General features: G+C 41.1%; 1 protein-coding gene across 2 annotated transcripts; it reads left to right on the forward strand.

Annotated features, from left to right (window-relative positions):
• Window positions 1-31,283: 31,283 nt before the first annotated feature.
• Window positions 31,284-34,642, forward strand: NEUROD6 (neuronal differentiation 6). 2 transcript variants are annotated; one of them, XM_039224413.1, is made up of 2 exons: window positions 31,284-31,480; window positions 32,811-34,642. In XM_039224413.1, the coding sequence occupies exon 2, from the start codon at window positions 32,832-32,834 to the stop codon at window positions 33,843-33,845; it is 1,014 nt and encodes a 337-aa protein (XP_039080344.1). In that variant the 5' UTR covers window positions 31,284-31,480; window positions 32,811-32,831; the 3' UTR covers window positions 33,846-34,642. The 2 variants fall into 2 exon arrangements, with proteins under 2 accessions (XP_039080344.1, XP_039080345.1); XM_039224414.1 differs by having other exon boundaries at window positions 32,952-34,642.
• The last annotated feature ends 37,447 nt before the right edge of the window (window positions 34,643-72,089 follow it).

The following is a 72,089-nucleotide window of genomic DNA, read 5'->3' on the forward strand; positions in this document are numbered from 1 at the left end:
GACCTTCACTGCTGTGTATTGTGACCCACATTTCCCAAATAAGCCACTGTACCCTGGTCCTTGTCTCTGGCTTTGTTTGGAGTAATTCCAAAGAAAATAGAAGCTCTATCAGGGCACATAGAAGGTCTTCAACAAATGTAAAACTCTTGACCCCTTTTTCTTTCCATTGTGAAAATGAGAACTCTGAGGCTCAGGGGCACTGAGTAACTTGCCCCAAACCACACAGCCTGAAATGTCAGAGAATTGAAATCAAAGCTTCTTTCTGGTGGCTTCTATTTCAAGAACTGGCTTTTTGCTCTGTCCTGAATAAACCAATGAGGACCTCTAGTGGCGTGAACAAGATGGACATATATGAGCCAAAGGCAGTGCCTTTAAACAGTCCTTTAAACAGGGGTGAGGTCCAAGTCCGCCCCGCAATCCCTAGTCAGCCTAGCAACTTATCAACAGGCTCCAAATGAGGCTCCATCAAAGGTAGTTCCACATCCATGGTCACAGCCCCCAAAGATAATGCTTCTCTTTCTTGTAGAAGAAAGATGAACATCTTATTCCTGGGTTCCCAAGGGAGATTTCTTTCTCTAGATCTTAAACCTCCCTTTACTGGTGTAGATAAGTTCTAAGCTTTCCCATATCCTCTAATTGCTTTATTTGTCTAACTCTGAAGCAAGGGAGACCCCTGCCCCCAGACTGAACATCGGTGGGGGTTTGGTGGGGGAAGGGGACAAGGTCTGCAGAGACCTTAGCTGAGACCCACGCTCTCTTGTGTCAGAACATCCTGTCCCCAGGGTGGGCACAGACACCCCTGCCTCCCATACTGCAGCCCATGTGAGAAATGGCTCTTAGCCCGAGTCCTCTCAGAAGCCCTTGCAGCCCACAGGCATTCACTCCAGAGATGTTTGGTGGGTATCCCCATGATGCCCCCATGAGTTCAACCATGCTGCTCCTTATGAGCAACCCATATCCAATTATAACAAGGTTTCTTTATCGTGTATGTTCTGGGTCCAACCATGCCACATTCTATTTCTGAAAAGCTTGGGTACCTGGCATCATTGTCCTGGATGGACTCCGTCAAGAAGTATGGGAGGTTGCTTAGCGGTGGGGGAGCAGATGGAGACACAGTAGCAGAGCATAAACTCAAGAGTAGAGATAATGGGTGGACCAGCCTGGCACAGGGCGAGGGAGTAAGAAGGAGGCAGGATTTGGCTTTCCTAGTCTTTATTAGTCTTTTTATCCCAGCTGCTGAACCACCCTTTGCTCCTTTACCTGCTCTCCAAGGAAGATACGGCCCAACTGTCAGGAGTCGCGGTTCTCCCGAAATGCAGGGTGGTCTCGCCAAGTCCTCTTTCCCTAGGACTGCCCGCTTCCAAGCAAGATTGCTTACAGACAGATAACTTGGGGGAAGTGTAAAACAAAATAAGCTAAGTGCAAAGGGCAGATATGAAACAGATTTTTTTCAGAGCTCCAACTGTGGTAGATATTATAAGCAGAACAGATTTCATATGGAAGACATTGACAAGGAATAAACATAGCGCCCAAAGCTAGTGTTTTCAAGGATTTGCTTCTTTGAATGTAAGTGTTTAAAAAAAAAACCAGCCACACACATTCTTATTAAACAATAGGCAGCAAAATCTCTCCCCTAAAATGGCAAAGGCAGATCAAACCTAGGTACGGGTTACCTGTATTTGTAAGACCTGCTTCAAAAATCCCATTTCAATTTGCTCTGAAAGCATGTGCTGCCCTAGCGTTCTAATCTATGTTGAAAACTCAAAGGTTAAAGAGACTTGGCTGAATTTGTCTTAAGATATATCCTTTGTTCTGATTCAATCATTTATTTGAATTTAATATTTTAAAGAACATTTCAAACAGACTTCACAAAGCCCTGTTACCATCAGGTCCATATTTATTATTTAATATTTAACTGGGGAGATTTGTCAAAACCCTTAAGAATTAATGGTTGCAAATTTGTGGGGTTGAAAGGTTTGTGGAGGAAACCATTTGCTGACAACGGGCGGGGGGCGGGGGGATCCATGCCCCAAAGGCTGGGCCACCACCATAATGTGAGTAACCACTTGGGAGGTCTGGTGACATGGTGAGCCCAACTCCCCAGAAAGAAAGGGAAGTGCCGTTGCCTTTAAACAAATGTTCTAATGGGCTTGATTTCTGAGCTGTGAAGCTCAGCTTGTGCCTTAATATAGGAGATGGGAGTAAGAGCAGAGCAACTTGAATGGAAGTTGTAAACATGCTATTTTTACAAACACTCCGGAGAAAGTCCCAGAAGGGGGACCAGATCAGTCTACCTCACTGGAATGTACCTCTGCCTAAAAGATCTTAGGGCTTGGGAGAAAAATGCTTTTTGATCATCAGGATCCATGGGAAGCCTCTATATTTTTATGACACCAAATATCAGAAAGGAAACTCAAAGCCTGAATATCTAAATATAGGTGAATGGGTCACATCACAGAGTTGATGGCTCATCATGATTCCTGAATCATTCATTCAGATATTTCTGTGTCCTGTAGACTGACCAAGAAGTCTATTGGGTAGAAATTGTCATTGCTTTCAACATCCTCTACAGTCATTCAAGACTTTTGATTAATGGTCTCAACTATCCAAATTCCCTGAACACAAAAGTAGGTGAAGCCAAGAATGTCAGAGGACACGTGCCAGACATACTGCCAACTGGGTCAAGACTGAGGAATGGAATACCCAGGCTGACGTTTCCAGGCTCTGGAAGAATGTATTTTCCTAAGAGGAAAGTGAGTCACCAGCATAGCCTCACAAACACCTCAGACTAATGGGAGTGGTGGCCAGGGTAAAGGGTGGGCCGTGGGAGCAATCTCAGTTTGTGAATGATGCCAGGAGACAGTGTGGTTTATGGACCACACACCTGTCTCTTAACTTGTACTTGGCCAGCTGGAGTGCAAAGCCAATCTGGGGTAGTTATAAATAACACCAGTAGAGACCACGATGGCCTAGGGGGCTGTCTCTGCCTCTAATCTGGAGAAGCCAGCATCTCTAGGCAAGAATGAGTGACACCAAGTCAACAAGGTGAAAAGAAAGACAATGCCAGGAGCTTCCAGAAAGTGTGAATGGGACTGACAACATTGTCATCCTGCTGTCTGGGCTACACAAGGCAGGCCAGGCACTAAGGGACAGTAAGGGACACCAGGGAGAAAATCATGGCATCTGGAACTCAAGTCGCTTCCAACTCTATTTCCTTCTGTCTCTTCTCAAGCATTTGGAACCTCTATCTGCCAAAATAAGACCCCAGAAAATATAAGCTGTTTTCATTTCTTTTGTCTGGAACTAAAATACCTGTGAGCAGAGATCTATAAAATTGCTAGCGAAGCCATCCTAGAACTTTCACATAAGCGAGCGTCTATCTCTGCTCCTCCCCTCCAAGGTGAAAATTCACCAGACATAGGAAAAGACTCACCTGACCAAAAGAAGCAGCAGCATCACATTCCCAAAACAATGTAGGTGTATGACAAGAAACCTGTAAAAATTGTACATTTGAAGTTGCACATTCCGTGTATATGACAGTCCATGCTGTTGTAAATTCAGGATATTTCAAAGCTGCATCTCTGCAAAGGAAAAGTCTATCTTCATAAAAGGATAATTTCTGATGAAAAACAAGATTTTCTTCTTTTTTTTTAATGTTCATTTATTTTGAGAGAGGGTGGAGGAGGGGCAGAGAGAGAGAGGGAGAGAGAGACTCCCAAGCAGGCTCCATGCTGTCAGTGCAGAGCCTGATGCAGGGCTCAAGCTCACAGACCCTGAGATTATGACCTGAGCTGAAATCAAGAGGTGGACATTTAACCAGCTGAGCCACGCAGGCAGGCACCCCCAAAAAATAGGATTTTCAAACACAAGACTGCAAGTACAGAGATGAAGAGCAGAATAGACGGTGCAGAAAACTGAATGCCTTCATCGGAGGAGCAGCCTCGTAGCTCCTCCTGGAACTCAGTGTGAAAGGACACACACTAAAAAAAAAAATGGTAAGCAGAGAGATCCGTGACATAAATAGTAGATCCACAAGACATGGTAAGAGTACAATGGGAGGAACACAAAAAAATAGAAATACACAGAAGCATTAATTGTCTAAGAAATAACAACAGAAAGACTCCTTGGGATGAAAAAACACTAGATGAGTCTGGATCCCATGGATCCATTACACAAGGTAAGGAAGAAAGCCATGGGCACACATACACATATGCAAATTCTAGGTATGAGTTTCTATTTGAAAGACAAAGAAATAATCTATACATATATATTCAGACAGGAGTACTTTTTTTAAAAAAGTATTCCAGGAAGAAAAAACCAAAACCAAAACAAACAAACAAAAACAGATCAAAACTCAAAGCCAGAAATGAAGGAATATAGAAAGAAATTTGAAGAGAAATTTAAAAATAAATCCTGTGCCATTTATGTTTGGAGACAAGAGAAAAGAGAAAGATTTTTTTTCTGATAGGCAAGAGCTAAAAACGTTGATGACGCACATACCTTTTCTGAAAAGTGTCCTCAAAAAAGTATTTCAGTTCCTTGAGAAAGGCATCAAAATAAAGAATTTAAATATATGTAAAATGTTGTTTAAAAGAAATGGCAGTGAGCAACGAAAGCAGTAAAGTTCAGACTTAATAGCTAAACAATTGCTAATACGAATATAATTCTGGAAAGAAGAGATGCAAATTGTGCTTCAAGAAATGGATCTAAAAACCCCCAATTATTTAAACATCAGCTGAGAATTGGAGGTGGGAAGAGATAATAAAAGCAAAAGTATCTACTCTCACAGGAAATTGGAGGTGGGGAAATTAGCAGAAACTGATTAAATCCTAATGCTGATAAAGATTGATTCAAATATTTTCAATAAAAAGATAATGAGAACTAGAGAACAATAAGTGTAGAACAAACCACTAGTGGAAAGAAATATGAGCAACAAAGATAACAAAGGAAAAGGGAGGCTCGCAGACATAAAATAGGATGACATGTAAATGTAAAAACGGCTGAACTGAAAACAGTTCAAAATGGCCCATAACATAAGAGTGGCTGAATAAATTGTGAAGTGTCCATTCTCACAATTGAATACTCTGCAGCCATAAAAATGAGGCTGTGCATTTGGAAAAAAAAAAAAAAATGACACCAATGAGTCACAAACATGAGCACGTGCGTGCGCACGCACACACACCCACCCCAAAACAGTAGGGAGAGGTTGACTCCACTATTGTTAAACAGCATCCAGGTGATTCCCAATTTACAAACTTGGGAAGCACGACTCTAACCAATCAGAATGAGCCTTAACCTGCTAATCTAGCTGCAGCGTCAACGCAAATCCCAGGAATGTCAGGGACATGTTTGTAGAGAAGAATGAATGTACATGGACGCTCACAGCTCTAGATGTAGCTAGAGATATAAGTCTGGAAGAGTATAACCCTACTTGTTTGCAGTAGTCATTGTTGGATTGGAAGATTAGAGGTGATTGTCAGCTTTTTACTGCTAAAACATGAATATAAAAGAATATGTTTGAAAAGGGCATAGGTTTTAAATTGCTCTTCCTGGAAACCTAACGCATTTCTTTTTATAAGCAGCAGCACATGTTTTCAGAAGAGGTGGCTACAGCGTGCTGGTACAGAGCACAGCTCCTTATGATGAGCCAGTAGGTCATTTTAGGACATGAAATTCTCAACCTCGGCTCACGAGCATCGTCCTGTAACTATAGCTGATTGCTAAGAAATGGTGAGGCCAACACCAACAGCAAAAGTCTATCATTTCTCATTCAACACATGGGCTAGGAAAAATAATCTATGAAAAATATCTCTTCTTCTGGAAAAGTATGACTCAAATATATCACACATCTAATAAATGGCATAGGGTGTTTAATTTTCTGCAGAAAACACGCTTACATCTTTTTCCATTCACTTTCATAAAGCATTTATTAATAACACTTTATTTTTTGTCTTTCAGATGGAATTTTGAAGGTTCAGTGCTCCAGATTTTGATCTGTACCCTTTTGTATTCTTAAAATCTGTATCACTATCCACTTTTATCAGTCTAATTATGATCTAAGATTATTAGTGCTCTCAGGCTCTGGTATTAAATAAATAATCAGCCCAGCTCTTCCCCTTTAGGCCCCATAGAGCACAGCCATATACCCTGTAGAGTGGAAGGGTAGGAATTCTACCCACCCCCCACAACAGAAACCCACAGAAGTGCCTCACAGGTCTTTCCCAAGGCTGTTCCGACACCAGCAGGTTGGAGGATTCTGCTGAAGAATTGTTAGCCATCCAGCACAAGCCATGGAACATTCAAAAGAGGTTTATTTTGTTTTACCTTTGAGAAAATAATCTCCAAGTTGTGTTCACATGGAGACAGAAAATCAGAGAAGTGAGCTGCACAGGGGATGATGGGGCTGTCACAAACCTTGGTAAGACTTCTGGATCCACCAGTCGATCTACAAGCATCAATTGTACACATATGTTGGGCAACACTGTCCTTGCTTGCTAAAGGGTGTAGCAAAGAACGAAGTTATCTATAGCCTATTAACATACATGGAAATATAAGAAGAAGGAAAAGGGGTTTCGGGGAGAGGATGAGTTCAGTAATGTTTCAAAATGTAAAAGTACGAATCCTTTGGTCCAGCAATCTTTTTATAGCTACCATCCTACAGATCTACCTCCACACCGGTGAAATCTCATGTGTACAAGGATATGAGTTGCAACATCATTTGTAGTAGCAGAAAAATGGGAATGAAATGTCCATCAACTGATGGCTAATTACAAAATAAATCACTGTGCTCTCACACAAGGGAAAACATGCAGGTTTAAAGAGTGTGAGGTTGAGGCACCTGGGGGGGCTCAGTTGGTTGAGCGTCTGACTTCGGCTCAGGTCATGATCTCCTGATTCACAAGTTTGGGCCCTGCATCGGGCTCTGTGCTGACAGGTCAGAGCCTGGAGCCTGCTTCGGGTTCTGTGTCTCCCTCTCTCTGCCCCTCCCCTGCTCAGGTTCTGTCTCTGTCTCTCTCAAAAATAAAAATAACTTAAAAAAAAACTTTTAAAGTGTGGGGTAGCTTATAGGTACCAATATGTTAAGAGGAAGATGCATGAGAGTATTATGGTAGGCTATCATTCATTTGTGTGTGGGAAAACTGACACACACTCTGTCCCTGTATCTCTGGGAGGATGAGCAGGATGATTTGGTGGCCCTGGGGAGGGGACAGAGAGGAAAGATGCTCATTTCTTAGTAATTTTCTTGTGTAGTTTTAAATTTTCTTACCATGTACATGTGTCCTACCAACTAATTTTTCAAAAATAATCCGAAAGTAAAGAATTTTTCAAGTTTATTTATCTTGAGAGAGAGTGCGTGTGCACAAGCTGGGGAGGAGCCGAGAGAGGGAGAGACAGAATCCCAAGCAGGCTCTGCGCACTGCCCAATGTGGGGCTCAAACTCATGAGCCGTAAGATCATGACGTGAGCCGAGATCAAAAGTCAGATGCTTAAGTGACTGAGCCACCCAGGTGCCCCCAAAGTAAAGAATTTTTATAAACAATAAAAAATAAAGACCTCATGTCACATAGAGAGCAGGTGGGAGGTAAGGAATGGGTGCTGAGCCGCCTGACTTACAAAGCTCTGGCATCCACATGCTGGTGATAAACCCATCACTCTGTTTTCACCCATGAAGAAACTGACTCCGTGAGGTTAAATGGCTTGCCCAAGATTACGAAACCTCCAGTGACTGACTAGGGTTTGAACGCCAGTTGCCCAGCTCTAATGATGGCAGTTTCCTCCTTAATGCTTACCCCTCAAATCCCACAAGGAGAAGGCACAATAGAAAAGAATGAGCTTGGGGAATTAAAGTAGAAATTTCTTGTTGAGTAGGAGAAAGAAATGAAGGGACATTTAATCTTAACCACCATGGCTCCTTCCTCTCATCTCCTAATCACTGAGTATCACTCAGCACCTGCCCAACAAAAAGGCAAAACTGTACATGAGTAACAGTTATTGTTACCGTAACTAGACTTGAAGTCCTTGAAGGCTGCTGCCATTCAATCACTCATTCATTCATTCATTCACTCCCTCCCTCCTTCATTCATTCATTCATTCATTCATTCATTCATTCAGCAAATAGTTGCTAAATGTCCTATCTGGGTATAAAACTGGGAACACAGAGCTAAATCAGACATAGCCTCTTATCTTCAAAGAATTCACAGTCTAATTTGGAGAGAGCATTTCCACGCATCACTTCCATGTCACTCTCTCCCCTACAGAGAGTAGCTAGTAACAGAGGAGGTCTCCAATAAGAATTTATGAAATAAATATGAGTACTCATCACTCCCGGACATGTGGAAGACAGTTTCCTCTCCTGCTAGCTCCTCATCACCTCCCTCTTCCCAGCCTCCCCCCCCCCCATACAGTCCTTCGATGCATCCCTAAACCTGAGTGATAAAACTTTTCACTCAAGGGCACAGAAAGCAAGATGATCATTTTGGCTTCAAACAACAACAGTAACAACCAAAACCCTGAAAACGTCGGGTCCCAAGCTGCAGCGTTTCGGCAAAGAAATGTGATTCCCTCTCTATATTCTCATTTTATTTATAAGTGTTTTGTTGCAAAGTGGGTGAACTGCCGAGCTCCATGTCACAGCCTGCAGCACAGCAAACTGGCTTTTTCTGAAGCTCATAATGTGATAATTAAATTGCTAACAGGCACCTTAGTGATGGCATTTGCTGAAGATGTGAAAGCCCTCTCACAATTGCACCTTTCTGGAGGGGGCTCGTCAGTGGAAGCACAGTGATCAACTCAGGGTGTCTTTTTTTATATATATATATTTTCTTCCACGAGTACATTAAATTTTTATGTGGAGTGAAATGGGACAGGACTTGTTTCCCTTCCACTGCACAATGATTTATTACCCAAAAAAGACCGCAGAACTAATTAGCAGAGTAATTAATTAATATAAATTTGCATATTTGCATTTGCAATTAGTGCAGCCGACTGATTAGTCTGAAAATGAGAAGTTTGACTCATTAGATGTTAGTGTCTGCTGGACCAGAAAGCGGCTGCCAGATGAGGCGGAAAAGGGTGGAATAAGCATGTGTGTTTCTTTTGTTCGAAGAATGGAGAATATGCTCAGATATCTGGGGCCAGACATCAGGGCTCGCAATTTGAAAAAAAAATAAATTATTTGCTTCCATTTCTGCGACTCAATGTTCCTTGCCCTTTTGCCTACAGCAAGTTATTCCAACCAACCCTGGAAGCCAGCGTGCCCCTCAGACTGGGATCCTCCTATTCCCCCCAGGCAGAGGGGTCTCCGTTGTTTGTGGGTGAGCAGGAAATCTGTCCTGGTTTGATGTCCCAGGAATTTGACTCCCGCACCCAATTCAGTGGTTCTGTCAAAACAGTTCTCCAGTGTTGATGAGGACCCTCAAGGGACCGCCTGGGTAGACTACCTTCCCCTCAGGGGCTTCTCTTGATTGTAGTCCCTTTGTTCCTCCAGCTGATAGCTAAACTCCAAGCTCTCCCATCTAGTTGACTGAGTGAATCCATTTCTGCAGAACGACACAGGGCAGATAAACTATAAACATACCCACAGATGCGCAGACACACAGACATCAAATAACAGGCAGTAAGCCCCCACAGTAAAATGAGAGATTTGCTTACACATTTCTGGGGAGGTTGGGGAGACAGGACGAACGAGAAATAGTATCTTGATAGGACTTCACTAAATCTATTTTCAGGGGAAGGAGACTGACCTGGTGTGAATGCTTTCTTTAGTAATAAGGGATATTTTTAGTCTCGAGTCAAACTAAAAGGGAACTAAAATTATTTCATTTGTTCTCTGAACATTCTTTCTAAAAAGGAAATGAACTGTATATATGCTCTTTGATGTTCACCTATCTTTTATGGATGCCAGAAGTATTTTCTGAGAGTATGTCATACCGGCCCAGTCCTATAGATGCTCTGTGGATGAAGAATTATCACCGAGCTTTGTTAAGGTACGAAATAACTTTCTGAACCACACAGTTAGTTATGTTGTGGCTCAGCTCCTGTCCTCAAGAGATTCTAGAAACAAAATAGACATGCGTCTTACATCGGAGCTGTACTTTTACTTTGCTTTTGCATTATGTTTTTCAAGTTCAAATAACATCAAGTGCTTCCCACCACCACCAAACCATAAGCCAGAGCCTCTGCACCACACATTCTGGGGAATAGCAATCCCATCGTGGTCCCACTGTTCCTCAGACCTCACCTCCCCATTTCTGGCAAGTTTCTCACGCCATCTTTTATCCTTCAAAGCACCTTATTCTTGACACCAAACCGCTGCTTTTTAGACTGCATTACAACCATAATGAGCTGTAAAGAAATGTGTAAGACGAAATGCAGTCAAATAAAAGGAAAGGAAATAAAAGTGACCCGTGGATCAGTATAGTCCCCAGGTCAAGTTTTTACCTGGGGTCTGCACCTCATTTCTCTTGGTTTTCCCCCCCTCTCTCAGTGCTCAGAGAAGGATCTTGGCACTGAATAGATATTCGACAGATATTGAAAATCGGATTCTTTGGCATCCTATAAAAAACAGCTCCTTATTTACACATAGGTTAAAAATAAAAATAAAAGTTAAGCGACAGTATTATTTTTCACCATAACCTAAAGCTAACGTTTAACTAGTCAACCGGGAAGAGTTGGAGCCGGTGAGGAGGATTATAAATCCATGTGAAAACATTAATGGCGCGGCAAAAGGCCCAACCAGGTGGGTGAATCCACATCGAAGGAACACAAATCTGTTTTGGTGTTATCAAGTATTATTTTGTTTGTTTTGCCTGACTTCAGACTTCCCTAATAGACTCCAGTCAGGTCTTTTTTCAACAATGTATCCCTCGCATCTGTAGGGCGTACACCGAGCACATTGCGTGTAATGCTGGTGGTGCTAGATCAAGGGCAACTGGGATTTAATACAATGACCTGGATTAACTTAGACATGATTTCTATCTAGTATCCCTGATATCAAGGTGACCGTGCATCTTAAGAAACACTTGGAGCACATTTTGGGTTAATTTTTGTACACAAATACTCCACTGGTAGTCACTCAGTCAGTTATTTATTTGTTGGCCTGTCTGTTCTAAATTTATGCTCCACTTAGCTCCAAGAAGATTTGAGGTGGCAATTGCACTGAACATTTTTATATCCTTTGTAAAGCAATTCACCATTTAAAAAGACTCCTTGTTTCCTAACAGTGCCATAATACATATGATAAAATATATCTTTATATTTGTTTTCTATAAACTGCATGGTTTATTTTCTGGAAATGTATCACAGATATATTGAGAGGACACCAGCAACGATGAATGGCAATACCTTCTGTCTTTATCACTGGAATAGAGGGAAAATAAAGTCATCTCTCAGAAAATGTACGGTAAGAATAGCTATAATTGTCCATTCCATATTTGCTTCTGGAGAAAACGAGGAGTGATTTTTATACTTGTCTGAAAACATAAATTAGGACTTGCTTATCCATTTAGTCATTTCCAAATGAGACATGAAAATATGGACTCACGCATCACCACCGTCCAAACATGGAACTTCTTTTGCACAAAGACTTTGTTTCTCTGGTTTTGTGTTGTTAATCTCCCAGTCACACGGTGACCAGAAACAAAAGAGGTTTAATCCGGAGGGCTGCTCCTTAGAGTCAGGAAGTTACAACCCAAAGGGGACGCACCCGCTCTGGTAATGACGAAAACTTTTTTGTGCCCTGGTAACTTAAACACTTTTTTTTTTTTTTTTTTTTTGGAAAGAATCATTCCAGATCATTAGTCCATTAGGTGAATTAAACTCTTTGGTTACTTTAGTAAAACACATTGCAGGCTTTTAACATTTTTTTGAAAAGAAAGCTCTCGTGCCCCTCACAGGGCCCACGTCCTTAGCAACTGGTTTCTCTGTGGTGCTGCCTCCCTGGAATACTCCCTTGGCAGGCAGGGTCCCTCCGACCACCGACCTTTCACAGTTAAAATGTATTTTGTGAATTCATCCTCTATCTTTCACAAACTATAAGGTTTAATAGCCATTAACACTAGACCACAGCACTTTCAAATTAACAATAGCCCTGCCAGTTCTAATTGGTGTTCTAATTAGCCCAACCGATTCAACTAATTAAGAACATTAAACTTTTTAACAAAGGCTATCTTGCTTTGTGTGTTGTAAAATGGAATTTAAGAGGGGTGGAGGTGGTGGGGGAAGGGGGAAAGAAGGAGGCTGGATTTCCATTACTGGCGAGGAGAGGAGCCCCCCCCCCCCCCGCCGCACCCCCAGTGGGGAGAAGGGGGGTGGGGACAGGCTGATGCCCAGCTTGATGGAGTGAAGGGTCAAGGCAGCCTTTGCATCTGAGATTGGGTGAAAACAGGCTAATGCAGCAATGCTACCCTAGGGTCCGGGTGCCTGCTGGGACTTCTTATAAGGACAAGGCAGCCCCAGTGCTGGTTCACAATGGAGTGGGACCATAAACCATCCCGTTTTATGGACAGTGTGACCTTTGTTACAATGAAGGAGATCGAGGCTGCACAACTGAACTTGCCATTTCAAAATGCGTTTAACTGAAATCTCCTATTTTCAGGACACCCCTGTGCTCTGGGAGGCTTGCCAATAGGGTGAGCAGTGCCGGCTCTACTGGGGCGGGCTGGATTCAGGCGACAATCAGGAATGTGACATCAGACGTGACTCCCTTCCTTCCTTCTGGCCCGGTTCATGTCTAGCCCATCGGTAGATTCTGTGGGTTCTTCCTTCCAAAGAGATGCCGATTCTGGTGACTTCTCTCACTTCCTCCAGAGAAACCCTCACACCCAAGCCGGCAGGGCCAACAGTGAAGGAGCTACTCGCTCCCAGGATTGTGCAGCCACGGGGGTATGGCCTTAGGGTGAATGCCTCCTCCAGCCTAGCGTCCCAGATGCCTTCCTTGCTTTACCTCATCATGGCCCTGCACCACCATTTTCTTTCACCTCAAACCTGCAATAGCTTCATGACTCACCTCCACTTTACCTTCGCCCCCTTAAAGCCTGTTCTCCAAAAGCAACTAAAAGGTCTCCAATTATCAGCCCATTAGGCTGACGAGAAAGTTTGAAATCCTCATCCTTGATCACCAGGGTCTACGTGATCTGCCGCTAACTACCTCTTCGGCAATCTTTCAAGTCTTTTTCTCTTCCTTAGTCACTACAGTCTGGGCGTGAGGGCTCGGGGGGGGGGGGGGGGGGGGTGAACCAAGGAGGGGAGGTCTGTCCTAGCTGCAGGCTGTAGAGGTTTATATACGGTCTGCAAAGAATTTAAAACCATTGAAAACACTGCCATAGTCGATCTGCTTTTTATAATCACCGTTTACTAACCATTCTAAATCATGCCAGTGAAAATACTCCTCGCGGCAAAAACACACAATCTTTTGTTGTTCTGAGTCTGTGCTGCCCAACATCACATCGTAGCTATTGAGCACTACAGATATGGCCAGAGTAATTAACAAACTAAATTTTTTTATTTTATTTAACACATTTAAAAACTGATACTTGGGGCGCCTGGGTGGCTCAGTCTATTGAGCTTCTGACTTCAGCTCAGCTCATGATCTCACAGTTCGTGAATTGGAGCCCTGCACTGGGCTCTGTGCTGACAGCTCAGAGCCTGGAACCTGCTTCATACTCGGTCTCCCACATTCTCTGCCCCTCCCCCCTCCTCAAAAATAAATAGAGATTAACAAAATTTAAAAACCAACACTTGATTCAACTACCTAAAAACTTTTAAGAATTTTTTTAACAACTTGTGTATGTGAATCTGTTTTCTGCTGTAAATGTTGTGAAATCTAAATCTAAATCAAGTATTTCTGACGGAAACTTAAGAGATGTGTTTCAGTGTAGAACACATACCAGAATTCAAAAACTTAGTACAAATGTAAAGAATGTAAAACACATCATTAGTTAATTTTTAGGTTGAACATACGTTGAAATGATCATACCTTAGTTATATTAGAGGCGATGAAATATATTACTAAAATTAATTTCACCTGTTTCTTCTTGTCTTTTTTCAAAACTATAGATACCAGAAAATTTTAAATTACATATGTGGCTCACATCGTATTTGGAAAGTACTGATCTAAGTTCTGAACCAGGGTATGCAAATTACTGCCTATAGGCAAGATTCCGTTTACCATCTGTTTTTGTACAGGCCAAGAGCTATGAACATTTTTGCCTTTTTGAGTAGTTGAAAAATACCGAAAGAAGAACCAATATTTTATGACACGTAAAAACTGTATGAAATTCCCATTTCTGTGTCCATAAATAAAGTTTTATTGGAATACAACTCTCTCATTTGTTCATATATTATCTATGGCTGTTTTCATGTAACAACAGCAAAAGAGACCTTAGGACCTGAAAAGCCTTTAAATATTTACTTTAAATATTTATCTGTCTTTTTGGAGAAAAGGTTTATCCACCCTTGTTTTAAAGAGTTGATCCAGTTGTTACTGAGTTTTAATATATGTTCTAAAGGGAAGTAAATTCAGAGAATTACTCGCTACCTAGCTGGCCCCTGACACACACACACACACACACACACACACACACACACACACACACACACACTACAAGCCGGGCACAGGGACACAAACAAAAAACCACAGGTATTTTATTTTATTTATTTATTTATTTATTTATTTATTTATTTATTTTTTACAAATAGTTTATTGTCAAATTAGTTTCCACATAACACTCAGTGCTCATCCCCACAAGTGTCCTCCTCCATGCCCATCCCTCCTCCCCCCCACATCCATCAGTCCTCAGTTTTTGTCAGCATTCAAGAGTCTCTCATGGTTTGCCTCTCTCCCTTTCCCCCACCATTTCCGCCCTTCTTCTCCCCCTTGTTCCTCCGTCAAGTTCCTCCTAATCCTCCTATACGTGCAAACATATGATATTTGTCCTTCTCTGCCTGACTTATTTCGCTCAGCATAACACCCTCAAGGTCCATCCATGTTGCTACACATGGCCAGATTTCATTGTTTCTCATTGCCATGTAGTATTCCATGGTATAGATAAACCACATCTTCTTGATCCATTCATCTGTTGATGGACACTTAGGCTCTTTCCATGTTTTAGCTATTGTGGAGAGTGCTGCTATGAACATTGGGGTCCATGTGCTCCTATGCCTCAGCATTTCTGTATCCCTTGGGTAAATTCCTAGCAGTGCTATTGCTGGGTCCTAGGGGAGTTCTATTGTGAGTTTCCTGAGGAACCTCCACACTGTTTTCCAGAGGGGCTGTACCAGTTAACATTCCCACCAACAGTGTAGGAGGGTGCCCGTTTCTCCACATCCTCGCCAGCATCTAGAATTCTCTGATTTGCTCATTTAAGACACTCTGACTGGCGTGAGGTGGTATCTCAGTGTGGAAAAACCACAGGTATTTTAGAGGAGTTTTGTGACCAATAGAGTCTAACACTTAGTAAGCACCAAGTAAATGCTCTTTCCCCCGAAAGTAGTCCCCTAAGGAGCTTATCTCTGTCCAGATGAGGAGACAGATAGGTAAGCAAGCAATTAAAATTTCTCATGACAAGTATAGCCATCCAGGTTATAAGGAGGCATCTAGCATAGTCTAAGGGGAGATGTCAGTAATGGGCCTTCAGACTGACTGTGGAATTACTGAGAAGCTCTGACTGCCTTACAGTCATCACTCACTTCCAGTTCTGACAGTTCTGTGCATAATGTTTATCAGTACTGAATTTATTGTTTCCATAACAGTAAGTCTGGAGTGGGACTTGCTTCAGACATGGCTTGACCCAGGTGCTCAAAAACCGTCATCAGGAATCTGTCCCTGCCAGGTCTGACCCCTCTCCCTCCCTCTGTGTGCGCATTCTTCTGTCCACCCCTCCTCAGCAGTGGCCAAGATGGCAGCTCCAGGCGGACATTCTTCCCGCTCAGGAAGTGCTTGTTTTTAATAATTGTATCCAAAGTCTGGGGCTGATTCTTATGGGGATCACATAGGTCACTTGCTGGTCCACAAGCAATCACTCCATGGCAGGGGGTGGAATTTGCTGATCATCCATGCCTGGGCCCTGGGTCTCGTCTATCTTTAGGGGTGGTGTCAGCCCCACAGGAGGCATGGGGACTCACAGTGGAGGAGGCTTCAACGACCAAAGAAAACAAGAACATTTCTGCCAAAATGTGAAGAAATGACTTTTGGCACTCAGAAACAGATGACACTCAAAAAAAATAAACCAATAATTAAGTACTCTAGAAACATAAGCAAATAAGAAAAAACTTCTTTTACATCAGTTAGAAGAGTTATGCTTAATCAGGTAACTGTTTTAATATAGAGAAAGAAAAAAACATATACCAGATAAATTAGCAGATAAAATATATTTGGCTACAACTTTTTAAAAAATTGTTTTTAATGTTTATTTATTTTTTGAGAGACAGAGAGTGAGGGGTGGGGAGGGACAGAAAGAGAGGGAGACAGAATCCAAAGCAGGCTGCAGGCTCTGAGCTATCAGCTCAGAGGCTGACTCGGGGCTCCAACTCACTGACCGCGAGATCACGTTGTGAGCTGAAGCCGGATGCTTAACTGACTGAGCCACCCAGGTGCCCCTGGCTACAACTTTTAAAAAAAGAAAGTTGCCTTCTTTGGGACAATAGTTTATGTGAAATAAGTATAATTCTAATAAAAGAATAATAGATTAATCTTACATTTTTCATTTCTCTCTTTTTTTTTTAAATGTTTTATTTATTTCTAGGAGAGAGAGAGAGTGAGAGAGAGACAGCGTGAGCAGGGGAGGGTCAGAGAGAGAGGGAGACACAGACTGTGAAACAGGCTCCAGGCTCTGAGCTGGCTGTCAGCACAGAGCCCGACGAGGGGCTCGAACCCACGAACCGTGAGATCATGACCCAAGCGAAAGTCGGACGATCAACCGACTAAGCCACCCAGGCGCCCCTTTCATTTCTCTTTAAAGTCATCTCGAAGAATGATTCTAGATTTTGTGCCAGTTATTTCCAAGAAGTCATATTTATTCATTGGAGTATGTTGGTGGGTCTATGTATACATGTGTGTATTTCTGTGTGTGAGTTGTAAAACAAAAATAAGTTAAGGGGCACCTGGATGGATCAGTCAATCCAATGTCCAACTTTGGCTCAGGTCCTCATCTCAAGGTTTGTAAGTCCGAGTCCTACATCAGGCTCTGTGCTGACAGCTCAGAGCCTGGAGCCTGTTTCAGTTCTGTTGTCTCCCTCATTCTCTGCCCTTCCCCTGATCATGTTCTGTCTCTCTTTGTCTCACATATAAAAAATGTTTAAAAATTTATAAAAAAATAAAGAAAATGTTCCCCTTTTAAACACATATTTTTAAAGCAAATAATGATAAAGCATACTTTCTTTATCATCTTTTGCCAGACCAAAAATTTGGTTCAGGGCCCTGCATAAAATTTGGGGGGACACCTGTTATGAACTGAGGATGTGCCCCGAAAATTCGCATGTTGAAGCCCTAGCTCCCAGTGTGATGGTGTTTGCAGATGGGACTCTTTGGGAAGTAATTAGGATTAGATTAGGCTATGAAGACGTGGCCTTCCTGATGGGATTAATGGCCTCACAAGAAGAGAAAAAGATGTCGCCCTCGTTTCCTCTCTCTCTCATTTTCTCTCTCTGTCTCCTCCCTACTCCTCCCTACATCCCATATGTGTACAAAGGACAGGCCATAGGAAGACACAGCAAGAGGGTGGCCATCTGCAAGCCAGAAAGAGAAGCCTCTCTCACCAGAAACTGAATTTGCTGGCATGTCGATCTTGGACTTCAAGGTTCCAGAACTGTGAGAAGTAAATTTCTGTTCTTTAAGTCACCCAGTCTAGGGTATTTTGCTACAGCAACCTGAGAAAACTAAGACAACACCAAAATCAAGATAAAATATCCATAATACAAGGTTTTAAAATTCAAAATTAATGTAAAAATCCACAATGAACAAAACACCAAAATGTTATGTCCCCTAGGGTCCAATCTAGCAACCTCGTTTCCACTTTTGATCTTTTGGTATCTAAAGATAGTCCTGATTATTAGTTTTTGGAAACTCCTTCTGGGGTTTTCTGGTAAGGACTCTTGGTGTCTTGGCACTGAGAATGGTGTCCCAGCAGGGCTGAATTCGTGGGAGTGCCACCTGTGTGCTCTCTGCTTGGTTTAATGATCTGCTCTCACCATCTTGAAAGTTTTAATTATTTCTTATCAAGGAGCCCATGTTTTCATTTCATTCTGGGCTCCACAAACTATGTAGCTGGCCCTGTACACCTGCTTTAGGTGTCCTTCATTCAACACTAAGGTAAAATCCACATTCCAGAGACCCCACATTGTAAACTCGATTTCTAACTCAACCTAACCCTGTCAAAAGAGGGAGCGGGTAAAATACATTTCACCCTGCTGTGTATTAGTGACTCTTGGGTTTTTTTTTTCTTCTTTTGTGTGATTCTTATGAATCATCTACAGAGCATTCTTTGGGAAACACTTTATTAGTGCGTGGCATATTAATCCGCAAGTGTGTTTTATGAAGGAAAAACAACTTGAGTTCCAAGAATAGAGGAGGCGTACAGAGTTGCCAGCTAAAATACAGGATGCCCAGTTAAATTTGAACTTCAGATAGACAATGCATACTTTTTAGTATAAGTTTGTCCCACACCTAAATATATCTAAAATACACATTCAGCTTGATGTCCTGCATTTTGATTTGCTAAATCTGGCAATTTTAGTAGCATATCTATTCTGCCATATTCCCACACCAGGTGTATTTCATATGTAGAGTGAGTGGCTTATGAAAACTGGAAGTTGGAGGAAGTAGAGAAGGCAGACACTCCCACAGATTATTCCTAAGGTCCCAGTGGGGGAGTGGGTGACTCCCAAAGCATAGAGATTCTTAGCCATGTGGATGTTTAAACAAATGCTCTTGGCCAAGCCCTGTTTCCGATGACAGATGAACTCCGTCAGCACAGTGCATGAGAATAAACATTAATATAATCAATCTTGTATTACATATTCTTTATACCAACAAATCATCAGGCATTCTTCTTACTTTTTATGGAGGACAGTGCATATGGAAGCCAAGTGTCCAAGGCTCACAAAAATTATCATTTCACACCACCCAGAGATACTGAATTAAAGGCCACACTCCTGGGGGCACCTGGGTGGCTCAGTCAGTTGGGCGCCCGACTCTAGCTAAGGTCATGATCTCATGGTTCATAATTTTGAGCCCTGCATTGGGCTCTGCCCTGACAGCTCAGAGCCTGGAGCCTGCTTCAGATTCTCTGTCTCCCTCTTCCTCTGCCCCTCCCTTGCTTGTGCTATCTCCCTCACAAATTAATAAACTTATAAAAAAATAAAGCCACACTCTCACCTATACAATTTCTACTTTCCATCTAGTTATGATTTGAAGTTCCATGGAAAATAAAAGTAAAAATTAAAGTAAGTCTTCTCCTGAGGAATAGTTAAAAACCAAGTACTCAAAAGAATATTTGTACTCTTGTAATGTAAAAGAGTTACATTTTAGGGGCGCCTGGGTGGCTTAGTTGGTTAAGAGACCGACTTTCGCTTAGGTCATGATCTCGCGGTTCGTGGGTTCGAGCCCCGCGTCGGGCTCTGTGCTGACTGCCAGCTCAGAGCCTGGAGCCTGTTTCAGAGTCTGTGACTCCCTCTCTCTCTGACCCTCCCCTGCTCACGCTGTCTCTCTCTCTCTCCCCTAGAAATAAATTAAAAAAAAAAAAAAGTTACATTTTAGACCTTCCTTTCAACCTGTCTTTTCTTATTGTAGAAAAATTATAATCCTCCACGGAAAAAGGTTTATTTCATTCAGATTTCCAATGGGCTATCGTATTTATTGCCATCATTGCTAAAAATGTCAAGGGTCATTTCAGCCCTAAAAGAAACAGACTTCTCTGGAGCCATATGAAATGAATCTTGCTCTACTACTTTTTTTTTTATAAAGTAATTTTTAAAGTACATTTATCTGTTTTAGAGAGAAAAAGAGAACAGGGGAGGGGCAGAGAGAGAATCTCAAGCAGGCTCAGCACTGTCAGCACAGAGCCCAACGCGGGGCTTGAACACAATGACCCACGAGATCATGAGCTGAGCTGAGGTGGATGCTTAACTGACAGAGCCACCCAGGTGCCCCTCCTGCCCTACTACTTTATTGATATATCTACATGAATCTAAATGCTCCTAAAGACCAGGAGCCCTTCAAGGGCAAGCACCATTGTTTTATTTATTTACCATGCTAGGCATTCAATAACGGCAGCAGTTGAAGTACACGCCATCTTTAAGTGTCCTGTCTGGTCTTTAATTCATTTATTTCTCTTTCTCTCTCAGCACTGAATCTTGCCTAACCCCTCCCAACATGGACTGTTTGTAAGAGAGATGCTAATCTGGAAAGGTTTTTGCTTTGGAGAGCAGAGAATCGTTATTAATATCGAGGATTTCCCATCCCTTATCAGTCCACCAAATGTATGTGCTGCCTCAGTCGCCAAGTAACCAGCAGGGCCAGATGGAGTGTGATGGAGGGACAGTTCCTTCCATTCTTTTTTATGTCAACCATCTCCCAAAAAAGGTAGCAGTGGAAAAAGTAGAGCTAGGGTACTGCAAGTTATTGTCACCACGGACAAGCCAAACTTACATTCGGCGAATGGAAGAAAATCCAGCTTTGGAAAGCTTAATCTTCAGATCAAAGAGATAATGAGATATTTTCTCCAGAAACTGACACTGGGCACTAAAAGAATTCAAAGCCATGTGCCACAATCTTAGACTGGATCTTGTACCCACATTGGTGGCCAAAATGAACTGCAAACTGCTTAGTGGAAAAAGTTACTCTAGCTTTTGGAAGAAATAATTAGCACTGGAGCAGCCTTTTTGGGTAAAGAGCCAGGAAAGAGAGAGTGGGGTTCAACCTTCACAAGCAGACTGTATAAAATTATGGATCCTTAAGGCTACTCCATAGACTGGCTTTCTGAAGGATTTTTGCTGCTTAAAGAATTATATAATCTAGCATCTAAGTTACGGTATGTGGGGCATGAAGCTCTTTGTCACTGACTTGTTACCTCATTGCTTAGCCATGGTGTTAATGAAGCAAAGATCACAGCTTTGATTGACAGATGGGCCTCATCGCTCTGAGGTGTTCGCCAGCCAAATGCACTGTGCTGCAATCGATCGATTCAATTCGACTATCAATATTTATTGAGTCCCTACTATGTACAGAGAAGTGTGTTGGGTGACACAGGGACCGCAAAGCAAAATGAAAACGAAATCTGAGATAGTTTTTGTCCTCACAATCTAGTGGGGGAGACAGATGCATTCACAAATAGCTACACTACAAAGCAAATTATGCTAAGCACAATAATAGAAGCACAAAGTGTAGTGGGAAATCAGAGGAGAAAGATTAATTCCAACCCATGAGGATGTGAACGGATCGCCACAAATTTATCACCACCCCAGGAACAACAACTTACCGCATATGTTATAATAACAGTGGGCCGGGATTGCTATTTTAAAACACAAATGAAAAATATATTGTAATTAGATGAGATCTGCCAGCCAAACAGAGCAAACCAACCAGAAGTCTAAAATACAAAAAGACAAATAACTATTTGGGCTTTTTCATCTTGGGTAAGATTAGTTAGCTGCTGATTTTATTGCTATAGGTGTGGGCGATGATTTTTTTTTTTTTTAAATGTGATCTAAGGGTTAAAAGATCTACCTGCATATGGCAGATCCCAGGACAAATATGTACATTCCCCGGGGAGTGATTGGATCGTGCCTGTGTGCTTGCTAATCTGTGGCATTAACAAGGTTAGCCTTTCAACCTAATGCTTTAGTTTCTGAAGTTATCTCCTGGGCTTATATCAGCAGGCATGTGAATGTTAGGACTAAGAAAAAAACTGTTTTCTGTTTATCTTCTGGGTGTGCAGTGTATTCCTTCCTTCAGAGCCACTAAGAGTTTCAAAAGCAGGTAGAGACAAAGAAAGAAATGTAGGAAAGAAATTCAGATCTCTAAAGGATCTATTGCCTGGTTCAGGCTTCACCCCGAAATCATTTGTCTTTAAGGTGTTGCTATCTTTCTTGGCCCAAAGTACAGAAATTGCAAGCAGAAATATATAATATTTTCAGCACAACTGGTTTCTCTGACATCATAATATGTACTCCCCACCTACACCCCGAATGCTTGGGTGACCAGAGGTCATTGCCACAGACACGAACCTTTCCTTCACAAGGGGTTGAGAAATGATTTCACATAAATGCTATGTGCTCAATTCTCTCCACCCCCATTTTTATTTGAAAATAATCTGTCTAATAATAATGCAGTGTATATCATGTACCAAGTACTGTTCTAGCCATTTGCATCAAACAACCTATAAGGTAAGAATACAATTATCCCCAGGTGACAGATGGAAAAGCGGAAGAGGACCTTGCTCAGAGTCAACCAGCTAGAAGGTGGCAGAACGAAGGTGTCTGGCTGTACACACCGTGCTTGAATCACTGCATCAGTCTGCTCATATATATCATCCTCCCATAGCTGTTGTAAGAATTCTATAGCATAAGCAGAAAAGCTAGCACACGGGCACCTGCATGGCCCAGTTGGTGAAGCATCCAACTCTTGGTTTCAGCTCAGGTCATAATCTCACAGTTCGTGAGTTCGAGCCCCGCACTGGGCTCTGTGCTGACAGCTCAGAGCCTGGGGCCTGCTTCAAAGTCTGTGTCTCCCCCTCTCTCTGCCCCTCCCCACGAATGCTCTGTCTACCTCTCTCTCTCTCAAAAATAAATAAACATTAAAAAGTTTTTAAAAAGTGAGCACAAAGAAAGTATTCAAAAATATTAAGCAATATTGGAGCACCTAGGTGGCTCAGTCAGTTGTGTGTCTGACTTCGGCTCAGGTCATGATCTCATAGTTCCACGGTTCAAATGAGCCCTGTGTGGGGCTCTGTGGCTTCAGTCTCTCTGCTGACAGCTCGGAGCCTAGAGCCTGCTTCCATTCTGTATCTCAGTCTCTCTCTGCCTGGCCCTTGCTTGCGTTCTGTCTCTCTCTCTCTCTCGCAAATAAATAAACATTAAAAAATTATGTTAATATTAAGCAATATTAACATTGATAAAATATTAATGTCTAAGTTAGGCATTGTGTTTTAAAACTTAAAATGCCGTACTCTTTAAGTGCAAATATTCTGAAATATGTTCTTGGCAATACTACTGTATAGTCTTAAATTTGCACTATCTTCCTAAAGGGTGTTAGATGAAGAAAGAAGGTAGTCATTTGTTTGATACTCTGCACCATAGTCAGCCCTTCGTGCATCTCAGTGCTTTAAGTTGGTTACTTCTCTTTCCTCAAGAGAACCCTAGATTTCTTGAAGAAAGGGACTGTATCTCCTTCTCTTTTTCCCACAATCATAGTGGCTTGATTCAATAATTATTTGTAGATTGGTAATCAATAACCTCCTCAATTAGAATTCCTGAGTCCATAACTTTAGGGATAATGTTACTGATCTTGGTTAATCATTTTAGAAAGTGTGTGGTTGTCAAGGAGGTAATTATTAAACACTAACTTTCTGTGAGTGCATTTTTTTAAACTTCTCTTAAAATCATACACACAGAATGCAAGGATGCATGCATTTCTGTTGGTTTTATACCTAGGAATGGAATACATCTAACATATATATGTTGACTAAAAAGTATGTGCTAGAATAGCACTCACTACTTATAATATCCAAAACTAGAAACTATCCAAACACCTGACAACAATAGAACGGAGAAACAGACAAACTGTGGTATAGTCACAAAACTGAGTACTATGCAGCAATGAGAGTCAACAATCTACCATTACATGCAACAACATGGATAAAGTATAAAAACAAAACACCGAGATAAAGAAGTCAGGCCCCAAGAAGTGTTTGCTGAATTATTCCATCCATTTGATACACAAAACGAACAAAACCAATCAATGGTGTTAGAGGTCAGGAGAGTGGTGTCTCTTGGGGAGATGTAGTTGGTACCTTGAAGGGGCAGGAGGGAAGCTTCTGGTAATGTTCCATTTCTTTATCAAGATCTTATTACACAGATGTGTTCAGTTTATCAGAATTGATTGAGCTGTGCACTTATTGTCCACGTGCATTTTAGTCTCTATTATACTTCAAATAAAAGTAAAACAAAAAAAAATCTTCCACATACTTGCAAACTGTACCCCAATGTTTTCTTCATTCCCTGCCAACAACCTTTCTTATCACAGTGAGCTCATACTGTTTTTAATTAGACTATTGTGGACATATTTTATGTGCTAATTCAACTCGAACTTCCTTGACGGGAGCAGGGGGGAGGGGCTTTTGGTTATTTACCTTTACTTCTTACACGGTCTACAGTGGTAACATGCAAAAAGCGTTTTGTTGAGTGAATGAAAAAGAAGGAAAGAACAACTCTTTGTCCTGAAAGAACAGAGATGAAGGGATGAGTAAATGAATGAATGAATGATACATAGCTATAAAAACAGCAGGATCAGGATTTAAATGAATGACTCAACCCTCATAGAAGCTCACTGTCATTATTATTTGAATACACCATACTCGGCAGTCTACTGACCTATCTGTAAACATTGATCTGAAAGACAAATGTATAGTAAAAAAGCTTAAGTTACCAGATTTATTAATGGGATAATTCTTCATTTTGTGAATAGATTCATGGTTAAGTTTTTCTATGTTATCTGGTATTTATTATTTACTCAGGATTTGTTATGTACCAGAGACAGTTCCAGGCAGTTTGTTGACATTTGATTATTTAATGCCTAAGGTAACCAAGTGTGGTTGTTAAGAAACTAGAATTGAGGGGGCGCCTGGGTGGCTCAGTCGGTTAAGAGTCTGACTTTAGCTCAGGTCATGATCTCACAATTTATGGGTTCAAGCCCAGGCTCTGTGTTGACAGCTCAGAGCCTGGAGTCTGCTTTGGATTCTGTGTCATCCTTTCTCTCTGCCCCCTCCCCAATTCATGCTCTGTCTCTCTCTCTCAAAAATAAATAAACACTGAAAAAATAAAAATTAAAAAAAAAAAAAAAAAGAAACTAGAATTTAGATTCAGACAGATGTAGGTCCAAATCACGATCCTCTCACTTAAAAATGGAACAGTCATGGGTACATTGGTTAACTTCTCTGAGCTGCACCTCATTACTCCTACCAGGGAGATGGTCCCGGTATTGCAAGGTTCCCATGAGACCTTGTATGTGAAGTACCTCACCTGGTGCTTGGCAGATTGCATATGGAAGAGCAGTTCATCATCACCATGACCAGAGGTTAAGTAAGTTCCCCATATCCCATCCACACCCATCCATCAGTAAGTCTTGGTGATTATCTCTCCAAAATACATGTGCAGGTCTCCTCCCTTCATTTCCATTTCCCCACCCTCAGTTGGGGTGCAGTCAACCGCCTCTAGCCTCCCATGATGGGTTCACCTTCATGGGCTTTTAAGTTCTCTCTGCTTCTTCTTCTTTTTCTCTCTGCAACTCTTCTCAGCTAGAGTGATCTTTTCAAATCTTAAATTGCCTTAAGCCCTCCAATGACTTCCTTTGAAACAAATAAAAAAAAAAAAAAAAAAGACATGGATTCCAAACACTTGAAATGACCTACACAGTCTCATCGGCTTTGATTCTTACTCTCACTGTAGTTTCCCCCAGAACATTCGACATGTCACACATGCTCGTGCCTCTGCTTCCTGCTCAGTCTTCAGACTCAGCTTGAAGGATGACTCAGAAAGGGCTTCTCAGATATCTGAGTAAAGTAGGGATTCTCATGATTCTCTGTAGCCACTAAGAGGTAAATTTCACATTTCTGTGTTTACTTGTCTGTTGCCTGTGTCCCCCTTCTGGCCTCTAAATTCCCCCAAGGGCTTGTCATAGCTATTCTACACACCCTCGAATGGCAATCACTAACCCAGTGCCTGAAACAAACCCATCATTCAATAAGTATGTACTTATGCCTCTCAACTGGAGGCATGAGAACTGTGGATTAATACACACATTAAATAAGTAATGTGTTGTGTTAGCAAGTGATGAGGGCTACAGAGAAAAACAAAACTGGAAGGTAGATAAACAGGGACAGATGGGTGTAGGGGTATGATATAAAATAGGATGGTCAGAGGGAACATCTGAGCAGAGACTTGAAGGAAGTCAGAAGGAGCCATGGGGATACTCAGGAGAAGGATTCCAGGTAGCAGTAAGTGCAAGAACCCTGAGGTGGAAGGGACGGCCAGGGTCAGTGTGGCTGAAGCTGAGTGAGTGGAGGAGAGAGCAGTAGAAGATGGAACAGAAAGACCAGAAGAAGCCTCTGGGCCTCTGTATAGACTTGGCTTTGACTCCAAGGGAGAGGAAGCCACTGCAAGATTTTGAGCATAGAGGAACGCAGTCTGATTTGTTTTAACTGGATACCTCTGGCTGCTGACTGAGGACTCGGGACAGAATATAAGAGGCCAAGAATGAAAAAAACACAACCCAGAATCCATCTGGGCTGGGTGAGAGATGATGGTGGTTTGGATGAGGCAAGGAGTGGCAGAATTGCCAAGAAGTGGTCAGATTCTAGAGGTCATTCTAAGACAGTACTGAGAGGATTTGCTGACATGCTGGTGGTTCTAGGGGGTGAGAGAAAGAGAGGAGTCAAGAACGACTCCAAAACAGATATTCAATAAACCTTTGTTGAGTGGATGAATGGGTGAATAAGTGAATGAATGAGTGACACAGCCATTAAACATCAGGATCAGGGTTTAAAGCATGTTTAGTAAGACATCAAAACACTCACTGTGATGCTTAACCTTTTAGAATCTGGCAGAGGGTCTTTCTTTAGAAAAAGCCCATATGTACATACGTGCCAAATTTGCACATAATCTGAGGAAGCTCCAGAACCTTTTGAAATCCATCCAGAAATTCCGTTAAGAGAGCCTGCATGTCACCATTCAAGCATGTAACATAAAGCTTGATTTTCAAAATGCAGTTTGCATGAAACCTTTGCAAAACATCTCTTGCCTAAAGTTCCGACTCCAATCTGACAGTGGATTAATGTCACAGAAAAAAAGATAAATGGTACATCTGTTTCCTGAGTTTAAAAATAACCATCACAATCCATGTTATTGGAATAGGATGCTAATTTCTAAGTCCGTATCATAAAAAGTCTTAATCAGGGACAACAACTCATACTTCATATTTGTAAAAGACTAAAGGAAACTCTACATTTTCTTATAGTAACATCACAAAAGTTAATAAAGCACCATTTCTTTATGAATGGCTGGGATTATAATAACTCATTCCAATAATACTGGTCTTCTCATACCTGTAGAAGCTTTAAGTGGCAGATTTACGTGACTTTATTTAATAACAAATTAGGAAATTAATTTAATACTTGCAGCTTGGGAAGTCAATAAGATGTATACTCCATGGAGGAAAAATAGTAAAATATATTTCTGGAAGGAACAGCAGTGCCGTTTGTGCAAAGGCTAAAAGAAAAGATTGGATGTTGCTATATTTTATGAATTGCAAAAACTGACAACATCATTTATTGCAAAATAATAGTACAATTTGGTTTAGTCTTCACCCTGAAGTAAATCTATAAAGGCAATTCAAACATTGCCCTCAAATTTCCAGATTATCATTTAATCTAAGTAATCTTTGGTGTGTATAGATGTATAATATACACATACATACATATATACACACAAGTATACATATTTAGACATCTATGTTTAAATTACATTTTTAAGCCCTCTAAGTCTTCAAGAGAATAAGGTTGCTTTGTGTTTTGCCTTATGTTTTCAGTACTTTTATTTAAATCCTAAGGTCTGTTTTCCAGAGAGGACTGTTCTGCCACAGACATAAAACTCTTTCAAGCCACGGGGGATCACAGAGTTAAAACTCTAAGGATTAACACTGGGCTAGCTCACGGGCTTACCGGCTGGCCTGAAGCATTTGTCTAAGAGCTTTAAAAAAAGAGAGAAAAGAAAAAAGAAAAGAAAAGAAAAAAGAGAAGAGAAGAGAAGAGAAGAGAAGAAAAGAAAAGAAAAGAAAAGAAAAGAGAGAAAAAAAAGGCAATAGAGAAAATTGTCCAAAAATCTATCTCAGGAAGCACCCTACTTCTAGGGGGAAAAACTGGTCCTAAAGCTCTGCTGTCAGATCATGCCCAGGTCTACATTCTGTTGCCTTACACCCTCGGAGAGCTGAGAAACATGCCTGCCATGTTCCAAACTGATCTCTTAAGTTATGAGAGGAGCGAGAAAAGGGAGTCAGTAGAAGTCTCCTTTGCTATGACACAGGTACAAACTGGAAGACCTAAAAATAATAACACTTTAGTCTTACCCTGCACTTTTGGCTTCTACTGCCCTGCAACTGAGTCAAATTATATCTACATTTTCTGTGGGTCACGTTTATAAGCGGAATATGAAAAAATACCCCAGGAAAACAAGACAGAGGCATACAGACATTGGGCACTTAAAAAAATCTATAAAATATCTTGGCCCCAGAAGCAAAGATCATCTCAGCTAAATCAGTATTGAATTCAGTTATAGATATAAACTTTGGTGTGCAGTGATTGCTGTAAAATGAAAAAATCTATTATAGAAATGGTGATAATATACTCCCCTACTCGGAGTATTTGTCTATAACTCAGCATGTATTTCTGTTTGGAGTATTGGTGTTAATGTGCTTTCTTCGCAGAGAGTAGAACAGCCGTTGTGGTGTATGTTATGAATGCATATTAACAGCACATGCATTTGCATATCTGGAACTATAGTAGAAAATGCATAACAAAATTTCTTTTGAAAGATTATTGTACAAACACACTGAATCCTTGCTAAATCTTGACATAACAACTTTTTGTTTCCCCCCCTTTTTGTGAAAAAGAAATCTAAGACACTCAAACAATAGACTAATACTCAGAAAACCTCAACACAGATTCTATCCCCTCTTCACCCCGCCTCACCACCACCACCAAAGGTTTTTATTTCAAGTTCAAAGGCAGAAATAGAACAGTCCCAAATGTTTTCATCAAAAAAACTGTTTCTCATTTGTCTGCACATTGCAAAGATAAAATATAAAAATCTATCCTTGCGGGGAGCTACATTGGTGGTAATTTTCTACTAATGTGTCATGCTACCTATTCCTTAGATTTTGATGCTCGTGTTTGCGATGCCCATAATACAAAGCAGCTTCTGGAAACTTTGCAAGTTTAGAACATGGTACAACGTGCAAAATGAGTAACAGGCTTTGTGGCTCCTGACTCTTGGTACTTATGCTCCTTTACATTTAAAAATTCAACCATACGTGAGAACACACAAAAGTGTGCATCTGGTCTTCCTTTAGAAGCTCTCTGTATTGAAAGAAAAGGTGTGTGCAGTTTTTGAACCAAAGGGTCTATGAAATCTACTCAACGCACCCATTTCCAGTAATATCCCCTTAAGCAACACATTTCGAAATGCCTTTGGTAGGTCTGATAAACACACACACACACACACACACACACACACACACACACAAGGCAGGCCCACCCACTTCACTTATGAATTTATAGCCTTAGTTTTCTTTTAAATTTGCATTTTTACCAAATCATTGAGAGAGAAAAATTAATCTCCTTTATCTAGCAGTCTCTCCCTTTTGCCATCGTCCCTCTCTTTTCTAGAACCGTCCAGGCAAAGTGAAGTAACTTTGAGGGGGAATGGAAATGAGTGGGGTACGACAGAAGCAAAATTGAATTTAATTTGAAGCCCCGGATGCCAATTTGGAACCAAAGAGCATTAAAGCAGCAGAACTCTAAACCTTTCAAAACTGGGATTGATAAGGGGAATGTTAACACAGATTCAACAGTTACAACTCTGCCAGGGATTACTTTAATACCAAAAGCATACTGTCTCACTTTATAGAAAGAGATTATTCAGTTATCAAACAACAAAGGTTGTGTTTGTCTATTTCTAAACTTTTTTTTAAGTGCCCTTTTTACTTTATTGACAGGCAACTCTGAAATAAAACATCCTCTTTTTTCTTTTTCTGTTTGTTTTGTTTTTGTTTTGTTTTGTTTTGGGGGGTTGGTTTTTTGTTTTTTTGCAAGGGAAGGGGGTGACCAGGGTGTAGGGCAAAAAGAGGAAGGTGGAGTTTGCCTCTGGCTTCACAGTTCATTTTATCTATAAGGCCTTTTGCCAGTTGCGCTTAACTGTTTCTACCCTGCTTTTGTTAAGAAACCAAAAGTGGGGAGTGGGGAGAAATATAAAAATGAAAAAATCTGAAAAAGAAAAACGACTGGATACCAGTGAAAGAGTGAAGAGATTTTTAAATTAGTTGTCCGTCTTGGGGGCGTGGGGGGGCGGATGTGAGAGAAAGGAAAAAAATCTGAGAAAAGAGAAAAGCTCATCTTTGATTAGTATACTCAGCAGAATGCCAGGAAGAGAAAGACACAAACCTAAGTGCTATTTTTTTTTTAATGTTTACTGTGTAGGAAATGAAATGAGAAAGAAAGAACAAGCCGGTTAATGCTGGAAGGAGACTGGGACAGTAAAGAGGGAAGTTGTGATTTTTAGTACAGGACACGAGAGCGTAGTTTGACATCTTTCCCGGTGGACTTGCAGATGCCTCTGTGTTTGATACAGATAAAGAATCTCTCCGAAAAGTTGTTGAAAGATACCAGCAAGTGTAGAAAGGGGAGCATCTGAGGATGTCTTTCACAGACCCCAGATGGAGAAACTGTTCTTTTATTCCAAATCCCTAAGAAGCACAGAAGTCGTACATGTTAATAAGAGAACACACAGACACACGCCCATAAGTTACACGCCACGAAACAAAACAAGGAAATAAGGAGACCTTTGTTGATCCCTGTTCGCTGACACAAATCTTAGTTTGGTTAAGCATCTCAAGACCATTTTCCTGATTTCGGCTCCTTTTCCCGGCGTTCTCTCCCTGGGTACCCAGGTGCGCGAATGGGATGGTGATCTTTACAAAACATCAACATCAACAACAACAAAAACCTCTCGCGCACACAAAAGCCCACCTTGTAAATGAATGGAATATTAACGACTACCTAATAGTTGCACCGTTGGCAGGGCGAAACTGAACACTAACACAGCTATTTCTACAGACTGCCAGTGAAGCCGAAGCAGCTCTAGGAGAGAAACGCACCTACTGTATGTGAAATGCTGGTGCAGATTTTCCCCCTATCAGTCTAACCTTCTGTGTTGATGCATGAATGCTGGTACCCACTTACAGGGATGCCAGATGATCAGTGCAGAATGAAGGTCCCAAGAGAGAGGATCACATGGTTCTCTCTGCCCTGTGACGTCACTAGCAGATGGCATGGGTACCAGCTCTGGCAGTTGGCATCAATGTCACTTTTTAGAGATCAATGAGATAGTGCAGATATACACAGATCTAGAGACTCCAGGAGACGATGCGACACTCAGCCTGAAAAGATTTGGAAGATACAAAATGAAAACCGATTATTGAATGAAGTTAAAACCTAAGGTAATATAAATAAAGATATACTTCAATTGATGCTGGCTTTGCATGCAAGTATTTAAAGATACAGTGTCACTGTCTTATAGTATTTATATGCTCTTTGCCATCTATAACTTCTTATCATATTTCATTCTTATGATGTAACTGTCACATACTTTCACTGCTATTATGTAACACTGCAAGTATGTGGACATTGCTAAGAGTTTGTGTGTGTGTGTGTGTGTGTGTGTGTGTGTGTTGAGGGGGCTGGAGATTGTTACATTCAAAAGTCTCTGTTTTAACGTGCCTATTTGTTTGAAGACTTTAGATGAAAATACTTGCTGCTTCACCAAACGAAAGCCAAAATTGCATTTGAAACACAAATTATTTTCCCCTTTCATTCGGGATTCTGAACACACGTGCACAATTGCAGTCAGAATCCTTGGACCGTTCCTGTCAGATATTAGCTAGAGGGAGACTTCTGTGGCTCGTAGAACAAAAACACTACGAGAGTGATTTTTTGTCCAGGGTGATTTGAATAGCAGTAAACAGACAATTACATTTGGAAAAATGTCCAATGTAAAAGCAGTTTGACCATTTTCTTTGATTTAAAAAAAAATACCAGTGATTCTTGTCTTTTAAAATTTATTTATGGAGTTTATTCCAAATTAGCCTGGCCCCCACCCCTTTTTTGTAAAGGCTGGGAAGACAGTGCTCTTTTACATATATTTCTTCACTGGTCAGAAAGAAAACAGTTTAAAAATTGGCTCTGGTTAATCTTTTCTTTAAATTTGGAAATGTCAACAGCCACTTAATGTAAATTTGCAGTTACATAATACAGCAAATAAAGTTAAGGTCTATTTCTTTTTCTAAAAAAAAAAAAAAAAAAGAAACACCTCACAAATTTGTCAGCTAATGGAGAGGTAATACTTCTTCATTTTAAAAACTGGTGTCTCTTCTCATTTTGTGCTCAGGGGAATTGAAATTAATGAAATTCTGCATTGCTATATCATGTTTTGCATTTGCTTGAATTCAAAGGTCCTTTTTGTGCATTAAAAACAGTTCAAAATCAAAGGAAAATGGAGATGGTGGTGGCACTGTAATAAATGCTTCTTGTTTTATTTTCTTTTGATAATCTGCCGGTATAAATTGATCTATCGCCTGCATCCTTGTAGTTTTTATAATTATGAGTCTGCACAAACTCAAAAATTATAGTTAATGTAAAAAATTGGCTCCCGAATCAGTCTTTTTCACGTGTTATTTTTTTGCATTCTTATGATTAAGTCATTAAATATGCTTTAAGTGTATAAACTCTAAAAATGAAAACACTTTAAATATTGTGCTGGCATTTTTTCAGGTAATTTAAGATTAGAGAACCATGTTAACACTACCGTTTGATGAGTCTGTTGTAATGCCAGAATCCCAGATGTGCAGAAAGTTTTCTAGAGAATGTGAGGACCAGAAGCAAATTAAGAAACCAGAAAGCTTTTCCAAACAGATTGTCCTTCGAGGAAAGAGCATCAAAAGGGCCCCTGGAGAAGAAACTGAGAAGGAGGAAGAGGAGGAAGACAGGGAAGAGGAAGATGAAAATGGCTTGCCCAGAAGGAGGGGTCTTAGGAAAAAAAAGACGACCAAGCTCCGACTGGAGAGGGTCAAGTTCAGGAGACAGGAAGCTAATGCGCGGGAGAGAAACAGGATGCATGGCCTCAACGATGCTCTGGACAATTTAAGAAAAGTGGTCCCCTGTTATTCCAAAACCCAAAAACTGTCCAAAATAGAAACTTTACGACTGGCCAAAAACTACATCTGGGCACTTTCTGAAATCCTGAGGATCGGCAAGAGACCTGATCTGCTCACGTTCGTCCAAAACTTATGCAAAGGTCTTTCCCAGCCGACTACAAACTTGGTGGCAGGCTGCTTACAGCTCAACGCCAGGAGTTTCCTGATGGGTCAGGGTGGGGAGGCTGCGCACCACACAAGGTCACCCTACTCTACTTTCTACCCACCCTACCACAGCCCTGAGCTCACCACGCCCCCAGGGCATGGAACTCTTGATAATTCCAAGTCCATGAAACCCTACAATTACTGCAGTGCGTATGAATCCTTCTATGAAAGCACTTCCCCTGAGTGTGCCAGCCCTCAGTTTGAAGGTCCCTTAAGTCCTCCCCCAATTAACTATAATGGGATATTTTCCCTGAAGCAAGAAGAAACCTTGGACTATGGCAAAAATTACAATTACGGCATGCATTACTGTGCAGTGCCACCCAGGGGTCCCCTTGGGCAGGGCGCCATGTTCAGGTTGCCCACCGACAGCCACTTCCCTTACGACTTACATCTGCGCAGCCAATCTCTCACCATGCAAGATGAATTAAATGCAGTTTTTCATAATTAATGTGGAAAATGAAAATAAACAGTGGTCATTCACCTCCCCCGTCTAATTAAGACAAAGCAGATGCTTGTGGGCTGAGTAATTGGCACAACTCTATCTGAGGTGTTTACTAGTTTCTGAAGTGTGTTTCAACTATTGTGAGAATTTTCTATGTAAGAATAAATCTCTTTTCGTATGAGAACTTCTTTTCCTTTCCTTTTGTCTGTAAAGCACTGTGATTCTGTTACTACTGGAAGGATTTTTTCCCTTGTTTTATTTTCTTTTAAATTCACTTAATTTGTTTGAACAAGGTGTCTAAAAATATACTGTTGAATAAAGACATGCACACAGCATAACTCAATGTCTATTTCAGTTGTACAGTAATTATAAAAATGCATGTTATTAAAATCAGATGAATAAAATGATGTGTTTATAATTACTAGCAATTATATATGATGTATCTCTGAAAATTGAAAATTTAAAATATTGAGAATAACACTAAGGTGACATTGATATTGGAAGATGCATTTGAGGATGTGCAACGATATAAAAGCTATGCAATTTTCTCTTTATTAAGGATGAATCTAAATGCATTCAATTGGTAACTATTCCTCTTCAAGTTCTGCAGAGGGGGCAACGTGGTATTTGGGTGGACGGCGTCATGATTTGGGAACAATTATTTCAATCATAAAGAAAAAATTTTCCAGCTTTTGTTTTGTATTGTTCAAAAACTCTGTACAGGTTTGTTATTACAATGTATAACTGTGTTTTCCCACCCCACATTTTTAAAGCAATTAAACATAGATATTTACACTCCTAAAGGACATCTATTAGCTGTGATATTTTTGCATGATACTTATTATTTCCTGGTACACAGCTGCTTTCTGTCTCTAACACTCCCGCCTCCCCCTTGCAGAAACATTTCTGGATTTCAAAACCGTAGGAGCTAAAACAAATTTCTGAAACAAAATGGCCAAAGCGCTTACAAGAATTTTTTTCTTTTTTTTTTTTTTTTAAGTATCTTAAATGAAAGAAGAGGAGCCCATGAGGGTTAAACATCCTGGGGAAACAATGATAAATCCTGGTAACCTTCAGCTCCAGCCGAAATTCGGTGGCAAATTTCCAGCAAACACCAAGAGTGGATGTTAAAAATGGAAGGTTTTACTCTGCGCGGTTTAAGTAAGTCTGGCCGATTAGAGGCTAAATTCTGTGTGATTAAAAGTTTCCTGACAAAAGGCCACCAAAAACCCACTTGAATAGCGCCTGGGGAGCTCAGCCTCTTAGGCAGAACTGAGCCCCTCCTAGAATAAAAGCCAAGGTGGCAGTGACCTCTCTCCAGGCGCCCTCTGGCGCAGGTTTGCCGCCCAGGGGGAAGAGGGGAACAGCTGCGAAGGCCTGCGAGGGCGGCAGAAATGGGTCCCGCGCTGGCGGGACCGAGCGGGTCTGGGTGGGCCTCGGCAAGGGGTCCGCGCTCCCCGCCGGCCGGCGCTGCCCACCGTGCGCCCCGCAGTCACCGGCCGCGCCCGCGCAGGCCCGACGGCGCCTGGAGCGCGGCGCGTGGGGAGGATGGAGCGGGCCTCGCGCCCCCTCGGTTGTCACCGGGGCACAGGGACACAGGCTGCACCGCCCGTAGTGGGCGCCCTGGGACCCGGGGCCGCGCCCCGCGAGCGGCTCCCGAGCCGAACTCGCCCGCCGGGAAAGCGGCCGCGCGGCATGGGGAGCTAGCGGGCCCAGACACCCTGACCCGAAGCAGGAAGGGATCTTTTGGGGCCAGGACCCAAGAGGCTGGAAGGGGCGACGCCCTCTCTCCCGCCCCGTCTGCCGCCGTGGAGGCAGCGGAGGCGGCGGCGGCTCCAGTTTGCTCAAACTCCGCTGACTGCAGCCGCTGTCCTGCCTTTCCACGCCTGCGGGACTTGTAGAGCCGAGGCCGAGAGGCCTGCGCACCGTCCCCCTGGGGCAGCGGCCCTCCAGCTTCCCCCGCGTTAGAGCGCACGGCACCCGCGCTCCAGGGGCAAAGGTGCCCAAGCAGCTGCTCGGGCGCGGGATTCGACGGGTGATGAACGCGCCCTTCTAAGCGGTTGTGACAGCACCTGTTCATACCAATCCCACGACGGCAAAGAAGTCAGGGAGAGAGGAGGAAGTGTGCCCTCTAGGGGTGGAGAGAAGTTTGCCCGGGGTAGAGAGCCGTCAGTTCCCTGTCTGGACACAGGGATGACTTGCCCTGGCTTCCTGGCAGATGGGCACAAAACCTGCCCTCTCTGGGACCGTGTCCAGGATTGCCAGGCCTCTTCAAGGCCCCTCAGACACCAAGAGTCTGACCACTGCTCACCCCGTCTGAGCAAAGAGCAATAAAGTGAGGAAGCATCAGAAACTAGGAGGATTTGACTTTAAAAAAAAGTAAGACATTTCTCTACAGTCACCAACAGAGTAAGTGCGGTCTCCCCCACCTTGTTCCAAGGTGACCCACTTCAAACAGCATCACGACGGCTCAGTGTTGTGTTGGTCCGGACAGGCTTTGACTACCGTCTTCCCAGGGTCACAAATCCATGTTGGAACTAGAGACAACAGGAGATGCGTTCGCCCCTCTCCCTCTGGCAATATGGAATGCTAAGAAAAAGCAGCTGGCTGAATGTCTGGGGAAGAAGCAAATGTTCAGAAGAAGTGTCTTATCTCAGGGCTCGGTTGGAAATAAACTCAAGCAAAAGAATGGGGGTTTCCGGCACAGACCCCAGAGATCTGAAATTTCTTCTATAGTTCAGGTGCACAAATCTGATGCGTGCTCTGTCCTCTGTGCTCTGGTGAACTACGGGAACCCCGGGTGCCATGTTGTATGCGAGGAGTGTGTGGGAGACTGATCCCTGTGGCTTGATCATCCTTCGCATCCCACCAGTGACCCCCCAGTATGGGAACCGCCCAGCTCGTCCCCTTTCCAGTAACCAGGATCGGAAAGTCAGTGTCTTCCTCAGCACTTCCCTATGAACCTCAATCCTGAGAAATCATGACTTATTCGTTCATACACCAACATCACAGATGCCATGCACTACAGAATCTTACCCCTTAAGGTATTACTCCCATGCAAGGGGAAGTGGTATAGTATAGACAGTGCACTTGGAGTCAGATCTGGGTCAGAATTTTGCCTCACCACTAATCCCTTATTGCAAGCCTCAGTGAGACAGTACACAGCATCCAATAGGGAGGTCAGGATACCTTATTACGTCCTTGCTTTCTTCCTGACCTGCTTTCCTCATCTCCCAACAAGAAAGGATGAAAGGCCTTTTCTGTTTACTGAAACTTTGAAATAATTATTGCCTTTCATATTGAAAGGCTTCTTTCTTTTGAGTTGAATTATGTGAATGTTATATTTATTTTTTATATTATAAATTTTGTATTTCTCCAATGTTTGTCTTTTCTCCTGTATCAGGATTATATGGATGTTATACATACATACATATTATACATTATACAATATTATACATATATGTGTATGTGTATGTGTATCCATCCTCAACAAAACAAAGATGTGTTTACTTTTATATGAAAGAAGTAGTAGATAGTACAGAACTTAAATGGCTGTCCAGGGGCATGAGAGGACTTGGCTCCTACCTTTCCACTCTATTCTCAAATTCGCCTCATGGCCCCATATGGCTAGTGGGGTTCTAACCATTGTGTCCTCATTCCAACTAAGAAGAAGGAAAGGAGATGGCAAAAGGGTGTCCCACCCACCTGATCAGACACTTGTAGAAAATATTTATGGAAGCCCCACCCAATCTACTGAATATCTTGCTGATACTTAAATCTCACCTCTAGATGTAAAAGACACTGGGAGATATATCCTTTTCATCATAGTGTATTGCCACCTGCAAGTGAGAAAGAAGGCGAAGATGGATGCTGGTTAGGCACTTAGCAATCTCTGCCATGCCTCCCTTTCTAGAATCCCCAAGAGGTTGGACCTCAACTTACACACTATGTGGACCACCTCAGCACTCTGCCTTGCACTTCATGGTGCTCAAGAAGATTTTTAATTGTTTTCAAACTCCTCCTGACAGTTCAAGAGGCATCCGTTATTCCAAGACACGCCTTCCATCTGGGTGCCGAAGGGACACACTGCACACCCAACTTCAGCTGGACCATTGAGGCGGCACATCCGTTCTTTCTCAGTGCCCGCATGGGGTTGTCTTGAGCCACACGCCCTTTTCCTCCCCACACCACATGGCCCCGGCCCCTAACATGACACATTCAGTGCATGGTCTTACCCAGAAGGTTCAATCTCTCAGGCAAGAGATTGTCTTAGCTTATCTTCTACTTAATATCATGAGCCCCATCTTCATGTACATTTTCCCTCCCTAGCTGTGAGTGGCCAAGTTTGCTTCCCTCTTTCCAGGACCGGTGCCTTTAACTTTGCTGTCTAGAAATTCCTTCTCCTCTCTGAGATCGTACACTTGGCCTGGATATTCTGGTATCTATCTCTACGATTTCTTTCCCATTAGAATGCATACATCTGTGTTATCACATGGTCTCATAGGCTCACCTTGCTTGTGGGATCTAAGTGGGTTCATTCTTAAGTCCAGTCCTCCCTGCACCCTGCCATCTCCTATGTGAAGCCTTCCGGAACTCTCTGGTCTGTAGTGGCATCATGCTGCTCTGAGGTCACATCTCTCTTGTTCTGGTCACGTAGTTGTCATCTAAATCTTCACTGCCTGAATATTTTTATACTCCAAATCTTATTTAAGTCACATATTGCTTTGTAACTTATAGATATGCCTAGATTGTATACTCCTTAAGAGCAGGGGCAAATTTAATCTTCTTTGCATCTTTATATATATACACTCATTACGTTCTTGACTCAGTGAATGTGATTGGAGATATACGTTCTGGCTTTATTACAGAAGAACATCATGAATCACAAGCAAAACAGCATGGACTTTTCACATCCAATGACAACTGACACTAAGGTTCAGATTTTCACCGATACAGTGAGACTAATGACATACAGGTCATAGGGTTGTGAAGATAAAATACAATCATTTAGGAAAAGTAGTAGCTCACCTCCTGGATCAAAGCAAGCAGGCAGCTGATGAAACCAGCTATTGTTTCTATTATTAATGTGGTATCCACATATTGACTCTTGCTAAATCAGAACGACACCAACAAGCAATTTTGTACAGTGCAGGTTAGATCCAAGTAGCACATTGCAATACCAATTTAGCCTTGTGGATTGAATCAATATAATTTTAGTATATTATAGAATACAATTCTGTTAAATATAAAACATAACAAATTCTATGTATAGAATAAAAATAGAGTCCCTCATACAGAGTAGAAGTACGTGTTAGTTCAACTGAAGTTTTGCATCAGATACACACACACACACACACACACACACATACACACACACACACAAGAAAAAAGTTGGAAAGCCACTGATCAACAAGATACCAATGGTAGAATGAGAAAAACAGAACCCCAAGGCCCTACAGACACCTGGACCTAAACTTATAAACTGCATCATACCTCATGTCAGATTCTCTCCTACCAGAAGGTGACAAGGCCTGAGAGGGTCCCCTGCATGCTTACCTGCCAGTTTCCGGAGATGACTCTTACAATGTACAAGAACCACTACCATGCTAAGTCAGGGACCATATTTCTTTCCAGAATTTAACAAAGGCGATCTTGCAATGAGAGCTCTCAGAGGAAGATAGTAAAGAACCAGGATCCTTTCCACGTTAGAAAGAGGAGAGGCACCCAATCAGTTCAGAGACTTACATTAGAGTATAAAGTAAGAACCAAAAGAAGTGTGAAAGAGCCCATCAGAATCCTGCAGGAGTGCCATCAAGTCCTGGATTTGTAGGTCAGGATTCCTAAGTTTTTCTGGCATCAGAATCACCTAGGACATCAGCTTTGGAATACCAGTGTTCAGATTTCACCTCCGCCTACTGATTCCTTGGCTTTACCTGCTACACATGAACTCCTGGAATGCCAGCACCAGATTGCATTTCACATCGCTAAACAATGAACACAATCTTGGGGAGTGACCGCTAAGGCTAATGAAACAAAAGCTGCACATTATCCTGCATCAAATATTTAGCCTTTCATCTCTCAGCCAGACAGTTGGACACAGATGATGGGAGAGAGTGAGGAAGAGGCAGAGGTCCAAGTGTCCACTGGTGTTTGTGAGAAGAAAGAAAGTGAAGTCATAACATGATTTGCGCTAGCCTTTGTGAAACAGCATTGGTCGGCTTATATCATAGGTGGGGGTGTGGGGCACCTGGGTGGCTCAGGTCATGATCTCATGGTTCGTGAATTTGAGCCTCAGGTCAGGCCTTGTGCTGACAGCTCGGAGCCTGGAGCCTGCTTCCAATTCTGTGTCTCCCTCTCTTTCTCTGCCCCTCCCCCACTTGTGCTCTGTCTCTCTTTTTCTCTCAAGAATAAATAACAACATTTAAATTTAAAAAAATCATAGGTGTGTGACCTGCCAAGACACAATGGTTGCTTATTTTTCCAACCTTTGAGCAGTCAGTCTACTAGTCAAAAAGTTGGACGTACATGTAGAAGACTCTGGAATTTGTCATTGGAGAGCAACGATCCTCAACCATTTGGGCATTCTTCCTTGTTCGATTTCGAAATATGCCTAGTCTCAAATTCCCTTTGCTGAACATTCCATATCTTTTTCTTCTCAAGAAGTAAAATTAGTCATGAGGGATTTGTGTGTTTGTTTGTAAGACACAACTGGAGATAACAAAGGGTATCCTGGTGGATCATGAGCTGGGACCCTCACCCTTCTTTTGTGGTAGAGGGATCCAGACTTGCTCTAACCCTGGGAGCACTGAATGCAGTCTGCTTCGTGGGAGTGTCTTAAGGGCAGCACCATGGTGTAGCAAACAAGGTTGTGTGCTTGTCACCACGGGAAAATTCATCTTTGTGTATATGTTCCCAAGCTCAACAGAGAAAAGAGATATCCTCAAAACAACCTAAAAATTTTCATTTCCTACTGCATCTGAAGAATTGCAGATTGAGACAGTTCAGTCCCCACTGGGATTCCATGTCACATCAAAGAGGAGCTAGTAGACAGGAACGTAGACTGGCCAGCACCCTCTGGAGAACTGGAATTGTGTGTGTGTGTGTGTGTGTGTGTATACATATATATGTACATATATGTGTGTGTATGTGTATATATATATATATACACATACACACACTAGTTTGGGCTCAACATCCAATAAAGAGAGGGATACAAACTCAACAACTTTCCTGAAAGAACACTAGGGCATTGCTTTAGCAATTGCTCCACGCCTTCAATAGAACCTCACAATAATGGGTCATGGCTTTCACATGTTTCTGTCTTAGAGGGAGGAGAAAAGTGCAGGGTATAATGAGAAGAGTTGTTCATTTAAAAATTATTTATTGAGTCTCTGCTCTGGTAAGTCCTGCACTGCTCTAGGTAGTGAGGACACAAAGACAAATCACCTATAAAATGTGTGTGTGGAGGGGATATTTACAACAATGCAGCTCCCACCTTGCCATAGTAGGGGTGATGACCCCTGCTGGGTAATACGACACACACTGTTTAGCAACAAACTTACCCAGTTTGAGCAAAATCGTTTTCTCTCTAAAAATTTGGTGTTAGGGGAAATAGTAAATGAACTCTTAAGCTTTCAAAATGATAATCCAGCATTACTTAAAAGTCTACAAATTTGTTCCTAAATGTATTTAAATCTTACCAGCGAACATGATGCTTGGTTATTAAAAAGTAATTCTGGGGAAATTAGCTTGCAGCTACAAAATTAATATAATTCATTTATTACTTGCAGCCACAAATCAAGACGCTGTTAACACTGCTACACACAATTTAATATGCACAGTAAGTTTCCATATGGCTTCAATTTTAGGCTTCTGGTCACCCCATTGAATCATTTATGAAGAGTCCGGGATGTCAAGTCAGAGGGCACTTGACCTGACCAAAGTGTGAAACACTAGCTTTCGCATTATGGAACTAAAGGTTTGGTTTATTTCTTATTTTAATTATATTATGTAAATATATTTCTTAAATCTATAGGTCAACTGCCATGTGGAGATTTAGTGATGGAGAAAAACTAAAGCACCCAATCTCGAAGACTAGCCAAGACTCTTGGGTTTTTTCTGGTTCCCAGCTTTTTCTTTTCACCGTTTTTCCATAAAGATGAAGGAGAAGAAGGAGAAACACACACACACACACACACACACACACACACCCTATTTGATGTATTTAAGAAAATTGAGGTAAAAGAATTGTTCAATTTAAATCCTCTTTTTCATGATCCTGCCAGAATTGATAGGTACTTTATGTTTTGTAGCTAGCTTTCATGCTTCCATGAGAAGGAGTTCAAGTTCCCTCATGAATGAGATACACGATTTGCATCATTCCAGATGAGAAATAACTATAATAATTACTTTCCTTCTCAGGCCTAAAAGAGAGCAATAAGCCTAAAGAAAACATGTCTCTCACCTGTGACTTGCCCTCACGTTTTATTTCCTTGGGAACTTGTGACTCATGGACCACAACTATAGAGTCCCTCAGTGTATTTTGTGCTGGGCAATTGCTTTCCTTCCTTAGCTGTCCCCATTATGAAGTCTGGTTGACTAGACCAGACAACTTAAACCACTTTTCTTTCAGACTTTGTCCTGGAAAGAATCTCTTTATCAATCACGATGAAGTCTGTGATTGTCACTACATTTCACTCTATAAGTCTTGCCAGAGACTTTTTACTGCCATTTGTCAAAAGTTAAACTGACAAGGGACACCTATGATTGGGGGGGAGAAAAACCTTAGGGACAGAGTTAGCTTCTCAACTTTACATCTGGCAATCGTACCTTTTCGCTTCTGTTACCTACAGGAGGAGGGGTTGACTGAAGGGAAAGGAAGCAGGGAGCTGAGAAGACAGGAGGGAAATAAGCCTTTGCTCAGATCTGTACCAGACAAGGATGCTCTCACTAGAAAAGGGTTCAAGGCTACATGAGGGTAACGGGCCCAAAGGGCTACTGTTCTCAAATTAACATCTTTGTAGAAGAATTTCTGTGTTTCGATCCTAAGCTAGAAAATATGAAGGAATTAGAAAAGAAACATCCTATAAAGATTAGTGAAGAAAATTAGAAATATAGCATTGATAACTGGTAACAACTAGTGAAGAAAGCTTGTTGGGATAATGATCGCTTCCATCTGAATACCTATGTTATTTTATGTGGATTATCACAGCAACCCTTTTGACAGATTGTGGCAAATAAATGTAATTACTAGCCTCAAATCTGGAAAAGCAGAGAAGCTGGGTGACTCGCCCAAACTCACACTGTTAGCAAGTGGCAAGATTTAAATTAGATCCAAGTCTTACAAAATCCAGCTCACAGTCTGTCCATAGCACGGCTTAAAAAAAGGAAAGAAAGGAAGGAAGGAAGAAAAGAAAATATCCTGGCAATGTCCAAGTTCAGTCATTTGAATAAAGTCATGGCAAAATCTTGCTTTAAGGATGAGGTAAGCATGACTTATGTGTTTCGTAGAAACAGTGTTCCACAATCCTATTTGAATTTTGTGACTTTTAAGGATTGAATGTTTTAAAGTTTTAAAACTTGAATGTTTTACTACTACCCTAAATACATACGATATTTACAAACATTGTAAATCTATCAGTCTGGATATAGACCTAGCTCATGGAGAAGGGGGCACCCTAATAGAAGACCTGAGGAGCCATTGACCCATTTGAGTGACTGATTATTACAGCTGGGAAGAGACACTGGTTAAGAAAACCTTAGAAGAAAAGAAAAGGTAAGAAAGAAAATCTGAATCATGGCCTCCTTTTGTCCTCCCCAATCTGAAAATGCATTGCCCGTCCCTCTCTTGTCTTCCTGAGATACTTACTCCATCATCTGCTCATATTGTGTTTATTCCCTTTATGAACATTAAAAATCCTATATTATGCCCATGTAAAGCCATATGCTCTATCCAATTGCAAATCCTGGTCATCCGGCTGATTCACAGCACTCGGTATAGCACTCAACACAGTGTCTTGCATGCGCACAGCAGGTGCTCAATAAATGTTTGTTTAACTGAATCCATTTATTTTGTACCCCAAGAGTACTCTATGTGTTTATCAAGTGCTATTCCTGTCGCAGAAGATGAGAATGAGTCTAATTTGTGTTTAGGAACGGTTTAAAATGCTAACTTCCTGCCTGATTTCTAAACACCAAGTATCCAGGCCACCGTGTGGAATCCGACACATTGACAGTGGAAAAAGGCATCCCACAGCCTGAATAAAAAATAACTGTATTTTGTGTATACTGTTCTCTCCAGGGGATCCCAGAAGGAAGTAGAATCTCTTTTAATATCTTCTAATAAGTTTAGAAAAAGTGAGCACTGCCCCTTTAAGAAACCATTTATGTCTAAAGGTTGGTCAGAGGTCAGGCTATAAAACTGCAAGATTAGTACAAAGTACTGGTGAGTACACGTTCCTAGTTGTTTGTTAATGGAAGGAAGAACTCAGCTTCAAAGGGCAGAAAGCTAGGCAGGAAAATAATGAGGTGGAGGAGAATTACTCCCTTCTGATTGGAAAAGGATCATTAGGAGGGAATCACACTGAGGAGCCCTAGTGGGGCTCTGATCTCTCTCTTCCAGCTTCTCCTAAGCGATGTGGGGCAGAAAACCACATGGGTCTGAAAGCTGAGCAAACGCCATGCCCCGCTTCCTGTTTCAGCAGAGAGATAGGAGCTGTGAGGTTGGATAGAGAGGACTGGGTAGCAAACAAGAGAGAGGAAGGACCAAAGGTAGAAGTGCCCACCATCTGCAGGGATCACAGGCCGGCTCCTCCTAAAACCCAGACGGCCGGGGCGACCTCTTAGAACTTAAAACTGTGAACTCCCATCTCCTCTGTTGGACAGAGGTTCGGACGCCTATGTTGCGCACGCAATCAGATGAGATTAGGAGGGGACCACGAGTTATTTGACAACAGCCAAAAAATAGTGAGACGGTATCCGATTGTGTGTTCTCCTTATATCATTCTCTAAGTGTTACATAACACAAACAATAGAGCTTAGAATTTTAAATAGCTGAGTAATAAAAACTCACCATTCTGTTGAGTATTACTGTTCTTCTCTTCCCAAAGAGAGTAGTTTTCTTTCGCCCAAGAATCATTGCTTCTTAGGAATATTACAGTTTCTGGCTGTGTGATCTTAAGCATATTAGTGCCTGACTCCACCAGCCGAGGGGGGCCTTAGTCTTTGAGATCTCTATGGTTTGCTCCATTCCACAGGAGTGGCATTAGGGGCATATTGTTTATTAGTCTTAGCTATGGTGACTAATAACCCATCACACTGAGCAGTGAGGTGTGTTTCTACTTGCTCAAGCCCTGTACTAAGTGTCCTGCTTTATAGTGTACATTCTCCAGGAGCTGGGAGAGTGACTTCTCTGTCCCCCAGGCTTGGTGATCCTAGGAAAACTGAGTATTAATACCAAATTCCTTAAACAATTCTTCCCAGAAGGAGAGTTCTCTCCTGTCAGGTGTGAGCTGATATACCTGATAAGTATAAATGTACCTTATATCCACTCCCTTTTGGGGATACAATGGCATATTTGATAAAGCTTATAAAATAACCATTTTAGCTGCCATTTGTAAAGGCATTTTAGAATGTTCAATAAAGCAAGTGATAAATTACAAAAATCTTGATCTGAACACACGTGAAGTATATCTACTCTGATAATCCATAAATTCATTTGTAAACACAACACACATACAGAAAAGTTGGTTAAAAATTGTACAGGAAAGACTGGATTAACTTTTTATTCTATTAAAAATTATATTATCAAATTGTGTTATATGAAGGGATATGCAATGATTATATAGCCGAGAATTGTAGGGGAAAGATATTTTTTTAGTTTTTAAAGATTTTTTTTAAAAAAGCTTATTTATCTATTTTGGGAGAGAGAGACAGAACAGGCAGGGGAGGGGGAGAGAGAGAGAGAGAGAGAGAGAGAGAGAGAGAGAGAGAGATTCCCAAGCAGGCTCCACACTGCCAACATAAAGCCTGAGGTGGGGCTCGAACCCATAAACTGTGAGATCACAACCTGAGCCAAAATCCAGAGTCAGATGCTTAACCAAGTGAGCCACCCAGGTGCCCCACGGAAAGGTATTTTTAAGTTGTCAACCAGTTAACTATTAAAAATATTGTTTGTGTGTACTTGGATTTCTTAATATTTTTAGTATTTTCCAGCTTTTTAAAAATCTATAATAAATTGTTATTCCTTTCTTACTTTAAGTAAATATTCATTTGTATTTTTCATTTTGGATTCTTTTTGTTAAAGATCTTCTATCCCCTCCATGCCAGCCATATAAGCTCCAGGATCCATAAGCCTAGGTGTGCCTCTGGGTCCAGGGTTACAATTGATGAGCAAGGATAGGCAGTCCCAGGCCTTACAGGAGGGATTAAGATCCAGAAAGGCAGAGTGATTCTCTCTACCCAGAGAATTCAAAGGGATACAGAAGGTATTTTTAAAATCAGATTAGAAAGCATGAACACTGAGTAAAAGCTAACGTATTCAGACCAATAGAGAGAAAAAGTCAATATAAACTAAGACAATATCTGAGTTACAGATATTTTTAATAGAAATATACCTTATCTTCTTTTAAGTCTGTAAGTGAACTGAATTAATTCAATAAAATATTTGGGTATATGTATACTTCAATTAATGAATGAGATACAATTCACTTGTTATTTGGGGCCATTTGGTATATTTGCATGTAAAAAAGTTAACATATAGTCCTGTAAATATAGTGTGTTGTTTTAAATCAAGGGCTATACATGCATGGACTGCATATCATCCCATATATGAGAATTCTGGCTTCCTTGCTTGCCATCCATATGCCCTTGGGCAGGCAGCTTACTCTCTCTGGCCCTCAGTTTTACTCCCTTGTAGATTTCACTGCCTAGTAGCACCCTCCTCATATTATTGATGTAAGGATTAAATGAGGTAATACATGGGCAATGTTGAAAAAAGTGCCCACCCCAGAATCAATGCTGAATTCATGTTACCTCTAACTCATTAATCAAACACCTTCTCTATAGACCACCCTAAAATGAATTTCAACCAAGCCAGGGTGAATTATTATAAAACCTGAATCAGAATGTAGCCAAATAGGCTTGAGTGAACAAATTGTTTCATCTTTAGCCCAGTCACATTGTGGCAGAGAGTCTGACAGGTCATGCAGTTTTCGGAGGATGGGAGACCATGGCAAGAAGGAGATTAAATTAGCCATGAGTGTAGCAAGTGATTGATATCATCTGTAACTCTCTAGGATTTTCTGCATTGCCATGCTGACCAATTTAAAGCATAGCATTTACTCCCTAGGTCAGATGTTTAAACTAGATTTGCACAGAGCAACTGCCATCCACCTGACAATATACGGAAATGTATTAAAGAAACAGAATAAATCTCTAAGTGATTAATTGTCATGGCAATAAAACTGAAATAGATTTTGTCAGGTGATCATAGCACAAGATTCCAAGTATTATAACTGATATCCAAAAAAATATATTTAAGAATTCTCTGCTGTGATGCAACTCTATTGCCAATTAGCAAGTTATAGTAAGAAAATATTAGCATTTCCCCTCTTTATCTTTACAATACGTTCCTTCACTTGAAAAATTAGCTTTGGGTCTATGATAATGATGTCTTAGAAAAAGAAACAATAAATGCTGGCATTAAGCAAAAGGCTTAGTATTTTTTCAGCTATAGACTCAATGACTGTCTAGAGAATAATGTGTGATGTTCATTGCACAAAGATTTCTTTAAAAGACTATTAGCACCATAAGCTTTCGTGGATTTTTTAATAACAATTTTCTACTAAAATACAAAAGAAATTAATAGAAGTAATTTAAACCATATTCAAAAATAAAGAAATAAGAATTGGATAATTCTTAAGGTGGCTTATCTCCCATAGGAATCTTAGATAAAAAGTTACATCTTCCTCAATGTTGAGTCAGAAAATACGGAATGGATGGGAAGGTTCACTGTTATGCATCCTAATTAAAGTAGGACCCCTTTACGTGATTCATACTATGTCATTGAAGATAAATATTTGCAGGTCACTGGCAAAGTGTGAACAGTGCCATGGTTAAGTTCGATTCTGTTAAGTTCCACATATGGGTATAATGGAGCCAGAACTAAGTCTTGTAAAAAAGAAAAGAGGAAGATTTCTAGTTCAAGATGACTGAGGTCATGCGTTGCCACCACTCTCTCCTCAAATTCCATTTAAAATGCAGGGAGAGGTTAAAAAGTTAAAAAACACAGCAACATTCGAAAGCTGGAAAACTTAGCACCAGAACAGACGGTCTTTTCTCAAATAAGCAACAGAGGGAGAGAAAATACAACGGAAAAACCTACAAGTACTCTAAGTAAAAGAGAGAAAGAATTTCCTGGTGTGGGTGAGTTTCCCCGACAGAAACATTAAGACCTTCAAACTCAGAAAGAGTCTAGGAGAAGGAAGATGAGAGAGACTGGCTAGTTAACAAATCACATGGCAATAAAACGTTAGGGCAGTTCCATAATCTCGTGCTTCTGGACTTGGCATTTGGCAGGGGATTTAATTCTGCAGTACCCTCTGATTTCAGAATTCTGACGGGGGAGACTTAACAGTAACTGGTATGGGGACAACAGAAGTAAACAAATGTACCATCACTGAGACTCTGGTTTCCACCCCTGTCCTGCCCTGTGGCTTAGCTTCTTCCTCCAGCCAGCCAGCAGGGCTTTCCAAATCAGACCCAAATTCACGGGTCAGGCAGGAAGTTTCCTTTGAGCTGGGGAGATAACTCTTCCTAGCAATATTGTTTAAATTAGATCCTCATCTATAATATGAACAGACTTCAAAGAGTCACCAAACATCCAAGAAAAACTCCAGCATGAAAGACAGAATAAAGAGGAAGCAAGATGGTGGAGAAGTAGGGAGCTATGTACATTTCACTCGCCCCCATTTCTCAAACAGAGAAGGCCTGGAGCCATAGGAACCCTTACAGAATCCAGGAGTTTGGGACAAAGACCGCTGAGAAAACAACCTTACAGCGTGAGTGCGAACTGGGGAAGATAAAAGAGGGCCGGGACCCGGAGACACGGAGGGAGGAGAGGGAGCCCCCTTTGTGGGGGGCCATGGTGAGTGGAGGAGAAATGAAAGAGAGGCTAAAATGCTCATAGAACCGTCCCTGGAGAAGAGAAAAAACCTCGGCTTGGGACGCAGAGGGATCCGATTTCCAGCTGTGCAGCTGACCTTGAGCTGGACAGCCTGGCCCAGGCGTCGCCAGGAGAAACTGCTCCTCTGCTCACCAGCTCCACCCAGAGGGGAAGTGACGCCTGAAGCCGCTCCACTGCTCTTCTTGCTCTGCTCCTCCCCAGGGGGGAGGCGGCGGGCTTGAAACTGCTCTGAGCGACTCGGCCTGCGGGTTTATTTTGGGTGGTATCAATGGGGCACACGGACTGAGATCTGGAAATGAGGCGTGGCTTGGGACATAGAGCATGGCCCACCTTGGCTATGCCCATGGCACAGGGAGATCTGACACAAAAGAGTAATTTGCAATGCTTGGTTCGAGAAGGGACTGGGGCCCCACCATTTTTCTCCCCACAACCACCAAGGCAGGACCACAGGGAGCGGCCACAGGAGGCAGTGGAGGCTAAGACCCACCCAAGCCAAACCACTCCCATCCCCGCTAGAGAGCTGCTATTTTTTTTTTTAACCAGAGCCAGGGCCAGACCAACATGGAAGCACTGCCGTGATTAATTCTAGATCAATTCTTTCTATTCAGATATATTTTCCCGTGTCTCATTTGTATCCCTCCCCTCTGCTGGACTGGGCACTCTGATCACTGGTTAGCTTAAACAGTCGCATTTAATCCATTCTCTAGATGTATGTTCTACACCTCCCCCGCTACCTTTCTATCTCTCTCTCTATGGAGTAATCAGACTATACAGTTTCTCTGAGTAACACTATCTTCGTTTCTTTCTCCTTTTTTCTTACCATATTCTCCTCTTTCTCTCTCTGAATTAAGCCTACAGTCTCTGCCTGGTCACTGTCCAATTTAGCTCTCTCCCTGCCCTGTCATTTCTCTCTTTGTATGTGCTCTTCCATCAGCACTGCATACACCCTGCTCTTTATTTGTAGCTGGGAATTCTGGTTTTATGCTTTTAGACTGTCCTTTGTCTTTTGGGGTTTTTTTTCTTTTCTTTTTTCTTCATTTTTATTTTTATTATTTGTTTTTCCTCCTTCCTTTTTTTTTTTCCCCCTTCTTTTTTCTTTTCTCTTTTTCTTTTTCCCTCTTGGTTTGTATGTTTGTTGGATTTGTATGTGCATTTGTGTGCCTTTGTTCCCTGTGTGCTTGTTTGCCTGTTTTCTTTTCCAGGGCTGCCTCAAGAAACAAGCCAAAGTACACACGATGGAGAGTCCCAAATACCACAATGAGTAGGGAAATAAAATAACCAAAGTCTCAACAAGAGAGACCAAGAGACAACATTCAAAGAATACTTCCTGAAAGGACAGGCCCTGGACAGTCAAAGAGTCTTCTTTAATACAGCAGTACATGCAGGTACAGAGTGCATAACAAGCTTTTAAAACTAACAAGAGACAGAAAGCTAGCTAAAATGATGAAATGGAAGAATTCTCCTCTAAAGAAATTCCAGGAAGAAATGACAGCTAAAGAACTGCTCAAAACAGATATAAGCAACATAACTGAACAAGAATTTAGAACAATAGTCATAAAATTAATCGCTGGGCTTGAAACAGGCATGGAAGACATCAGAGAAACTATTGCTACAAAGGCTAAGCAACTTAAAAATAGATGTGATGAATTAAAAAGTGCTATAAATGAAGTGCATAATAAAATGGAGGCGTCCAATGCACGGATTGAAGAAGCAGAGAGAATAGGTGGATTAGAAGACACAATTACAGAAAAAGAGGAAGCCGAGAAAAAGAGAAATAAACTGACCCAGGAACATGAAAGGAGAGTTCGAGAGCTGAGTGATACAATCAAACGGAACAATGTCCATATCATAGAAATTCCAGAAGAGGAAGAAAGAGGGAAAGGCGCTGAAGGAGTCCTTGAACAAATTATAGCAGAGAACTTCCCCAATCTGGGGAAGGAAACAGACATTGAAATCCAAGAGGCACAGAGAACACCCCTCAGATGTAACTTGAATCAATCTTCTGCACGATATATCATAGTGAAACTGGCAAAATATAAGGACAAAGAGAGAATTCTAAAAGCATCTAGGGATAAAAGGGCCCTAACATACAAAGGGAAACCTATCAGAGTGTTTACATTCAGCATTATTATTGAAAAATAGGGGTTTAGAGTCGTTGTGTTTCTTGTAGGATTTTGTTTTTTATCCATTCTGCTACCCTATGTCTTTTGATTGGAGCATTAGTCCATTTACATTCAGACAAACTGGACTTTAAAGTAAAGGCAGTCACAGGGATGAAGAAGGGCAGTATATAATAATTACAGGGTCTATCCATCAGGGAGAGCTAACAATTACAAATGTCTAGGCACCAAATACGGCAGCACCCAAATACATAAAACAATTAATCACAAACAGAAACAATCCTATGGATAAGAATGTGCTAATAGTAGAGGACTTTAATACTCCACTTACAGCAGTGGATAGATCAACTAGACAGAAAAGCACTAAAGAAACAATGGACTTGAATGACACATTGGACCAGATGGATTTGACAGATATATTTGAACTCTACATCCTGAGGCCATGGAATTCACTTTCTTCTCAAGTGCACATGGCACATTCTCCAAGATAGATCACATACTGGGACATAAAGCAGCCCTCAATAAATATAAAAGAATTGAGGTCATACCATGCACACTTTCAGATCACAATGATATGAAACTTGAAATCGACCACAGGAAAAAGTCTGGAAAACCTCCAAAAACATGGAGGTTAAAGAACACCCTACTAAAGAACAAATGGGCCAATCAGGCAACTAGAGAAGAAATTTAAAAATATATGGAAACAAATGAAAATGAAAATACAACAATTCAAACTCTATGAGATGTGGCAAAGGCAGTCCTAACAGAAAAGTACATTGCTCTCCAGGCCTATTTCAAGAAATTAGAAAAAGTACAGTACAAAATGTAACAGCGCACCTAAAGGAACTAGAAGGAGAGCAAAAAGAGCACCCCCAACCCAGTAAGAAAAGAGAAATACAAAAATCAGGGCAGAAATAAACAATATAGAATCCAAAGAAACAGTTGAAAAGATCAATGAAACCAAGAGTTGGTTTTTTGAAAAAATAAACAAAATTGATAAATCTCTAGCCAGGCTTCTCAAAAAGAAAAGAGAGAGCACCCAAACAGACAAACTCATGAATGAAAATGGACTTATTACAACCAACCCCTCAGAAATACAAGCAATTATCAGGGAATACTATGAAAAATTATATGCCAACAAACTGGACAACTTAGAAGAAATGGACAAATTCGTAAACACACACTCGCTACCAAAATTCACATGCGAAGAGATAGAAAATCTGAACAGACCCATAACTAGTGAAGAAACTGAATCAGTTATTAAAAATCTCCCAACAAATAAGAGCCCTGGACCAGATGACTTCCCTGGGGAATTTTACCAGACATTTAAATCAGACTTAATACCCATTCTTCTCAAGCTATTTCAAAAAATAGAAATTGAAGGAAAACTTTTGGACTCACTCTCTGAAGCCAGCATCACTTTGATTCCCAAGCCAGACAGAGACCCAACAAAAAAAAAAGAACTACAGGCCAATATCCTTGATGAATATGGATGCAAAAATCCTCAACAAGATACTTGCAAATCGAATTCAATAGCACATAAAAAGAATTATCCGCCATGGTCAAGTGGGATTCATTCCTGGGTTACAGGGCTGGTTCAATATTTGCAAATCAACCAATGTGATACATCAACAAAAGAAAAGATAAAAACCATATGATCCTGTCAATAGATACAAAAAAAGCATTTGACAAAATACAGCATCCCTTCTTAATAAAGACCCTCCAGAAAGTCGGGATAGAAGGAACTTACTTAAACATCATAAAAGCCATCTATGAGAAGCCCTCAGCTAACATCATCCTCAACAGGGAAAAACTGAGAGCTTTCCCCCTGAGATCAGGAACACGACAGGGATGTCCACTCTCACCACTGTTGTTTCACATAGTGCTGGAACTCCTAGCATCAGCCATCAGACAACAAAAGGAAATCAAAGGCATCAGAATTGGCAGAGAAGAAGTCAAACTTTCACTTTTCGCAGATGACATGATACTTTACATAGAAAACCCGACAGACTCCACCAGAAGCCTACTAGAATTGATCCAAGAATTCAGCCAAGTTGCAGGGTACAAAATCAACGTACAGAAATCGGTTGCATTTTTATATAGCAACAATGAAGCAACAGAAAGAGAAATCAAGAAACTGATCCCATTCACAATTGCACAAAAAAACCATAAAATACCTCGGAATAAACCTAACCAAGGATACAAGAGATCTGTATGATGAAAACTATAGAAAACTTATGAAGGAAATTGAAGAAGACACAAGGAAATGGAAAAACATTCCATGCTCATGTATCAGAAGAATAAATGTTGTTAAAATGTCATTACTACCCAAAGCAATCTACACATTCAAGGCAATCCCAATCAAAATTGCATCAGCATTCTTCTCAAAGCTAGAACAAGCTATCCTAAAATTTCTGCAGAACCACAAAAGACCCCGAATAGCCAAAGTAATATTGAAGAAGAAAACCAAAATGGGAGGCATCACCATCCCAGACTTTAGCCTCTACTACAGAGCTGTCATCATCAAGACAGTATGATATTGGCACAGAAACAGACACATAGACCGGTGGTATAGAATACTCAGAATGGACGCACAAATATATGGCCAACTAATCTTTGACAAAGCAGGAAAGAGTATCCAATGGAAAAAAGATAGCATCTGTAACAGATGGTGCTGGGAGAACTGGACAGCAACATGCAGAACAATGAAACTAGATCATTTTCTCACACCATACACAAAAACTCAAAATGGATAAAGGACCTGAATGTGAGACCAGAAACCATCAAAACCCTAGAGAAGAAAGCAGGAAACAACCTTCTTGACCTCAACCACAGCAATTTCTTACTTGACACATCCCCAAAGGCAAGGGAATCAAGAACAAAAATGAACTATTGGGACCTAATCAAGATAAAAATGAACCATTGAGACTTAATCAAGATAAAATTTCTGCAAGCAGAAGGAAACAATCAATAAAACTAATAGGCAACTGATGGAATGGGAAAATATAGTTGCAAATGACATATCAGATAAAGGGCTAGTATCCAAAATCTATAAGGAATTCACCAAGCTCCACACCCAAGAAACAGATAATCCAGTGAAGAAATGGGCATAAGACATCAACAGACACTTCTCCAAAGAGGACATCCAGATGGCCAACAGACACATGAGATGATGCTCAGCATGCCTCATCATTAGGGAAATACAAATCAAACCACACTGAGATACCACCTCACGCCAGTCAGAGTGGCTAAAATGAGCAAATCAGAAAACACTAGATGCTGATGAGGATGTGGAGAAACGGGCACCCTCCTACACTGTTGGTGGGAATGTAAACTGGTACAGCCCCTCTGGAAAGCAGTGTGGAGGTTCCTCAGGAAATTAACACTAGAACTCCCCTAGGACCCAGCAATAGCACTGCTAGGAATTTACCCAAGGGATACAGAAATGCTGAGGCATAGGAGCACATGTACCCCAGTGTTCATAGCAGCACTCTCCACAATAGCTAAAACATGGAAAGAGCCTAAGTGTCCATCAACGGACGAATGGATCAAGAAGATATGGTTTATCTATATGATGGAATACTACATGGCAATGAGAAAGAATGAAATCTGGCCATGTGTAGCCACATGGATGGACCTTGAGGGTGTTATGCTGAACGAAATAAGTCAGGCAGAGAAGGACAGATACCATATGTTTGCACGTATAGGTGGATTAGGAGGAACTTAATGGAGGACCATGAGGGAGAAGAAGGAGAAAAATAGTTGGGGAGAGGGGCGGAGGCAAGCCATGAGAGACTCTTGAATGCTGAGAACAAACATGGCTGATGGGGGTAAGGGGGGGAAGGGGGTGATGGGAATGGAGGAGGAGGGCACATGTTGGGATGAGCACTGGGTGTTATATGGAAACCAACTTGACAATAAACCATTTAAGAAAAAAGAAAAGAAAGAGACCTAATACTTAGCATACAGAAGAACTACATGCAGAGAACACAGAATTAACACTGAAAACAAAAGGAAACATTAAGTACACTATTCTCCAAGAGATTTGTAAAGCTATCGTATATTTTAAAAGAAATAGCAAGCTGCTATAAAAAATAAGTGATGAGAACTCCTGTCAATTAAAAACAAACTGCTTAAAAAATTCAATAGTCAATCTGAAATATGGAATGTATGGCATTGAACATCAAAGCGGAATTCTAGAACAATGTTCATGCAGGGTTAGTCACCTTCTCTTCTACTGATAAAAAGATGGCATGCAAGAGTGCGGGACTTGTTCAGGGCAAGGAGTCATTTAGTTTGGCTACAGAGCAGTTATGAGCAATGAGTGTAGTGGGAGTGCCTCCATGTAGTACGGATTAGGGGATTGCCAGGGAGAAACTACGGTGTCCCAGGGCTGGTGGAGAGTCAGTAGCTGGGAAATGTGGCTACGGAGGGAGCATATCCAAGGTAGCTGACTGTTAAGACTCAGCTGCCTTTATCTTCCTCTCACTGTGAGCTAATCCCGGGAGAGCCTGCAAATACAACAGAAAACATCTGGTTGTATATTCTGAGTACAGGAGCAAGAGCAAACTATTTTCTAGCAGCTGCACTTCTCTGCAGGTAAGGGGCTAAGGATCCATGGAGGCTGCCTGACCCACATTGGAAGGAATGCCCCAGTCTTGAGCTCAGCAACACTTTGGAGTAAATGCTAACTAGCCTCAGGCAAGGGCATTCACAGTATTGCTCCTTCCCCAGGGGAAGAAAACCCTACCACATGCCAGACTTTAAATAAACCATTTTGGTTAATCTTTGATGGACACAGAGTTTCAGTGAGAGGAATTTATTCTAGGATGCGTGTAAGAGCTGTGTGGGCAATAGAAGTGGCATTTACACTTGTGTCATTGGGGAACACAGCAACAGTGCTATGCTGGTACATGTTGAACGACTCACTCTGGAGGGAAAAGGCCTTGATTGTAGCATTGACCAAGTTTCATATTGTAAATCCTTCCACCATGGCCAATATCAAGCTACCAATATGCCACTGTGTGTGGTGTTGTGAGGATGATTCCCAGCCAGGTCCGGTACGCTGTGGCATACAGATCACTCCCATGTTGAGGTCCTTCCGACAGAATCCCCACGACTTGTTGTGATCTTTCTAACCCTAAGTGAATCTTCAAAAGGAATCACAGGCATTCAAAAATTATTTATCTTTCACTCTTTTGACAATCAGCCAGCTCCTTGTCAGTATCCTTTGAAATGTACTTGCCTAACACCCTTTACCACCGAAATGGAACTCAATCACTTCAGCAGGTATTTAGGTGAAAATATGGATGTCTAAAAGAATGATCCATAGAAAACCAATCCCGAAACCTATTAAGATGACACAAAACAGGGGGAAAACATCCCCCTCTGCTTCTAAAAAGCCAGAGACAAATCTGGACTCTATTCCACTATTTTCCCAGAGCTAGAAAGAAAGTAACTAGTTCATAAATTCCATCAGGAGCTTGGGGATTTTTGATGTAATGAGTTTTACAGTTTCAGAGGAGAATGCTTTGCTAATAATTATGTAACAGTAATTAAATCTGAAAAAGGCTGTACTCTAACTATGTTGATTTATTGCAGCTTCTACAAAGTACTCCTCCAGCGTGCATTGGAGTGTGCGCTGCCTCCCTCCAGTTTTCTTTAAATTCTCACAGAGCACTGGGTCACAGATGGTCTGAGCTGCTATATTTTCCCTATTAAATTCCTAATAATCTTTTTCTGAGGCTGAGTCATGGAAGCCTGGGGATTTCTCATTTTAATTAGAAGGTTTAAGGAGCTAACTCTGTTTGAAATTTTCTCCTAGGAGAGATGGGTGCAGGTGATCCCATTCAGAAGAATGACACAGTACCGTGGCCAGGACAAATTTCCATATTAGATTGCAGCTTGCTTGGCTCGACTCCTATTTCTGAGGTTGATGATGCATTGTCTGAATCTGAAGAATAAACTTTGGAAAATAGGGTTATGTGGTGATTATTCTTTTTGGGGACATATTTTGGCATTTGGTTCCCATCCCTACTTTGCATATAGAGCAGTGATTCAGGGATGTGAATTATTCGTTATTCCCAATGAAGCTTTTAAACGGTATCAATCGGAGCCAAAGTCACCAGGGAACAGATTTGGGGACCATTTGTCCACCTTTACCCTCATAGTTTTCTCCCTTTAGCCCTTTCAGACTTGGTTTGTAAATCTTCCAAGTTTGGGGACAACCCCATGTTCAATATGATCTTTTATGTTTCATTTTACTAGCAAAAGAGTGTCAAAAATGTGTATGAGCAGACAGGACAAGCTATTTAGAATAAATAATAACTACAACTTATTGAGTAACCGGAGAATAGCATTCAGGATGAGCCACACAGCTGAAATAAGATGATCTTTTGGAGTTTACCGGTGTTTGATCGTTTGTAGAAAGCCTGTTATGTAAGACAGAGTGTGTGGAGCTAGGCACCGTTTCTTGATATTATAACGTACAAAAAAGAAAATGCTTCTTATAAGACAGCTGTTCAAGTTTCGTCTGTCTCAGTTGCAAAGCTGGTTTCTCTGCTTTTGTAAAATAATGAGCACCTCATGCTTTGAATGCAGCACGATCCAGAGAAGTCAAACCGAACTGCCACTACCTTTGTACCAGCCCCCACCCCGACGTAGTTTTTATATCAGTGCGTGTTCCAGAGCGGGCTACAACTTCATCTTCTAAAACTAAAAAAGTATAAGCAGAATGAATGTATCACTTAAAAAATAGATTTTGTAAATCTAGAGTGTAGCTGGACTTTTAGTTCATTGAAATCACCAAAGGAGACCCTCCCCCCACACGCGCGTGCATGCGAGCACGCGCGCGCGCACACACACGCACACACACATCAAAAACGGTGCTCTGTTTTCTGTTTGTATTATTTAATTCTCTGTCCTCTTCAGGTTCAGCTAATTGAGTCATTTCAAGGTTTGAGGAGTATCTTCTCCTGGTTATTACTAATCTTCAGTGATTAGTTTCATGGCTATTTTTCACAGCAATTATTTAGATTTCTCAGGGCAGGTCTTAGTCTTTATACTCATAACTTTATATGTAAATATATTTTATTTTACATTCTATCCCTGTGGGAAAGAAGATATTAAAAAATTATAGTAGAAATATTAAAAATATTCCCTCTGTTAGGATATGTGTCACTTGCTATGTGTCAAAATTGAATTGAGAAAGGGCATAATAGCTCTCACTCTAAATTCTGGGTTACATCGGAAGGTTAAAAAAGGAAAGACATGGGCAGCTTGAGAATGTTATACTGCAAAACAATCTTTTGAAGGCTTTTAAGGGTTTTTCACCTGTAAGAATAAATTTTCTCTCAGATACCCCTGGCCCAAGCTGATGTTTCTAGAATGTGCTGGCTATAGCCATATGTTTGGTGATTCTATTGGTGAAATGTGTGGACAAGGCTGGCAGGCTACCACTGTGTGAGCAGGTTGGCCTGCTGGTGGGTGTGGATAAGCCTGTAATAATAAGCAAAACAACACCCAGCACTGTCATTGTGTGGGAAATCCAACCACCTTCGCTTTGAAAGGCAAGAGGAGCAATCTTTCCATACCTCATTCACGAAATGGCTGCATAGGAACGTAAACTGTATGAAATGGTCCCATAAAAATGTGCATGGCTATGTGGAGGTGGAAAGAGTCTCGGGTTGTATATGTTTTTCCACGTTTTCAGATTAATGACCAAAAGCTTTCTCTGAAAATTCCAGATCTCCTCATATCAAACCTCATCAAGGGAGGACAGTATCTGAGCATTTGGTCAGGGAAGAGTTAAGGGCATTATGCCAGGTTCTTGAAGGAGTTAAACAAGAAAATGTTTCAGACTTCTGATTAATGGCCAGGGACATTCCAAGCTGCTTTGCCTACCTCAGCAGTACATGACTGGTACAGCGGGGTAATATCTAATAACTAATCTTTGACACAAGAATTAAGTCATTTTGCAAGAAAGCAGATCATTAGAAGCCAAATTGAATTATAAGTAATACTATCTCTGTAGAGGATTGTAAATTAATTGGTTTTTAACAATAACATTTCTGTATTTTATTAAAGCAGCGTAAGAATTCGGTGAAGAAACGAATGTAGCAGATAAACAGGCCAGGTGCTGGTGATGCAAATGAAATGGATGACAGATGGTGAGTAGCACACTCACTCACTGCGTGTGTATAATGGATAGAGGTAATCAAATTCCTTTGTGAATTGGCGACTTTCTTTACATCAAGAACTTTAACACAGGCTTGCTTACATATCTCTCTAACCCTGCACCCAGCATGCACATGGGCACGCGTGTGCACAGGCATGCACACACAAACACACACACACACACACACACACAACACACACCCTTTCATTACACACACATACATTCTAATTATAGCCCATGTTAGTATCAGAAAGATGGGCTATAACTCTATTTACATAACACCACACACAAATATCATTCCACCAAATCAACCTGTATACACTAAACAACAGATTTGTCTGATGAGAACACCACACTAAGGAAACAAAGCAACCTGTTTCCACAAAAGAAGTTCCATTCAGTAGCAGAAGTGATACTTAGACCAAGTGGCTGGGCATCAGTGGGAAAGAATTACCTCTGGCTCATTATGTTGAGTTTTCCAGTAGTATCTTTAAAAACAGAAGAATTCTGATGGGTTCCCGTTTTACCTTCAAATAATGGTGGAGGACTCTCCACAGTCAAAGAAACTGCTGATCCAAGTCAGCCATTGGATTTATAGGTTGCATGTGAACTGATATGTCTCCTTCCCTTTCTGGTACTAGAGAGATTTTCTTATTTTTACTGCTTCTTCTGAAAAAAGGAAAACTGTAGTCAGCTAATTCAAGGACACAAAATTCACAACCCATGTGGAATATAGAAAGTAGTTTCTCTCAAGATCATAATATATGAACATACAAATTGCTGAGAATTACCTTGTATGAGCTCACATCCATATTCCAGCCTCATCTTGGCTTATTCCCTTCTTTCTGGCTGCTCACTGGGCACTTCTTCTTGGTTGTTTAGATGTCACTTTAACATCAAGGTGCCCAATATTAAATGTGTAATCATTGTTTTCAAAACTATGTTCATATGGAAAGTCTCCTTTGTCCGACCTCCCTTTGACACAGACTTAAAATTCTGGAATTTTTCCTCAACTCCTTACTTCTTTATACCTCATGTACAGCCAAAATACAAAACTTCCTAATTTTTCTTCTAAAATGCTCTAACATTTATCATTTCCTCCCCTGTCCCACTTCTGGGTTCTAAACTGGGCATCATGGCAAGACAACTTCATCTGCTTTCTGTGAAATTTCCTCAGACTCTGCCTCTTACATCTCCCACTTTCCATGTTTCCCTTCCGGCTTGCCTCCCCTCCACACTGTTTTCAGGGTTCCCTCTTTCCTACTTCATCGAGTCCTTTGCTGGATATCAAGCTTCTACAGATAGCCCCAGTTCCCACTGGCTCTCACCAGGGCACCATTTGCTCCATAAGGGGGTCTCCTGCTGTCTCTGCAGCACCATGTTTGTTGTGGCTCAGCCTCCCATGATCCATGCAGCCGCCATGTTTCTTTACCCTCAGGCTCATCACACACGCTGTACTTTGCTTGGGATGCCCCCATGCCTTTCCCTTCCCCTAACCTCATCAAGGGCTGCTTCAGCTCCCTTCTCTGTGAAGATTTCCCCGACTACCCTCTCTGAACCTCACACAGTCAGAAGCTCACTATTTAGTCCATCATTAATTACTCATTTGAACTGTTCTCTGGTTCCTTCTCACGTGATGATGGAGTCTACCCAGCTACACTGGGAGTCATCTGAGATGGAGGACCATATGTTGCACATGTCTGTACCCATCCCCGCTGGCACCCACTGCATGGGACCTGGGAGCCACTGTGCCTTTCTTGGTGCACAGTCCGTGCCCTGCCAAGAGGCCTATAGCACGACCACTCCTCAGGAACACTTTACTACCCAATCCAGATCGTTTCCCCTTCTCCCTGTGCCCTCAAGCTTTGATTCTCACCAGTCTTCTCTTTGCCCACACCCCTTAGGGGGTGCCCTACCTTAGAGAAGCCCCTTTCTGGCTCGCCTGCATCCTGGGACCCCCTACTTTGTAACCTGTCCCCTTTCTCCTTTGAGGAATCTGCGCAGGGAAATTCACCCTGAGCTACAGTTAAGTGCCTAATTAGGGGGTGTTCACTGATGTGTCATTTCAGGGAAAAATATATTTCTTTCTCTGTGCTTTTTAGGCTATGGCATAAATCTACCAGGTCGTTCTGAGGTACACTTTATTTGCCCTTACTTTGTATATACATATATATGCCTACCAGAACACCTCCATGCACTAGGCCTTAAATTTGATTCCAAGAAGCAAAAATGACATTTGCATTGCAGGATTCTGTGCTTAAGGCGGCAGAAAGCACTAGAGTTTGGCCTGGTTGTACTAATTTTGTGTTGACTCCTCCTAAGGGAATCGTATGCTTTTGGACTGTTTCTGATTTCCTATTAGATGGCATTAAAGGAAGTATATTATATCCTGAACCTAAAAGGATCAGCTCTTTAATAAACCAAATTGACCTTTCTGCTTTTTTCCCAGGGGGATTGGGGTCCTCCTCCATGCCTTAAAGCCCCCTTTCTGCGCTGCTAACAAATTGATTTTGTGACTGTTTTGTTTGGCTTTTTTACATGACAACCACATATATGGTGAAGAGTAATGACCAAAAGTCATATTCCTGGGCAACTGGGTATAGCCAGATGAGACGATAAATATAATTTGTTGAATTACAGAGGTAGCTCCTGTTCTGCTGGGCGTGTGTTCAGCTGCAACATGTTGTCAAAGAGATGATGTCACCAGAGTCATCAGGGAAGTGGCAGACCACCTGTGAAGCATCCAGGCACAAGTCAAAACCAAGAGCCCTGAGTCAAAAGTGTTCCATTTCAAGCCTTAGGATTCCCACTTGAGGTTCTACTGTTTTCAACAAGAATCTTTTTATTACCAAAGCTCAGCATTAAGGATTATCAAGTTTCAAAAAACTTGGTGTCTTATCGAGGTGCATACTTGTGGAAATGGACAGCCTTGCAGCCCACAGATGATTCAAACACTAACCATTTGATGGCATGAATAAACCATGGAAATAATGCTGAATGAAAAATAGATTGGAACACACTGCTTTTGTGGGGCTGTATAAAAGGAACTGATATATGGGAAATAAAGAGGTGACTTGACTATTCTGAACCTAACTCACCTTTCTTTTGGCCCGACAAAACCTAGATTCTGATTTATTGCAACTGTAATGCTCAGTATTAGCACGTTGTGCTCCTGCTGGAAATTAAATTTACTTATATCCCTTTGATATGCTCCCTCTCTGACAATTTTGGCCTTTCTTTTGCACAGGAGAAATTCTGCAACTGAGTTCCAAAGCCTCTCCTTCCTAATGCATCTGTAAACAGCTGCAGCTCCCTGTTCAATATTGGCTGCATCTGCCATAATGCCCCAGAAGGACAACCAAATGGAGAGAGCTCCCTTAATTGCCTTGCCACCCCCGATTGAATTTATGTTTTGTTTTTAAGTAACATTTTGTTGCATTTGCATTACTGAAATTACCAGGTTACAGTAAACTATATTCCCAAATCAATGTCCCCCCGAAGAAAGCAGACATGAACTTTATCACCAACAACAAATTCAATTTTCACATTACCTACTGACAAAGAAGCTCGTGCCAACAACACTTGCGGATTCCTGAGAAGTCCGCCAAACAAGAGGAAATCAACAAATCTTTGGTTTTATGAGCTCATGGTTTTGCTTTCTATTTAACTATTGCTTTTCACCTATAGGTAAAAACTAATCTGCGTGCTTTGTTTTTTATTTCAGAATCAGATAGAATGACACATAGAGATGATCACAACTGGAACCCTCCTGCATTGCTGGTGGGGAATTAAAATGGTGCAGGCTTTATGGAAAACCATTTGGCGGTTTCTCAAAAAGTTCAACATAACATTACCGTATGATCCACTAGTTCCACACCTAGGTATATACCTCAAAGTATTGTAAACAGGGACCCAAACACATACTTGTACATCAGTGCTCAAAGCACCATTTTTCAAAATAGCCCAAAAGTGGAAACAACCCAAATGTCCATCAACAGGTAAATAATAAGCACAATGTGGTATATACATATAATGGAATATTATTAAGCCATAAAAATGATTGAAATTATGATACATGCTACAACATGGATGAACCTTGAAAACATTATGCCAAGTAGAATAAGCCAGGCACAAAAGGATGAATACATGATTCCACTTATGTGAGGTGCCTAGGATAGGACAATTCATAGGGACAGGAAGCAGAAGAGAGGTTAGCAGGATCTGGAGGGAGGGGCAATGAGGAATTATTGCTAAATGGGCACAGAGTTTCTCTGGGATAATGAAAAAGTTCTAGAAATAGACAGTGGTAATGGCTACAGTACTCGATAGCACTGATATGCATTCAAAAATGGTTAAAGTGGTAAATGTCACATTAGGTGTATTTTACCACAACAAGGAAAGTTACTGCCAAATATCCAGAGAGTTTAAAGTTGTGTTATACATTTTGATGTGAATTCTAATAAAGTAAGAAATAAGGTGGGTCAGAGTATATATAAGGTTCAAGTCAATAGAATTTTATCCATAAAATTCCAAAATCTTTGTCAAAGGCAAAACTGGAAATAAGAAATGATTTTAGTGTCTTTTTTCCCATTTTTCTCATTGCTTTATAGAAATACATATACACACATAGAACATTGCTTTGTAATTAAATGTGTTACATGCCTCTGACTTTATGACTTGTCTTTCATTTCTGACAGTGTTTATGAATAAATTTAAAAGTTTAATGCTGACACTATTTTGTGCTTCATCTGAAAAAGTCAAAAAGACTTCTTCCCTATTCTGAAGTCAAAAAGGTAATAGTAGATACTTTTTTCTCAGGCTTTTGCTGTGTCTTCCATGTTTAAACTCAGTAATCAAAGTTTGTACATGGCGTGAGGTAGGATCAAGCTTTGTTGTTGCCCTATGGAAAACCACTTGTTCCCTATGCATTTACTGACTTCTCTGTCTTTTCCTCCCAACTATCTAAAATATTTCTGTCTTCTATAAAAATTCCATAAATAGGTATGTCTATTTCTGGCCTCCCTCTTCTGTTCATCATTCATCAACTTATTCCTGAATCAATACTATGCTGTCTTAATTACTTAGTTTTATAAGCCTTGTTACTAAGTACAGAGAGCTCTTCTTCCCATCTCTTTTTCTGTAATACTTTGATTCTTCTGGACTCCATGATCTTACATATAAACTTGAAAATCAACTTCTCAGGCTCCACGAAAACAAAACAAAACAAAACAAAACAAAACAAAACAAAAAACCGCTCTTAGTTTGGAAATTAATTTATCTGGAAAGAATTAACATCTTTACAGTATTGGGCTTATGCCATCTTTAAACATGAACTACCTTACTGTTTATTAGCCTTCAGTGCTTTTTAACAGAGCTTTATAATTTTCTATATATAGGTCTGCATACATTTTGTTAGGCTTATTCTTATATTCTTTATAGTTTGTTGTTACAAATACAGGGTGTTTATTTGGATTTTCTGACTGTGGCTCACATTTGTTGTTTTTATATATAGATCTTAAATATAACAACTTAGATTTTGTTATGGTTTCTAACAATTTGAAGATTATTTTCAGGTTTCCTAGAAATGTTCTATTGTCTACACATGGTGACAGTTTTATTTCTGCCTTTCTAATCTTTATGACTTTAATTTTTCCCTTTACCATATTCTACTATCTAGGATTTCTTAAACAAGGTAAAGCAGAACATGAGAATGGGCTTCCTTATCCTTTTCTGATATAAATGGACCTCTTTTAAAGTTTTCCCATAAAGAATGATGTTGCCTGGAGCACCTGGGTGGCTCAGTCAGTTAACGGCCAGGTCATGATCTCACGGTTCATGAGTTCGAGCCCCATGTTGGGCTCTGTGCTGACAGCTCAGAGCTTGGTGCCTGCTTCAGATTCTGTGTCTCCCTCTTTCTCTGCCCCTCCCCAACTCATGCTCTCTCTCTCTCTCTCTCAAAAATAAATAAAACACTAAAAAAATAAAAAATAAATAAAAAGAATGATGCTGGCTGAGGTTTGGGACAAATATTCTTCATAGGTTTCTGAAAGTTTTCCTGGCTTACTATGAATTTTTTTAATTGTTTATTTTGAGAGAGAGAGAGAGAAAGAGAGAATGTACCCAAGTGGGAGAGGGGCAGAGAGAGAGGGAGAGAGAATCCCAAGCAGGTTCTGTGCTCTCAGTGCAAAGCTGAACATGGCTCAATCTCACTTACTGTGAGAACGTGACCCAAGCCAAAATCAAGAGTCAAACGTTTAACCAAACGAGCCACCCCAGTGTTACTGCTATGGTTTTTTAATAATAAATAAAAAGGTATTGAATGTTAATGATGTTATTGCTTTTTTCCTTTTATCGAGATGATCACATATATTCTATTTTAATATATTATTTTGAATTCTAATAATAATTTTAGAATGTGTAATACTTAAAAATTTATAAATAATAATTATTGTACTTTCTGAGACTAAAACATAGAACAAACTAAAACAACAACATAAAATGCAAAGAATAATTGATATTACTATCTAAGGTTCTTTGTATCTTTCAGGAAAGGAGTTAGTACATTAGACTTAAAAGTTAGATGTTTGTTAAACAAAGACTCCTTAGACATTGGATTCCCAGCATATCTGCCCCTTAAAATGGCACTTCTTCCCACTCGGCTCAGTTAGAAGAAATTGTTACGCTGATTTTTGATAAGCATAAGCATGTCTTTTGCCTTACACCTTCCTTCCTCCTATCCATATACTTCTGTATATGGAAGCGATTAGCTCTGTAGCTTTCTCTGGTGTTGCATTCTTAAAGGTCTGCATCAGCTGGGTCAAACCTGTCCCCTGCTACTCTGGAAGTGTTTGAGATCAGAAATATTTAAATCTCATATAAAAGTTAGGAATTGTATTAAAATCTATTATTGTTTTAAGTTTATTTATTTATTTTTGAGAGAGAGTCAATGCGAGGGGGAGGGGAAGGGCAGAGAGAGAGGGAGACAGAATCCCAAGCAGGCTCCGCACTACTAGCTGGACTGAGGGCTTGAACTCCCAAATCCTGAGATCATGACCTGAGCTGAAACCAAGAGTTGGTCACTTAACTGACTGAGCCCCGCAAGCACACCGAAAATCTATCATTTAAATGACATACCTAGGAATCACTGAATTATTTTCTATTTGAACCCTTTCAAACTGTAATTTTTGTTGAGTTGCAGACAAGCAACTATAATTTCACATGGAAAAACGAGTTAATACAGAGCGATGGGCCAAAGGCCTTCTCAGTTAAAAGAGACTTGAGAGTCCCAAAAATCTGGCTTTGACAAACCAGTTGTAAGAGACATTTGGGGCATAATTCTGAAATTTTGAAAATAGACTGGGTATGACATAATATCAGTAAATTATTGCTATTTTTGTCAGATGTACTAATGGTTTTGTGATTGTGTAGAAACATGGAAGCTTTTTTATAGATGTCTATTAAGTTATGGGTGAAATGTCATGATGTCTGTAACCAAAAATACCTAAATAGAAATATGAGAATTAATGAAGCAAGTATAGCAAAAATGTTAACAATTGTTAAAGTTAAGTGCCGCATATATGGTTCTTTATTATACTTTTCTATATGCTTGCAATTCCCCGTAAGAAAATAAAACAAGATCTTAAAGTATTAAATAATAAGGGAAAATACCATGCTGGGCAATGCCTGAGGTAGCCCCAAATATCCCACTCCCTAGTATTCACATCCTTGTATAATTTCCTACCCTTGAGTGTGGGCTGGACCTTCTGACTCATGTCCAATAACCAGACTCAGGCAAAAATGAATATCACTTCTGAGATTAGACAACACAAAGAATTGGGCTTTTCACTCACTATCTCTCATTTCTCTCTCTGGCACTCTCCCATGATCTCTCCTTATTCTCTCTCCCCAACATCCCTCTGAGAAAAGTCAGCTGTCATGTCATGAGCTGCCCTATGGAATGGCCCAATGGTAGGGGACTGAAGCTTCTAGCCAACATCCTGGGAGAAACGGAGGCCTGCTGATAGCCAGTGAATGACCTTGGAAGGGGTCTTCCGAGTCAAATTTCAAGGTGACTACAGCCTCATGAAAAACTCGGAGCCAGAGGACTAGTTGAGCAGTTCCTTAACTACAGAAGCTATGATATAGTAGAAGTGTGTTGTTTTAAGCTGCTCAGTGTGGGGATAAATTGGTATGCAGCGATAGATAACTGACACAAACATCATGAGAAAAAAAAAGAGACTATACCCACAACATGGCTGGAGGCATTTGGAAACATCACGATTTCAATGACTGTTTTTAGTAGAGAGCTCCTCCTATTTCAAGAGTTAATCAGTTTGGTGGGAAAGGAAGGTCCATGCAGCAAGAGGAAACAATTGTGAAAAATTAAGAAATACTCAGCTACCTTTCGGTAAGACAACACATCTATTAAGTGATAATTAAATCAATAAGTATTTATAAGACATCTACAATTTGTGCAGCAGTGTTTTAGATGACAGAATGAAAACAGCATAATTAAAAGATAGCCCCTTCCATTTATTGATCGCAGTCTATCGATGCATGAACTGCTCACTGAGATTACGCAAGGCAGGTTTGGAAGCCGTTTCCATACTTCCGGGCCATCTGGATGCCTCACGTGGAAACTCCAAATGGACAACGCAGCTTCTAAGATTTGGTTAGCTTACTTCTAGAAATTAGTTTGTGTAAGAGGGGGAGCTGCAATCAAGCACCCTCTCCTGGCAGTGTCTGTGAAAAATGGTGACCTAAGCGACGACGCAGGGCCACCTATTTTCAAACTTGTCTTTAGAATAACCACGAAAATGCACCAATTGGAGAACACCTGCAGCAATCATCAGTTAAACATTTGTTGAGCCCCCACTGTGTGCCAGGGACTGTGTTATATGCAGCACGACAGAGGTGAATAAACTAGATGTGGACGCTGGCCTCACTAAGCTTATCCCACCGTGGAAGATGCATGAATAAATTCTAACTATGCGTTACGCTACACAGGAGGAGGGAAAAGTATAGCATGGGGAGGACACTTTACTGAGAAAGTTTAATCCAAGCTGTGACCCAAAGGATGAAGAGAAATGAGAAATATGTAGTGGAGGCCACAGCATCCCCAAAGGCCTTGGCATATAAAATAGCTTGGCCCCGAAGGTGCAGAAAGGACAGTGTGGGTGGAGCCAAGGGAATATGAAGACAGAAGGTAGCTGGAGAGGAGGGTGGACAGAGTCCCTCTGCCAGGAGAGAATATTGTATTTTATCTGAAATACAATAGAAGCCTCAGAAGGGATTTAAGAGGGGGTGACCCAGTCTGGTTTAGATGGCTAGTAGGTCACTCTAGTGACTGTTGGGAGGGGGTGGGGGTAAGTTGGGGAGAACAGCGGCGGCAGGCCTGATCTCAGGAGTACTGCACAACTGTCTCTTGGGTCTGTACCTTATATACCCGGTCTTACTCCCATTATGTTCCGCTCCTTATTCTTTTCCTCCATATTCTGAGAGAATTTACTGAACTCCTCTTCAAATGTGCTAATTCAATTTTCCGAAGTACCCAATTTCTCCGTCTGGATTACAGTTTTCAATTTTGCAATTGTGCTTTTCATCTTAACATAGACTCTTCAAATCTCAAGAGTGCGTTTTCTTCATGTCTGCGTTTATATAGTTCCATGTTCCGCCTTCATCTTTCAAAAACAATTGTGTTGGGTTTTGTTTCATTCGTTACAAAATGCAAGACATCATCCCATTAGGAAAAACTAGAAAGAACAGATCCGCAAAATGAAGAAAATAAAAATATAGTTTTAATCGCACACTTTGGAGATAATCGATGCATGCCTATGGGATCATAAGTTTTGTGCCCTTTTTTATCGTCTGTTTTCTTTAACTCAGAATACCTCACAAAAATCTTTCCACGTGAAATGTTTCTCTCCAACATATTTTAAAGCTGAATAATATTGGGGCGCCTGGGTGGCTCAGTTGGTTAAGCGTCCAACTTCGGCTCAGGTCATGATCTCACGGTCCGTGGGTTCGAGCCCTGCATCGGGCTCTGTGCTGACAGCTAGCTCAGAGCCTGGAGTCTGTTTCAGATTCTGTGTCTCCCTCTCTCTCTGACCCTCCCCTGCTCATGCTCTCTCTCTGTCTCTCTCTTTCTCTCTCTCTCTCAGAAATAAATAAAACATTTAAAAAATCAAATAAAGCTGAATAATATTTGTGTGGATATGCTGTCATTGCAAGAAGTATCTCATTTTTTTACCTACCCCTGAAATGCTGCGGTTTCCAATGGGTCTTTTTTTGGCCCCTCCTTCTTTTTGCTGTATGTAATGTTCTCGAAGGAGTTCATCCATTCTCATGGCTTCAAATTATTTAAATTAAATCATTAATTTAAACCACTTAAATTAAATGATGCAATCTCAAAACTATACCTGTAGCCCACACCACTTTCTACTTAACTTCAGATGCGTACTGAGCTATCTGCCCAATAGATCCATCCAGATACCCTATAGAGCTCTTTCTCAAATGTTAGTGTATGTGAAATTACCTGGAAGCTTGTGCAAACACAGATTGCTGGACCCTGCCCCAAGGATCAGGTACATTTTATATGGAGCCCAAAGGTATGCTTTCCTAGCAAGTTCCTGGGTAATGTTGTCATTCCTTTGGGGACCACACTTGGGGAGAACCAATATTCTAAGGATGCCTCGACTTCAGAATATGCTAAACAGAAGTCATTCTCTTCACCCCAAATGATTCTCATCCTTGCCTTTAACATTTTTGTTGTAGTATGAAATTCATATAGAAACATGTCCATATCATATGTGTACTGTTCAATGTATTTTTTCATAAAATGAATACTTGTGAGTAACCAGCCTTTAGATCAAGGAACAGAGCATTGTCAGCACCCTCAGAAACTACTTCATGGTCCATTACAATTGCTATACCCCCATCTACCAAACTGATTTCAGACACCATAGATTGGCATTGCCTAGTGCTGTACTAATATAAACAGTGAATACTTCTTTGGTTTTGTCTGTCTGTTTTTTATTATTTTTGTTTTGAGAGAGAGAGCATGTGCTAGCACGCAAGTGGAGGAGGGGCAGTGGGAGAGGAAGAGAGACAATCTCAAGCAGGCTCCATGCCTAGCTAGAGCCCAATGTGGGGCTCTATCTCACAACTGTGAGATCATGACCTGAGCTGAAGAGTCTGACACTTAACTGACTGAGCCCCTCAGGTGCCCACAAGAGTGCTTCTTTGTATTTGACTTCCTTTTCCCAACTCCATTATTACATGTGGTGTTGATTTTATCCTTGTTTGTGTCTGTCAGGCACACAACAAGGAAAGTTAGGCATATTCTAGTCTCCTCTTTCTCCCTACTCTCACACTCATCTATGACCAGGCTATCCATCTATCTCATAATTGTGTTTTCAACTCATCCCTATAAGACCTCAAAAGGGGCTCTAATCGCCTCTCATGGGGACTATTAAGATATTCTAGGGGCGCCTGGATGGCTCAGTCAGTTAAGTGTCTATTTCAGCTCAGGTCATGATCTCACGGTTCGTGAGTTTGAGCCCCATGTTGGGCTCTGTGCTGACAGCTCAGAACTGGAACCTGTTTTGGGTTCTGTGTCTCTCCCCTTCTCTCTCTCTGCTCCTCCTCTGCTCATGCTCTGTCTCTCTCTGTCTCTGATAACTAAATAAACATTTTTAAAAAAAGATATTCTGTTAACTGGTTTCCCTGTCTCCTTTCTCTTGGTCCCTACACTTTTGTGCCAATTTGGCCATTTAAAATGAATAATACTCTCCTTGTCCCTTTCTTTGACCTAAAAGTGAAGACTCAGGAACCAAGTTTTCAAATATCACCATCTCTTTTCCTTTCCTCCTGTAACTTCCTTCTTTCTCACTGAAAATAGGGATGCCAGAAAGCAGTTAGTTATAAGCCAAGAACTTTACAGTTCTCTTCTACTCAGGAGAACTAACTTATTCCCCTTAGCTCCAGTTAAAAAGAAAGATCCTGTGGAAAGATGTTGATTGGTCCAACCTAGGTCAGCTGACCAATCGTGGCTAGCCAGAGCAGATCTGGGCCAGAAAGTGGAGGCGTGGCCATGGGAAACTCACATTAGAGAATCCATCTCCAAGCACACATTGGAACCCATATAGTCCATGTAGTTAGAGTTCCAGAGGGTTCAATCTAAGTGGATAGAGGAGAAACGAAGTCCAAAAATAAAAAGTAAGATGTCAAAAGACTTGAGTCATCAGATCTAAAATGTCCTGGGCAGGCATATTGAAACCACACATCAGTCATATCATAATGGCATTTCCAAATGCCAAGGATAAATGACACCAAGTGAACCAGAAAAGCTTTGGACTAAATACTAGAAGGTGGAGAAATGTTCATGAGTTATAAGCAAACAGGAATTTTTGCTTAGAATTCTGATTTGAATAGACTTATTCAGACAAGAGGGGGAAAGTATGACATTTGTGGACAAAGACTGAAAACGTTCCACCTATGTCCATCTTCTGGGAAAGAAGAAACACTTTTAAGTCCCATGGAAAATCATTTCGTTGATCACTTCAATAACAATAAAAACAAAAAAGACTCTGAATACAGAGCTCAAGAGAGGGAAAGTAAAGATACAATGATGAGCAATATAACCATTAAAATGTGTAACTAAGTCTAAACAATGGTAGTTAGTGGAGTTGTGAAATTTAATGCTACTATTTAGACAAGAGTCTTAAAGTAAAAGGTGCTAAGTCAATCGTTTATTGAACTAAAATTCTGGG

The sequence above is a fragment of the Hyaena hyaena genome, unplaced genomic scaffold (assembly GCF_003009895.1).
Source record: "Hyaena hyaena isolate Hyena2069 unplaced genomic scaffold, ASM300989v1 scaffold_1624, whole genome shotgun sequence".
In the NCBI taxonomy this organism is placed as follows: domain Eukaryota; kingdom Metazoa; phylum Chordata; class Mammalia; order Carnivora; family Hyaenidae; genus Hyaena; species Hyaena hyaena.

Coding starts and splice junctions, on each gene's coding strand:
- NEUROD6 (XM_039224413.1), top strand. CDS start 32,832: ATGTTAACACTACCGTTTGATGAGTCTGTTGTAATGCCAGAATCCCAG.